Consider the following 53,516-nt stretch of genomic DNA (forward strand, 5'->3'; position numbering starts at 1 on the left):
TCGATTCCTAGATTTTTATGTTTTTTTCGATTCCTATTCAGGATTGGCGGCTGAAATTATCAGGGATTGAATATGCTCATATTCTACATATTTTCATCAAGTTTCATTAAGATTTGTCTATAAATTGCGGTGCTGGATCGATTCCTAGATTTTTTAATTTTTGTGATTTTGAAGGTTGAGTGATTTTGAAGGTTTCCTGATTTCCCTGTTTTATCAAGATTAATGTTTATTGTATGACACTGCTTTATAGTAATTTTTCCCAATATCCATTCATAATTTTTGAGCTTCGCTACTTATGGATGTTGTCATCCTTGTTTTCTTATATTATTTTCTATCTAAAACAAAATGAAAAAAGGAAGGTCAACTCACATTTTAAAATGCACAAATAGCATTTTTATGTGGTTTCATTTTTGATTTATTGACTTAATAATAACTATCTGAAATAGTTTTTTTTATGTATAAAACTTTTTTATTAATTTCTCCAAAATAATTATCTACACTCTAAAAACAATTATACCTTAAAAGTTTAAATTGTATTTTTATCCAGAGCTGGATCTTTAAATCATTTTAGTGGTAACCAGATCGGGGTGAGCCAACTTTCCACCAATGAGAGCACAGCATTTTATGAAATGTCGCGCTGTGATTGGCTGAAATTCGGCTCATCACGATGTGGCTCACCACTAAAATGATTTACAGATCCAGCTCAGTAAATTTCTATAACATCTTGAGGGATAAGACACGTACATACCCAATTCTGATACACAAAATTACCTCTTCTGTAGATTACATTTAGTGATTGAAACGTTTAGATACTCAACTTATTGAACCGACCAATCAAAATTCATTAAAAGGTATCAAAGTTGTTAAGCCAACGAATAATGAAATGTTATAATAAAACTTTTGGGACTAGGGTAATAAATATCCAGCCCCTAATTTTACTAGCCAATTAAAAAAAAACAATTTATTGATAATTCCATCATCTTTATTCAATAAGATATTGCACATACAACTTAAGCTGGACAGGTAGGCAGGCCTCGGACAGGTTGGGGGTGACCCTGTCCCCCCAGGACTGGCGCAGGTACTTTCTTACACAATACTTGAGGCTCCCCACCTCCCTCGCGTGCTTCTTCAGGTAGAGTTGCGTCTCCGCCCCCAGCTTAGAGATACAGTAGCTGAAATTATAGATTAATATTACTTAAGATTTTAAGGGGTACAGAAATCTTAAGGGATAAGACAATGGCCGATAAATTGATATACATTGGGGACTAATATAATAACGTTTATAAGGGTACGCGTACCTTGAAATGGTAGCACCAGCTGCGAGCATACATTCAGCCAGCCGTTGCTGGCCGTTCTGCAGGGCTATGTACAGTACAGATCTACCCAGGATATCCTCCATGTCAAGTCTACAACCTAAATATAAATATATTAGTTCTGGAGGACTATGTATAGTACAGATCTACCCAGTATATCCTCCATATCAAGTCTACAACCTAAATATAAACATATTAGTTCTGGAGGGCTATGTACAGTACAGATCTACCAAGGATATCCTCCATGTCAAGTCTACAACCTAAATATAAATATATTTGTTTTGGAGGACTATGTATAGTACAGATCTACCCAGGACATCCTCCATGTCAAGTCTACAACCTAAATATAAATATATTAGTTCTGGAGGACTATGTATAGTACAGATCTACCCAGTATATCCTCCATATCAAGTCTACAACCTAAATATAAATATATTAGTTCTGGAGGGCTATGTACAGTACAGATCTACCAAGGATATCCTCCATGTCAAGTCTACAACCTAAATATAAATATATTAGTTCTGGAGGACTATGTATAGTACAGATCTACCCAGGATATCCTCCATGTCAAGTCTACAACCTAAATATAAATATATTAGTTCTGGAGGACTATGTATAGTACAGATCTACCCAGGATATCCTACATGTCAAGTCTACAACCTAAATATATGCAGCTTGATATCTTCAATTCTAAAGCAGCTTCAGGTAATAAGTTTGTTGATATGATTGGTATTGATTGTCTTTGGAAAGTTTACTTAAAATCAAGTGATTCTAATTAATCATTCCACAATTTTGACGGAAGTCTTACATTGGTCCAGGAAAGGTTTAAAAAAGACCCTAGAAGCTACGGACTTAAATAAAGTAGCTAGATGTATATTTATATAGGTGCCTTTTAATAATAATAAGTTTCATAAACGGCTGAAATATTATGTCAACATTTTTTCAGAGAAGCATTTTATTGGTCCAATAATGTTGTTATAATCTATCATTGGTCCTGTATAGTTTAGGATATAGACGGTAGGTTGAAGATCAACCCTACTGAAATATATGGCAAATTTTAAAAAGTTTATCCCTACCCCCCCCCCCCCTAACTAAAAAAATGAAACAAAAGTGTAATGTAAGGCTGTTTGGTGAATATACTCCTCCCTCCATTTGGAATTTAAAGGGTGAACCTACATGTATAAAAATAGCTACATACCTGCACGCACAAGAAAGAGGGCAGAACTCCAAGCAGAAGAGCAGCAGGCCAGGTGTAGCGGGGTCGAGCCCTCGCTGGTAGTCACGTCCAGGGGTGATCCCTTTCGCACCAGAACAGACAGAACTTCGTCTCTGGACACACAAAATAATATGTTTTTTTTTTCGATGGATAGGGATGAGACAATGGCTAAAAAATTGATATACATCCCAAACCAATAAAATTTAATGACAGAACGCAAATTTTTACCCAACAAATAAAACTAAAATAAAACTTCTTATTTTTAAAATTTAATTGCCAAACATATATTAAATATTATATTTTTAAAAAAGCCAAGGCTTACGTTACTCAATATAAATAATAAGGTATTTTACTATTTTTGGAATAAATGAAAATCTATATATAAAAGTATAATTTTTTTTCTCGCATAAATTCAACATTTGATTTGGTTTATACTAGTCTTAAATGACAAAAAAAATGACGTCATACAATAAAATAACCAATGAGAGGCAAATATAAATTTTACCATTGGTAAATTACAGGGCACACTGGCCTTTCATTGGTCAATTTTATTGTATGACGTTTTGGTGCCACTTAAAGCTGTCTCGAAAAGTTGTCTTTAATTTAGCTTGCTAATATGGACCATATTTATTGGTCAGTTCGTTAATATCGTATGAGTGGAGGCGATGGTGGTATTGTTATATTTAGCCTGCTTCAAGCATCCCTATACAGAGTACATGAAAATCTGGTGCACCATCCAAGTAATAATATATCAATTTATTTTCAAAACAATATTTTTTTGTGCCTGTTATTGGAAGTAGACTTCATAACCTCCAGAATGGGATAAGATCCAGAATAGTTTGGAATCCTGACAGTTGCTGATACTGCTGAGATGTTAGCATTGTGACCGCCAGCTAACAGCTGCACTACCTGAACACAAATATATTTGTATTTGTTAATAACGAAGATACTCTACTATAAGAAATATCCATAGTTCATTTAATATCTATAGGCATGTCAGGTATACTGTAGAATATTGGCGTGCAAAGGGAGTTGTCAAAGGGGTTGTTAGACTATGCAACTAGCAAGTCAATAAGAGGAAAAATGCTTCCTAATTTCTTGTCCTGCACCCTTTTTCGCAAGCCCTGAGTTTTCCTAGGCTTTTATCAAAGATAGGTGTCTGAAATTTCTTGTTTATAACTGAATTCCCGTTACCAATGATCACCTGCTATATGTTTCATTCGTTCATCCGTTTGTTTGACAGTCATAGTTGTTTGAATAATTTGTTTACATTTATTTTTCATGAAAGCTGTCATCATTGTTTTAGTAATCATGGACCACAATTAACTTTTAAAATAAGCTAATTTTAGACTAATATATTCCTACCTGTGGGTTTACCCATTCAGAGGCTGTATGGAGGAGCAGGGCAGTGTTACCATTCCTGTCCTGCAGGCTAATTTATTCCTACCTGTGGGTTGGCCCATGCAGAGGCTGTATGAAGGAGCACAGCAGTGTTACCATTCCTGTCCTGCAGACTAATATATTCCTACCTGTAGGTTGGCCCATGCAGAGGCTGTATGGAGGAGCAGGGCAGTGTTACCCTTCCTGTCCTGCAGGCTAATATATTAATACCTGTGAGTTGGCCCATGCAGAGGCTGTATGGAGGAGCAGGGCAGTGTTACCCTTCCTGTCCTGCAGCCTAATATTGGCTCCTGCAGCTACCAGTACCTCTACACAGCTCCTGAAATGGATGTAGAATAAACGTGGATATCATAACAGGGGAATATTTGCGTCAATTTAGGATGCTAACTCACTTACTGGTCAGTTTGTTTTTCCAGTAGTAGGTGAAGGGATGAGAAAAGGGGATTGATTGGGGGGATTAAGACTGCTACAAGTTTCACTTTATTAGAGAACATGTAAATCTGGTGTAAGATCCAAGTAATAATATATTCATTGCTCCTGAACAAATACAGTAATTAACAACCAATGTATAAAAAATATTAATTCCTTTTAGGATAATATGTTTAGGTAAAACATCTTTGTAATCAAGTCTTAAAATGTAAGTATGTCATTGATCATATAGTTTTCTATGTTCTTAATTGTATTGATGCTCTATAGATTTTGCTGTCCGTTTGTATGACGGTATGAACTGTTAAGCTTGGATTCTATTGATGTTGTCATTCTTGTTTTTTCTGTTATGGCATTATCATAACATTAAGTTCTATACATTTCTTATGATAGGCAAGGAGTTAAGGTTTCATTAGCCTTACATTGATATGAAAAAATATGTGGGATATAGGAAACTCCATCTCATAGGCTAAGCCTAAGCAATGTTTATTTGATTTGGCTCATTGTTAGCCAAAAGAAAATCTCCAAAAGTACAACATCAATTAAAAAGTCATGTCCTTTAAGATATTTTTACCTATTATTATTAGCTGCAGCATACATGAGTGGTGTCCTGCCATCCTTACACTGGATATTGATATCCGCTCCTCTGGACAACAGGAAATCCACCATCTCCGCATGGTTGTGGCTGGCAGCTATATGCAGGGCTGTCTCACCTAAAACAAGATATGTAAGATATGTTAATCGACATATTATTACTTGGATGTTGCACCATATTTTCATGTAATCTGATAAAGTAATGCTTGCAACTGGCTAAAATAACGATATCCACCATCCACTTACTTTAATCCATCCCCTCCTATTGCATGAACGAACTGACCAATATATGAGGTCGATTTTAGCAACCTAAATTGGCGACAAAATTTTCCTTGTCATTACATCCACGCATATCCTATATATCCATTGTTTATTAATTGTTTATTATTGTAAAAGCTACTCTCTAAATTATCAGTCAGTTTATAATGTTGTTATTGTTTATCAAAATTCTTTAACTTAGTTAAGTTAGCATATGTACCTGTATCCTTAGCTCTGGTATTGACAGGTGTCCTACAGTCCAGCAGTATCCTGGAAACACTATGTATCCATATATATTATATTCATACCTGTATCCTTAGCTCTGGCATTGACAGGTGTCCTACAGTCCAGCAGTATCCTGGCAACATCAATGTATCTATATATATTATATTCATACCTGTATCCTTAGCTCTAGCATTGACATGTGTCCTACAGTCCAGCAGTATCCTGGCAACACTATGTATCCATGTATATTATATCTATACCTGTATCCTTAGCTCTAGCATTGACAGGTGTCCTGCAGTCCAGCAGTACAATGGCAACACTATGTATTCATATATATTATATTCATACCTGTATCCTTAGCTCTAGCATTGACATGTGTCCTACAGTCCAGCAGTATCCTGGCAACACTATGTATCCATATATATTATATCTATACCTGTATCCTTAGCTCTAGCATTGACAGGTGTCCTGCAGTCCAGCAGTACAATGGCAACACTATGTATCCATATATATTATATTCATACCTGTATCCTTAGCTCTGGCATTGACTGGTGTCCTGCAGTCCAGCAGTATCCTGGCCACATCAATATATCCATAGAGGGCAGCAAGGTGCAGTGGAAGACGACCATCTCTATCCTCAGCCTAGGGATAAATAGAGCTGAATAGATTATGAAACATTTCTTTGCATAGATTTAGAGTTTGATATATATCTTGTAAAATAAAAAAGGAGTATATAAAATATCTAAAAGACAGTTGAATTACCTTTTAACTGCATATGCCAATAAAACTGACTATAAAAACACACAGCAAAAGTATATATACTAGTTCTTCTACTGTTTGAAATAACTGATCTTTAAATGAATCCTAATTTAGCAAGCTAAATTGACGACAATTATTCCCTTGTCATAATATTCACGTATATTCTACATCCATTGCATTGCAGCAAAACAATTTTAACAATATTTGGTAATTTAATAGTATTTTATTTTTTCCAGATAAGGTTGATCCCATATTTATTACAACATATTTGAACCTTGTTGCTTCTCCTGGTTTATTGGAGGGATATAAACAAAAGTCGTTTCTCTTTTCATATCTATAATACAAAGTAGAAAGATGTTTGTCTGTCTGTTTGTCTATTTTTTTGTCTGTCTGTTTGTTTGTAGCGAAGGATCTCGCTAACCGCTGAACCGATCGGGTTCTCCTTTACAGGGTAGCTTCTCATAGGTCCCGGGAAGGTTTATAATTATTTTCTTGTGGGGTGGGAAAAATACCCCCCCTAAATTTTTTTTTCTTTTTAAAACTAAAATTAAAATAGTGGGGTCGACTACCCCACCTTCAAAAAAAAATCCCTCCCCCCCCCAATTTTTTTTTTTAAATTTAAAACACGAAAAATTTGTTTGGTCAAACCTCTTGGGGCAAAGCCCCTAGAGGCTAGGGGCGAAGCAGCTATTTGAGGAATAAATGATGTTAGGGATTTTTTTGTCAATTGTCTAATTCCTAAAAATCAATGCTAAAACTGAATATATTATGATTGTAATTATCAAGTTTATTATGTACGTAGTAGGTATATTTAAATACTAACGGCTACGCCCCTAGAGGTATCTAATGACACGTAAAATTGTTTCTTTTGAATCTATTTTAAAATCAGAAATTTACCAAAAAAAATTTTATGTTTTTAGCTAATTGCAAATTTGTCCGCAAGGTGGCGTTTTTCTCTTTTTCTTTATTTTTGTCAATTTCTCTGGGGAGGATGGTTGAACCCTCCCCTAAAATAGTTATAAACCTTCCCGGGACCTATGAGAAGCTACCGTGTTCAGCGGTTAGCGAGATCCTTTGGTACATACAAACACACAGACAGACAAACGCACATCCTGTTAATTTATTACATGGACAAAAATCAAGTACTACGGTGCTGCCCAGTTTAATGTTAACTAACTTCCCCATAAACAAAAAAATGGGGGGGGGGGAATTTTTTTTTTTTTTTTGGGGGGGGGAATTTTTTTTTTTTTTTTGGGGGGGGGGTGGGGTATTCCATCCTCCAAGAAAATAGTTTAAACCACCACAGGGCCAATAGGTATATACCATAAAGAGTAGAATCCGATCGGTTCAGTGGTTACCAAGATCTTAAGGGACGGACGGACGGACAGACATCAAGCTACTTTGTATTATAGATATATTATTAAACACTATTGTTTCATTATCATAATTATTCTTTAAATCAAATAATTAAAATCAAAACATTTTGATATTTCATCAAAAATATGCTGATGTTAGTTAGAAATTAATTAGAAATTAATAAAATCATATAAAAAAAAACTTCACAATAAATCAATTTCACTAAAACACCGATAAATTGATGTACATTCCCAATAATGATACACAAAATTACTCCTTCCATAGATTAAAATTAAATGTTGAAACATTGGAACACTCAACATAATGAAACAACCAATTAAAAATTAACTACGGTCCCCAAAGTTGTTAAGGCAACGAATAAGGCAACGTTATTATAAGACTTTGGTGACTAGTGTAATAAACAGCCCACTGTCCCCTCTCTGGTTACTTATCATGTATTTACACAAAAATAAATCATATTTATACACGATTTCACAATTAATTAATTTCACTAAAAACACTCAACAACTTGACCAAGATATATATTTAAATGGAAGCAGCTGATAGTACTTAATAATAAATGACGTCATACAATACTAATGACCAATGATAGGCCAGTATACATTGCATTGTAATTGACCAATGGTATAATATATACTGGCCTATGATTAGTAATTTGTATTGTATGACGTCACTTTTTATTAGGCACTATAAGCTGCTTTTTCACAATGCTCTGCATCAACAGTTTGCAAAATACTGAATGGAAAAGAGTTTGGAAATTCAGAAATTTTGTATTCTAGTGAGCAGGGGCGTCCAAGCTTTTTATTTTAGGGAGGGTAAAAATTTTTTAAGGGGGGGGTAATTCGGTTTGGGGGTAATTTAAATTTTATCAAAAATTTAGTATTAAAGAGTAGGGGAAAATTTTAAATGGGGGGGGGGGGGGGTAATCGCCCCCATTGATAGTGGAAGATGGTGATCATAACTATTTTCAGAATTCTTAAAACTTGTTCTCCCCCCTCTCTTTTTTTCCTTCCCCCATCAAACCTATAATTCTGGTGTTTATACAAGTGCGCCAATGTTTTTTTTTATAAAATTGTTAAAAAATGACATCTGTTTGGTTTTCCTTTGCAATTAAGCTTTTTTTTTAGGTACAGGGAAGGTTTTTAACTATTTTGGGAGAGCGTATCTCCACCCTCCCAATTAGGTGTTTGATCACGAATTTCATATGGTAAAAATAATTTTCTTATTTAATTGTTATCCTAATAAGATAAAAGTTATGCTTGAAAATTGTTTTAATAGCTATTATTATATGTTGCATTTTTAGATAAACGTAAGAGTTGTGATCAGAATTTGCGTATCATTTGTACTCTTTTGCGTCATTGCGTATTTTCAGATATGTATTACCCGTCATCGCCCCATTACCCCCCCCCCCCCTTGGACGTCTATGCTAGTGAGTTACGCTTTTATTATTGGGATGCTCACACAAAGTTGATAATTCTATCAAATAGCGTGCGGTACGTAGCAGGGTTCTAAAGGGATAAGACAATGACCGACAAATTGTTGTACACCCCCAATGATGATACACAAAATTACCCCCCCCCCCTATAGATTAAAAATGGTGGTTGAAACGTTTGAACACTCAACTTAATAAACCCAATCAAAACTCACAATCAAAAGTCCCCAAATTTGTTAAGCCAACGAATAAGAAAACGTCATTATAAAACTTTGGGGACTAGTGTAATAAACAGCCTATTATCTTTTTTCTTTTTACGTGCAAATAGTACATCATAAAATTAAATGGCTTCAAGCATAAAATTTTGTACCTAAGGCAAAAATAAAACATGCGTAATAACGCTTTTCTCAAAACTTCCTGCTAAGTAGGGCGTCACACTTGTTTTATTTTGAGATTTTTAGGAGACTGTGTTTTACATTCTAAGGAAGTTAAATATAACCCTTTGAATTGTTTTAGGCTCTTTCCTTTTGATTTTGATTTGGTCACATGGTAGAAACACTTTTTTCTGTGCTTAACAATTTTTTTCGAATCAAAACAAGTTTTAAATTAACGTGAAAACTGATGAGTATGTTAAATTTTGTAGAACTAGCGGCTTCGCCCCTTGAGGTACTGAAATTTTTTTTTTGGGGGGGGTAGTCGACCACACTATTTTAATTTTAGTTTTTAAAAGAAAATATTTTTTTTTTTTTTGGGGGGGGGGTATTTTTCCACCTTCCAGGGACCTATGAGAAGCTACCCTGTAAAGGAGAACCCGATCGGTTGAGCGTTTAGCGAGATCCTTCGCTACAAACAAACAGACAGACAAACAAACAGACATAAATCGTTCTACTTTGTATTATACTAGCGGCTACGCCCCCTAGAAGCCTCTAGGGGCACTGCACTGGTAGGGGAAGGAAAAGTCGACCTAATCCTATTTTAAATTTGAGTTTCCAAAGAGTTATAAAAATTATTTTTGGGGGAGAGGGGGGTTAAGACACCCTATTGAAAAATAGTTTAAAACCTTCCCAGGACCTATAAGAAGCTTCACTGTAAAGGAGAACAATATTGGTTCATCGGTTAGCGAGATCCTTCGGGACAGACAAAAACGCTTACTACTTTATATAATAGGATATAATACAGGGATCTAAAGTGACAAGACAATGGCTGATAAATTGACGTACATCCCCAATGATGTTGCACAAAATAAGCCTTTCTGTAGATTATAATTAGTGGTTGAAATGATTGGACACTCAAATTCACGGACCAACCAATCAAAATTCAATAAAAGGTGTTAAGCCAATAAGAAAACGTTATAAACTTTGGGGACTAGTGTAATAAACAGCCCAATGTCCCCTCCCTCCCTAAGTATAGTATGAGGGATTTGACACCGGACAATAAATTAATAACCCCCAAGTCGTTAATGTCGAAAATTACATTTGAGAGCTAAAAATATTAAGAAAGAAGAGTGAAGTGAAGGGTGGGAATAGTCATTTATCGCATCGTATTATAAACAGCTTTCCGCGGATATAGAATGTACAATTATAAGATTAAAACCAGTTTTTTTAGCCCCGAGGTGCCGAAGGCACAGGCTACAATGATTGTACATTTTTATATTCCTATAAAGCTGGATATAATACGATGCTAGACATAGTTTTTTCGTATGGATAAGAACCGGTTCTTATCCACCGGATTCGAATGAATACGAGAAAAGTTGTTAAGCCAATAAGAAAACGTATTAACATCTCAATGTCCCCTCCCTCCCTTAGTATAGTATGAGGGATTTGACAACGGACAATAAATTAATAACCCCCAAGTCGTTAATGTCGAAAAATACATTTAGGAGCTAAAAAGATTAAGAAAAGAGGGAAGTGAAGGGTGGGAATAGTTATTTCTCGCATCGTATTATAAACGGCTTTCCGCGGATAGAGAAAGTACAATTATGATATTAATAAAACCAGTTTTTTTTAGCCCCGAGGTGCCGAAGGCACGGGCTACAATGATTGTACATTTTTATATTCGTAGAAAGCTGGATATAATACGATGCTGGACATAGTTTTTTTCGTATGGATAAGAACCGGTTCTTATCCACCGGATTCGAATGAATACGAGAAAATAATTTGTTTTAAATTGCCCTATCCTTTGTTTAAGAAATTCACATAATTTCATCATGGAAATATCTTTTTTCTTAAAATAAACAAGGATGACAACATTCATAAAAGCGAAGCACTGAAACGGTAGGGCAAACGGACATTAACACTTATACAGTGTCAGAACTCAAATCACATCAACATGTTTAAAATGGACATACGGACATTCTTGTAATGATTATAGAGTTGCTACGCTTTCTAAATCGTACCTAACTACTAAAGGAATCACCATGCAAAGTTTGAAATTGATAGGACAACTATAACATGCCTAAATTAACGAATAAAAGCTAACTATCTCGGACGGACGGACCGAACCTAGTTAAAGAAAAGCTTCGCTTTTAAAAATTAGCAACCTCCGACAGACAGGAGAGAGAGACAGAGAGACACATAAACAAATACAAATATAGAGTAGCTTCGCTAAAAATGAAACTTTCAAGCACTTGAAAAGATATATGCAATAAACTACAATTATGTAATCTATGAATGGATATAAGATAAGTGGATTTATTGATTTAGATTGCTAATATGGACCTCATTTGTTCGTCAGTTCGTTCATCAAGATGGGGTAAAGGGAGTGGATGAAAGATATCATTATTTTAGCCAGTTGCAAGTATAACTTTATTAGAGTAAATGAATATCTGATGCTACATCCAAGTAATACTATATCGATTGCTTTAATAAATAATAATCATTTAATCAAAATATGTAGTGCGAGGATGAACATCAATATCAAATGTCTATATAAGTAAGTTGAATACTGCATGCTCTTTGGTAAGGGGTATCTTCATTAAATAATAACAGCAGTCTTTCTTATATAGCAGCCGAGAAAACCAACGTTTTGGACTGACGGACGTACACTCCAAGTGCATTATAGAGTAGCTTCGCTACTAAAGATGGTAACAAACTTACCTGAACGCTACAATGTCTTTGGCACATGAGGTCGACCAGCTTGGCATAGCCCCTCTCCACAGCGAGGGCCAGGGCGGGCCTGTTGCCGCCCCCCAGCCGGAAGGTTGAGTCCACGTCCGCCCCCATGTCAAGCAGAGTCTCGAGCCCAGTAATGTCGCCCCACCTAGAAAGTAGATTATTTGGCGCTAAATTTTGATCTTAATGACATTTACTCAAAGTGACTTGCGTGCACCACCCCCACCCCTTTGTTTAAAAAAACATGAATTGAAATTAGATGGTTTTTAGTAGCGAGCAATTCTATAATTCACTTTGTCTTACGTCCAAGGGGACCCAAAACATTTGAAAAATATTATAATCCCCTTCCCCCTACTCATAATTATTTTACCTTTTAGGTTGGGAGTTATAGGATTAGGCACAACCCAATTTTTTTTCAGGGGTATATATTCCCCCCCCCCCTAAAAAAATCTGAAATTGTTTTTATTTATTACCTGAGACAAGATAACATCTTGGACTGCAACCTCCATTTCTGTTGCAAAACAACCATCCTCTAATATAAGACAAATGTGAAATAGAAGATACAAACCAAAACTCTCTGTTTGTCTGTCTACCTATCTGTCTTTCTGTATGTTTGTCTGAACCAAAAAAGGTAAAGTAGGATTCCATTTTACCTTCTCTTAATAATGATATCATCTTGGCCGAAATCATTTTTGGTTATGATTAAAGAGTCATCAAAATAAATCATAAGGTTTTGGGAATTGTGACTTGAAAAAAATCTTAAGTCTAGTAAAGATAGTTTCCTCGAAAAATGGTTGATAACAGAATAGAGTACGGCCACTATGACCTTTGATTAACCCACTAATCGTATAGTGCTTTTCACTCAAACCTATTATTATACCATCCATCACCCCGTTCTTGGTTATATTTAATTATGAATTAAAGTATTTCAAGTTTCTGCACGGTATATTCGGAGCAGCTAATAGAGCCCAATAAAGAATGACGTCATATAACAAAAAAAGGATTGGCGGATCATGGAAAGAAAACGAAGTTTCCGGTTTCGTCGTTTTTTCACAGTAGTCTTTCTTCTATTTCTAACCCCTGCGGGGGGCTCTAGCCCTACGGGACATATTTTCTAACCCTGCGGGGCAATCATTAACATTTACTTAACCTAACCTAACCTAAAATAACCCTTTAAAAGCTACTGTGAAAATACGATGAAACCGGCAACTTCGTTTTCTTTCCATGATCCGGATAGGCTAATGGTAAAATGTATACTGGCCTATCATTGGTCATTTGTATTATATGACGTCACTTTTTATTAGGCACTATAAGCTGCTTAGGGGCATTCCCCCTACGGCACGTACTATCTCTTTGCGATTCTTCGTACTTAGCAAATAAGCATCCAATGTACATTGTTGAAACAAAGTCGCCCTGCAATTAATGACTATAAATTGCACATCTTTATCTTAAAGCTTATTAAATCTTAAGTGACTGACAAAGTGCTTGGCAGAAAGTACAATATTTTAACAACTTTAGATATCACGCAGCTTCGGTTGAGATTCAAACCCATTACCTCACCGACAATGAGCATATGACTTTACTTTTATATAAAGTGTAAGGCTTGTTTGTCTTAAGCTAAAGATCTCAATAAATATTTAACCGATTGGATTGGTTTCCTTTATAGGTAAGCTTTACTTATGTCTTATGGTGGTTTTATGCTATTATATTTTTAGTTTTTGTGATGGCTTTCAGCTCCCTTTTCTAGCCCATTTCTGCACTTTCAAATAAAGAGCCTCTAGATGCTATGGTTATTTAGTCACCTAATTGATCATTACACCACAATATAGTATATGTACTTAAGGCTATATTTACGCATATTTCGTATGTGTTAGAAGCTTAATTTTACTTACAATTAAACCATTTGCTATTACATTCTTATGCCAAAATATTAAAATCAACAATGAACAAGGATCAAAACATCCATAAAAGCGATGTTCTAAAATCAGATGGAAGGACAAATAACGCTTGAAGAGTGTCAGAACTTACAAAGTAGAATATTAATTTATAACTCTAAACTAAATTTTACTTTCATTTTTAGGATTTGAATTTAGATATGCCTTCTCAAAATTTATACTACCTTATTGTCCTATGAACTTACGGACTTTCTGATAACGATTATAAAGTTGATACGCTCCCTAAATCATACTTTAATGTTATAAGATTCATCATGCAAAATTTTAAATTAATAGGACATTTCTAACATAGGTATATTAACGAAAACACTTTTGCATTACTATAAAGTATAAACTGTTTAAAGTTATATAATATATGGTTATATGCAATTATGCAATAATTCAAGATCTGTAGGCCTTCTTAATCTGTATCATCTAAGATATTTGAAATATTTGTAACAAATGCGCCAAATATTTTTGAAGATAAAAATTCTATTAAATTTGCACATTTTTATTTTTTTTATTTAAAAATCTTACTTGGCTTAATGATGTACTTTTAAGAATCACTTTGTCAATGGTTCTACACGCAGTTCGTGCTTTAATTATTTTCTGCTACTACTAACTAATCTAAAATATTTTGAGGAAGGGAGAATCTTCAAATGTTGAAATGGAGGCGATATTAATAAATGGGAAAGGTTTTGCTTATAAAAGCTACGGTAGTCTTATGCTTTCTCGGGCAGGGGGGTATAGCTTTCTTTTTCAAATATTTTACGACGAAAATTTCTGCTGACTTATACGGTTAATATTACGTAATATATGTATAAAAAAAGAGAAAAATTCACATATTTTAAATAAAAGTTAATCAGTATATACCCCTGAAAAATGTTACTTAATTTCACCCGAAATTCTACACCTATGTTTCTTGTGGCTTAGATGCACGGTGATGAGTAGCAGTCATAAAGTTAAAACCATGCGGTGCCCTAACTTACAACCATAATTATAATTATTAAGCTTCATTACGTGAATTTAAAAATCAAATCCTCACAGAAATGTTCTTTAAAACCATGTTCAATTTCAGTATTGCTTTTAAACCGAATTATATAATGTATTAAAACCGCTTCTGAGCAATACTGAAAAAAATGTGTCAGACAATTTTTCACGTTTGGTAAAATATAATTCATATAATGTATACCAGTTTTGGTGGCCCAGGCCCTCGGACACTCAATCTAAAACTTTAAATTTTTCTAATTGTCAATAATTTGTATGTGCTTAAAGAATGTAGAATTATCCTAAATTTTTTTTCTCCTGAATGGATTTTAAGCATGAATTGTTTTGAAAATCAATAGTTGAAAAAATCATAAAAGAGTTCTGATCTTGTGAAAAAAAGCAGGTTACGTTTATTTTATAAGTTGGCTTAAAATCCTTTTAGAAAAGTAACAGGATCTGGTCTGTCTATACCAAAGGATCTGACTAACCGCTTAACTGATACTTTTCTCCCTTACAGTGTAGCTTCTCAAATGTCATGGGAAGGTTTAAAACTATATCGAGGGAGGGCACCCCATCCCCCAAATGTAGCCCCCTCCAATATTTTTTATTTATTTTTCTTATTGAAACTAAAATATATAATATAAAACATAAAATGCAAAAGTCATATAGTCTTTACTACTTTCACTGTTACTATGAGTGCTAATTTTGTTCATTTTATTTAGAAGGAAGGTAGTTTGTAAAGGACCTTTAAAAAGCAGATTTAACACCTACACGACTTGTTTCATATATGTTATGTATAGTACATTGCATATCACTGTATGTTCTTCAATTCTAGATAAATAGTTTCAACTTGATAGGCTGATTCTTTGTTGTGTGATTATTTTAATACAAAAAGAATGTCTGAGAATAGTGAATTTAATAAAAAATAAGTTGAAAAACATACTAACTTTAAAACAAGAATGACAACATTCAAAACAGAGAAGCTCTGAAAACGGAAGAACAAACGAAAATAAACACAATATAAGCATATTTTTAATGTTCGTGGTGACTTTCTAGTAATTATTATAGAGTTGCTATGATTTCTAGGTTGTACCTAACTGTTAAAGGAATCATCATGCAAAGTTTGAAATCAATATGACAATTCTAACATGCTTAAAGTAATGAAACGAGCTAACCATAACTTACAAACACTACATTTAGAAAAGCTTCGGTTTTACTATATATAAAAGCTATATAACATACAAACTATTGATTAAAATTTTTCATCAACAAGGATGATAACATCCTTAAAAGCGAAAATCTGAAGTGGTAGGACAAACGAAAATTACCACTTGTATAGTGTCAGAACTGAATAATTAGAAAATAAAAGTATAAATTCGAAACAAAATTGTAAGTAATTTTTTTAAATAACTGCTTAAATACAGGATAATGTCTAAGGACATACATACATTTTTAGTACTTAATTATAGAGATGCTCCGCGCGCTTATAACAATGTGTTTTCGTTTTGTTGTCGTAATTTTTTTGTGCTTAAAATCGACATGTTTAAAATGGATGGACGGACATTCTGGTAACGATTATAGAGTTGCTACGCTTACTAATCGTACCAACTATTGCAGAGATCATCGTGCAAAGTTTGAAATCAACCAAGTTTTGAAGTTACAATCATTGCTTTTAAAATGATTCAGCTCTTTTTAAATGATTAAATTTGAGCTGTTATGTGAAAACGTCGTCTTTAGAATAATAGCCGCTCAATTTAAACGGATTAAAGGAAAAAGGGGGAGGTGTCAAAGGTAGGCGTGTCTGTCTGGTTCACACTTGATACAGGTAAAAAACCTTACTTGTCTTATATAACAATTCAAATCTCCGCCCTCTTTCATTATTAAAACTTGATATAATGAAGCGACACCAAGCCAACTAGAGGATATCATACATAAAGGTAAGAATTCATATATTTGCAAAACACAAAAATATAAAGATATAAAGATTGTATATATAACTAAAACCATGGCTCGGCAGCCGCGCGCCAGCCGTCTGTAAGCCTCAGAGAAATAAATATTTTACCACTGGAAGTCTAAACCTGACCCAAATATGGTAACCCCTCTTTTCAAATAAATTTTTAAGCACCCAAAAGGTTCAAATTTGAGGTTTAGGCGCAGTTGACGCGAAGCTGCCGAGCCCGGATTAAAACTTAAAGAATCAATGGAGCATCTATGATTTGATTCATGTTGGTCAGTGTTAACATATCATCCAGTCCCTAAAACAAAATATGGTCATTTATGTGCCTAGCTAACATAGGGGGTTAGTTTGTGGGGGACCCTTAACCTACTTGGAATATACATTCGTTGCTGTAGCCTTATATTTTTTTTTCAAAAATAACGGGAGGGGGGGATATTGTACTCGACTAATTCCATTTGAAATTGCTGAAAACTTGGATATTTTTGTGTCATAAAACTTTTTTGTGCTGTAGTTAACATTAACCCAATCTTACTATAACTAGACACAAACCAGCAGGTTGTTAGTTGGCAGATAGAGCTGAAATTTGAACCCAGCTTTTAAAAGCGTTTTAAATTATTTATTCTAGATAACCTTCTCAGTAGCTCTCTCCATGATTGCTTTCTTAAAATTCTTGAGACAGTCTGCAGAATCTTTCTTTACTCCGTCAATTACAACTGCTGGAATCTTGGATACCTAAAAGGAAATATAATCAGTAGTAAATGAAAGGTCGTCTTAGGTTTTGCCTTCTTCAAAAACTCTCTCATCTTATAAAATAACCACAATAATTTTCAACGGTATTGTAAAATTATATATATTCCTGTCAAACCAAAAAGTCTAGAATTTTAAATTTATCTAAGAGGTTATTATTTTATGCTTATTAGAGACTTTTTTGCCTGCTTCTAAATTGAACCGATTTACAATGTAGCTTATAGGTTCTGCAAGGTTATTAATTTTAGATAATCCAGAGTTTTATTAATATATGTATACAAATCATGTGGAAGTTCTTGCATTGGTCTCAGATAAAAATGTCAAAAATCAACTCACCCTAATCTACAATGTCAATACAAAACGAAATTCTTATTATGTCTTTCAAGTTTAAGAAAGTTTACCCCATCCTTATCAGCAAGTTCCTTGGTATGATCCAATATTTTGTTAGCACCAGGAGCATCTGTGCAACTCTTTATTTTATCCAGATTCTATGTTTCATCACAATTAATTGTGGAAAATATACTTAGCTGAAGGGGGAGGGGGGGGGGGGATGAATCCACCCTAAAGATCAATATGATGATACACAAAAATACCCCTTCTATAGATTACAAATAGTGGTTCAAACATTTAGACACTTATCTTTTGAACCAACCTATAAAAATTCAATAAAAGTCCTCGAAGTTATTAAGTCAACGAAAATGTTATTATAAAACTTTAGGAACTAGTGTAGTAAACAGCTCAATGTTTCCTTTCTATATCTTTTGAATAAAAAATAAAAAAAGGAATCAATATAAACTAAATATGTGGATTAGATCTTTTCATGAAAATACACTTTTTCGAATTTTAGTCTTCTGCTAACCTAAAAAGTTACTTTAGGAGCCTAGAAATACATGTACAAAATTTCAGCTCTCTATCTCTACTGGCGACCTAGCGCCAGGCATGTAAAATATCAACAGATAACGGTAGCACGGCGGTTTTAACAATATCTCAGCAATGTGCAGGTTTTAAGCTCTTCTGCATATTTCAATTTAAACACATAAGGGCAAAGATATATTATCCCAAAAATCTTTTGTCAAAGTCTACTCTACACCTAGCGCCAGTCAGTTTTCTAAAATCATGCATTTTATACCTGTGAAAATAGAAATCGCCAGCGCTAGGTGTAGAGTAGACTTTGACAAAAGATTTTTGGGATATCATATCTTTGGCCTTATGTGTTTAAATTGAAATATGCAGAACACCTAAATTCATCTTCCAAGCCATTCTCTAGGCATTTTATTTTTTTTATGAAATAACGGGATTTCAAAACTGCCCTTTGAAAAGGCCTAAAAAATATCTTTTTTTGTCACTTTTTTCACTGCTTATAGTTACAACTTATTAAGATATTATGCCCAGTTAAAATAAATCGGCGCCTCCAGCACCAAAACCGGCAAAAACTGGCAGTTAAACTTCTGTGCCCCTACTTGCCCCCCTCTTCGGTAAAAAGTAGTTATCTCAAGAAGTAAGAGATATCAACACACAGAAAGAAAGCTTTTTAAGTAAAACTGAACTAAGTAACTATTACACATTTAATTTTGGGACTTTCCTTCTAGGGGCTTGTGGAGCAAAAGACCCACCAAAAAACTAATAATATGAATTCTGAGCTTATTTTTAAAGATATCAACCGGATTTTTTTTGAAATCTTTTGTTCCCATAATTGAACTCAGTAACATTTACAGATTTCATTTTGGGACTTTCCTTCTAGGGGCTTGTTTAGCAAAAGACCCCCAAAAACTAAAAATATGAGTTCTGGACTTATTTTTAAAGATATCAACCTAATTTTTTTTGAGAAAACTTTTTTCACATAACCAAACTCGGCAACCTATACAGATTTCATTTTGGGACTTTCCTTCCAGGTGCTAGTGGAGCAAAAGACCCCCCAAAACACAAAAAATATGAGTTCTGAGCTTATTTTTAAAGATATCAACCTGATTTTTTTAAAGAAAATTTTTTGAATAAAACTGAACTCAGTAATGATTACACATTTCATTTTGGGACTTTCGTTTGAGGGGCTTGTGGAGCAAAAGACCTTCCAAAACACAAAAAATATGAGTTCTGAGCTGATATTTAAAGATATCAAACTGATTTTTTTAAAGAAAACTTTTTCAACATAACCAAATTCAGCAGGGGCGTCAAGCTTTTTTTTTGGAGGGGGGTGTAAAATTTGCTTGGAGGGGGGGGGGGGGGTAAATCTGTTGGTAAACAAAATTTGCCCCCAGAGTAAAATTTTTTTTTTTTGGGGGGGGGTAATTTAAATTCTATTAAATATTGATATTTTTTTTTGTTAGAGATTTTTTATATTGGGGGGGGTATTCAAAATTGTTTACCCCTCCTAAATGGTTGATATCTTTAAAAATAAGTCCAGAACTCATATTTTTAGTTTTTGGGGGTCTTTTTCATAGACGTCCAAGAGGTGGGGTAAAGTGGGGATTACCCCCCCCCCCCAAACGAATTTTAAGGTGCACCCCCCCAAAAAAAAGCTTGGACGCCCCTGCTGAGTTTGGTTATGTTAAAAAAGTTTTCTTTAAAAAAATCAGTTTTATATCTTTAAATATCAGCTCAGAACTCATATTTTTTGTGTTTTAGAGGGTCATTTTCCTTAAGCCCCTCAAAAAAAGTCCCAAAATGAAATGTGTAATCATTACTGAGTTCAGTTTTATTTAAAAAATTTTCATTTTGGGACTTTTTTTTGAGGGGCTTATGGAGCAAATGACCCTCTAAAACACAAAAAATATGAGTTCTGAGCTAATATTTAAAGATATAAAACTGATTTTTTTAAAGAAAACTTTTTTAACATAACCAAACTCAGCAGGGGCGTCCAAGCTTTTTTTTTGGGGGGGGGGATAATTACCCCCTCCCCCTGAAACCTGTTGGCCGGGGCAAATTTTGTTTACCTTCCAAAAATTTACCCCCAAATTTTTAAAATAAAACTGAACTCAGTAATGATTACACATTTCATTTTGGGACTTTCCTTTGAGGGGCTTGTGGAGCAAAAGACCCCCCAAAACACAAAAAGTATGAGTTCTGAGCTGATATTTAAAGATATCAATCTGATTTTTTTATAGGAAACTTTTTTAACATAACCGAACTCAGCAGGGGCGTCCAAGCATTTTTTTTTTGGGGGGTGCACCTTAAAATTCGTTTGGGGGGGGGGGGTAATCCCCACTTTACCCCACCCCTTGGACGTCTATGAAACTCAGTTATGTTTACAGATTTCATTTTAGGACTTTCCTTCTAGGGGCTAGTTGGGCAAAAGACCCCCAAAACTAAAAATATGAGTTCTGAGCTTATTTTTAAAGATATCAACCTGATTTTTTTTTGAAAACTTTGTTAACATAACCAAACTCAGTAACATTTACAGATTTAATTTTGGGACTTTCCTTCTAGAGGCTTGTTTGGAAAAAGACCCCCAAAAACTAAAAATATGAGTTCTGGACTTATTTTTAAAGATATCAACCATTTAGGAGGGGTAAACAATTTTGAATACCCCCCCAAAATAAAAAATCTCTAACAAAAAAAATATCAATATTTAATAGAATTTAAATCCCCCCCCCAAAAAAAAAAAAAATTTTACCCTGGGGGCAAATTTTGTTTACCAACAGATTTACCCCCCCCCCCCCCTCCAAGCAAATTTTACACCCCCCTCCAAAAAAAAAAGCTTGACGCCCCTGCTGAATTTGGTTATGTTGAAAAAGTTTTCTTTAAAAAAATCAGTTTGATATCTTTAAATATCAGCTCAGAACTCATATTTTTTGTGTTTTGGAAGGTCTTTTGCTCCACAAGCCCCTCAAACGAAAGTCCCAAAATGAAATGTGTTATCATTATTGAGTTCAGTTTTATTTAAAAAATTTTCTTGTTGAAAAAGTTTTCTTTAAAAAAATCAGTTTGATATCTTTAAAAATAAGCTCAGAACTCATATTTTTTGTGTTTTGGGGGGTCTTTTGCTCCACTAGCATCTGGAAGGAAAGTCCCAAAATGAAATCTGTATAGGTTGCCGAGTTTGGTTATGTGAAAAAAGTTTTCTCAAAAAAAATTAGGTTGATATCTTTAAAAATAAGTCCAGAACTCATATTTTTAGTTTTTGGGAGTCTTTTGCTAAACAAGCCCCTAGAAGGAAAGTCCCAAAATGAAATCTGTAAATGTTACTGAGTTCAATTATGGGAACAAAAGATTTCAAAAAAATCCGGTTGATATCTTTAAAAATAAGCTCAGAATTCATATTATTAGTGTTTTGGTGGGTCTTTTGCTCCACAAGCCCCTAGAAGGAAAGTCCAAATTAAATGTGTAATAGTTACTTAGTTCAGTTTAATTTAAAAAGCTTTCTTTCTGTGTGTTGATATCTCTTTTACTTCTTGAGATAACTACTGTTTACCGAAGAGGGGGGCAAGTAGGGGCACAGAAGTTTAACTGCCAGTTTTTGCCGGTTTTGGTGCTGGAGGCGCCGATTTATTTTAACTGGGCATAATATCTTAATAAGTTGTAACTATAAGCAGTGAAAAAAGTGACAAAAAAAGATATTTTTTAGGCCTTTTCAAAGGGCAGTTTTGAAATCCCGTTATTTCATAAAAAAATTAAAATGCCTAGAGAATGGCTTGGAAGATGAATTTAGGTGTTCTGCATATTTCAATTTAAACACATAAGGCCAAAGATATAATATCCCAAAAATCTTTTGTCAAAGTCTACTCTACACCTAGCGCTGGCGATTTCTATTTTCACAGGTATAAAATGCATGATTTTAGAAAACTGACTGGCGCTAGGTGTAGAGTAGACTTTGACAAAAGATTTTTGGGATAATATATCTTTGCCCTTATGTGTTTAAATTGAAATATGCAGAAGAGCTTAAAACCTGCACATTGCTGAGATATTGTTAAAACCGCCGTGCTACCGTTATCTGTTGATATTTTACATGCCTGGCGCTAGGTCGCCAGTAGAGATAGAGAGCTGAAATTTTGTACATGTATTTCTAGGCTCCTAAAGTAACTTTTTAGGTTAGCAGAAGACTAAAATTCGAAAAAGTGTATTTTCATGAAAAGATCTAATGTGGATATATTGACAGGGGAAAATTTGTTGCTGAAATGGACCTTATTTAATGATCAGTTCATTCATCCAGTAAAAGGGGAGGGAATAGGATAAAGGGGGTTGATGGAGGTTACTGTTATTTTTGCCAGTTGGCTGTATCACTTCATTAGAGTACATTAGAATGTAGTGCATAGTCCTAGTAACACTATATTAATTCAAATAGTACTGAGGTGGATTCTTTAAAAAAAATTGCCCCACTAATCGCTTAGTGGGGCAACATTGTTTTCGTGAAAAATCCACCAAAATCACATTAAAATCTACAAAAAATTAAACAAAATCATATGTTAATAACCCTTCTATGATTTTGTTTAATTTTTTGTAGATTTGAATGTGATTTTGGTGGATTTTTCACGAAAACAATGTTGCCCCACTAAGCGATTAGTGGGGCAATTTTTTTTAAAGAATCCACCTCAGGGAGGATACAGATGCCCCTGCTTTAGATAACCAGTAATAGACAGCAAAATTAAAGTTTTAAGGTAAATAATCGGGGTTGCCACAATTTAAATATTCCTGAGATTTATGGCAGAGATTGGCGCAGTATTGCAGAACTTGGTCCTGGTTACGTCCTTTCTTACTATAGTCCATCAAACATCTAGAATAATGAATGTAGAATATACGTGGATAGTATGACAGGGGGAAAATTGTCCTCAAATTAGTTTGCTAACATGGAACTCGTTGATTGGTCAGTTTCATACGTACAGTGGGAGTGGCTGGAGTTTCGATAGTTAAGTCCTCTGTGAGTTTCACTTTATTAGAGAACATCAAATATATCATGTATTATCAAAGCAATAATAACTTTTTATCCCTAACGAACTTACTAAAATGAAAATATTTCCATGTCTATCTTGAAATGGATGAAGAAAAAAGCAGTATAAAAAATGTTCTAATTTAATAGATTTGCATTAATTAACCCCCCTCCCCCCCTTTAAAGTTATTTTACCCAGGGATATCAATGTATCTATATTCTTTGAGAAGGACAATCATGTAGGTTCAGCGGTTACAGGAGATCTTAAGATGAAGAGACATTTATCATACTACTTTGTTTTATAGATAGCTTTAAGATTTTTTCAATTTGTCATATTTTTCTTTTATTTTTGGAGTGGAAATGTACAGATACCTTGGATAGAAAATTTTACCTAATCATATTCGTTTTACTCTTGACATCTGCTATTTGGTTGACAATACAGGCAAGCTGGACATTGGCTCTCTCTCGCTCAGGCTAGAATTAAAATAAATTAGTTTTTTGCCCAACAGCTGGATTAGAACCGGTTTTTAGCCATTCTGAAAATCATGTAAAACATAGTACAGGCAATTTTACATGAATATCAAAATAAAAGTCATAAAGCTCCTGTGACTACAATGTTTGCTCTGCACACAACAATGTCTAAATAACAATCCAGTAACATATACTTTTGTAGTGTTGCTTTGCTTAAAAACTTTTTAAATTTTACTACTTACGTCTTTGCCAGTAAAGGGAACAAAGTTGATGAATATAACTTCTGAAAATTCTTTCCAAGCTGGGAATAAATGATTCACCACAAAGTCCCTAAACAGTTTACAAAGATTTAAATTATGTAAATTCATTGAACCATTGATCTTGTAAATGTACTTTGAATTCAATTTAACAGCAGCTGATCATAAATAGCTAAAATTTGGAATTGAAGACTAGATTAACGACTAAAGTATATTATTTTTTTCCCCAGTATTGCTTCGAAACCGAGTAATATCCGTTGAATTAAAACTGGTTCTCAGCCATACTGAAATATCATATAAAGCATAGCATTTCAGTTAATTTTCCACAAATATTAAAATAAAAACCATATAAATAATATCAGTATTGTTATCCAGGCTCTTTAACCCCTCTGGTCTAACAAAACTGGTTTTCATTTTAATATCCGCAGAAAGCTGTCTATATAATGTTGCAATAAATACTATTATGTTTACCTGGATGCAGGGCACAAAACTCCAATGTAGACATTAACTTGAATCTTTCCAAGATCCTTATTGCCTGTGTTATCAATGAACACAAGCTTGTTATCATCATCTAAAAGTTAAATAGAGCCTTGAGTTCTTATTTGTACTAAACTATCTTTTTGATAATAAACATTAACATATGTTATCAGGGTTTTTAAAAGATGATTGCTAATACAATTCCACAGTATACACAATACCAAATACATAAGAAATTCTTTTTAAAAATCTATCCCATCCCTTATATCAATTTATTTTAAAATAAGGGAGAGGCTTTTTGCTTGACAAGACACTTTAAGGAAATCCACCAAAGAATTTTTTACTCACCAACTGTTGGACTAACTGGACCAGGGAATGGACTAGCAGGATCTCTGCCAATCATTGGAACATTTGGAGGATTATCTATCATTGGTTGTGGTGGGGGTTTGCCATTACCAAACATTGCTTCTTTAACAGATTCAAATGGATTGAATGATGGACGAGAATTGGTAGGATTGCCACCGTTTGGACGACCAAAAAGACTTCCAAGTAGCCCACTGCCTGGTTTCCCATTACCAAAGAGTCCATTTTTAATAGCATCAAATGGATTTCCTCCAGGCCGGCCATTATCCTCCACTGAGCCAAGTTCAATATCTACCCTGTTACCTGAAGGCTTTTGTGGCAAAGGATTTCCAGGTTGACCACCAAAAGGATTACTGGGCTGATTTGGTGGACCGCCAAAAGGATTACCTGGTTGATTTGGTGGACCGCCAAAAGGATTACTAGGCTTATTGGGTCCACCAAAAGGATTACCAGGTTGGTTTGGTGGACCTCCAAAAGGATTGCTAGGCTGATTTGGTGGACCACCAAAAGGATTACTGGGTTGGCTTGGTGGACCACCAAAAGGATTACCTGGTTGATTTGGTGGACCGCCAAAAGGATTACTAGGCTTATTGGGTCCACCAAAAGGATTACCAGGTTGGTTTGGTGGACCGCCAAAAGGATTGCTAGGCTTATTGGGTCCGCCAAAAGGATTACCTGGCTGATTTGGTGGACCACCAAAAGGATTACTGGGTTGATTTGGTGGGCCACCAAAAGGATTACTAGGCTGATTGGGTGGACCACCAAAAGGATTACTTGGCTGATTAGGTGGACCTCCAAAAGGATTACTTGGCTGATTTGGTGGACCTCCAAAAGGATTACTTGGCTGATTTGGTGGACCACCAAAAGGATTACTTGGCTGATTTGGTGGACCTCCAAAAGGATTACTTGGCTGATTTGGTGGACCACCAAAAGGATTACCAGGCTGATTTGGTGGAGGACCAAATACTTGAGGTTGGCGATTGTTTGTTTGGGTAGGTGGTTTTGGACCCATTCCCCCAGGGCCATCACCATCATTTAAATCATCTTCAGCATAACCTTCATCATATCCACATGAGCAGAATTGTATTATTGAACCTATACAATCAGAGCAATCAAAAATTAAATATTATTTTATTCCTTGGATAAAAAGACATTATTACCTAATATTAGGATCTTTATTTCATATTTAAGAGTAATCATTCTGAAATGTAAAAATATGAAGAAAATTTTTTTGTCTTATTTCATATTAATTAAACTAGCAGGTGCGGTCCCAGCATCTACTAGCTCTGTATTCGAAGAAGTAAGGAAAATAGTCTAAAAAAATCTTAAATATACAATTTGATTAGTATAATACTATCCAAGGACCTATAAGAAGCTCCAATAAAATGGAGAACTAATTCAGTAGTCATCAAAATGTTAAGCTACAGACAAAAAAAAACTTATTGCTTTATACAAAAGGATAAGATAAAATACTTCAATCATAAGAAGTAAAATATAACTGAACAACTTAAGAAAGAAAAAGAATCATTAACTTCTGCTGTTTATTAACCCTAAGTTTGAAATTTAATTTTGAATGTAGCAGTTTTTAGTACCGAAGCTACTCTATAATTAGGGTCGGTCTACCTGGAACAGATAGCTTTTTTTGTTAATTTAGACATGTTAGAATTGTCCTATCTATTTCAAACTTTGCAACTTTTTTAACAATAAATTTTTGTGTGATCTGATTATTCGATTGATCTTATATTTGGTATGCTGATTTCTGGGACAACAAAGTACAATATTATAACCGAAGCGAAGTCCTAAAAATGTAAGTATGTCCATAAACATTATCATGCATTAGCAGTTTTTCAACAAATTTACTTACAACTTTGCTTCGACTCTTATACATTTATATTCTGAGTATTCAGTTCTGACACAATATAAGTGTTAATGTCCGTGTGTCCTACTGTTTCAGTGCTTCGCTTTTATGGATGTTGTCATCCTTGTTATTGGATGATTTGTAGCAGCTTTCAGTGAAAGAGAGCAGAAGCTGCTATTATATATTTAAAGAGTTGAAAAATTTACCGATTAGAAGATCTTTGCTTAATGGCAAAACTGCCTCCCCCCTCCCAACCCCCTGCATCAATAAGTTATTTTAATAATTTTATTCTTTATCCACATGAACGTATCTATTACATTTTCAGTTGTTGAGGAATTTATTATTCTCTCGTTTTTTGTTTGTCCGTTAAGATCTGACTAACATCTTTTACTTAACAGGCTTTACCTAGGATCCAAACGGTCTTAGATAATTTCTAGGATAGGATATAGGATGTAGTATGGTTTTAGGCTATTCTTTCTACCCCAATTACGCCCCTCTAATTAAAATCTAACCGTTGCTTGGGTTAATCAATAATTACTGCCATTATAGAGTATTTTTATGAGTAATTAACAATGTTTTATTTGTTAATTATATCAGTTAATTTCTTTTGAAGATTGTCTTTGAACCTGACACTTCTTTTTAATAATATTTAATGTATTTTATATGCAATATTCAAATTGTTATCTTTAGATTCATGCATTAAATAAAGAGTAAAGTACGAACTAATAAGAACAAAAAAGTATACGAGAATAGGGTTCCATTGGAATTCAGCCCACACGGAATTCGAGAATAGTTATTTCTTTCATCGTATTATAAACCGCTTTCCGCGGATATAGAATGTACATTTAAACGATTAAAACCAGTTTTTTAGCCCCTAGGTTCCTATCCACCGGATTCGAATGAATACGAGAATAATTATTTACTGCATATATCGTATTATAGACAGCTTTCCGCAGATATTAAAATGAAAATTTTAAAATTAAATTTTTTTTATATTTTCGAGTGGCCGAAGCTGCGGCTAGCAAAACTAATATTAGGATTTTTATTTTAATATTTCTTGAAAATTGTTTGCATTACGATGCAGCTAAGAACCGGTTCTAATCCAGCGGTTATGAATCGGTTTCCAGGACATACTATTTTTTTTATATGAATTTACAAAAATGACTGGGAAAAAATGTCGTCATTTGTTAATATAATTTCTAAATTCATATATAAAAAGTAGAACAAAATCTATGTGTTCGTCTATATCAAAAAAATTTAAAATTATTAAATAACTCCATAATGTTTATGCTCCTAGCAAAGCTTTCTACTAGTCCTAGATTTGATTAAACTTGGAAAACCTCTAGTTGGTGGAGTACACCATTAGATTTTATTCTGTGAACCAAACCTATGTAATAAAGTGATTGTTTACGCGGCCGAACATCCTACAGACAACCGAACCTTTGCTTGCATGACCTTTGTCTGGGAATTCTAACTGTGCATAGCGATAAGTTGCGCATGTATAGGGCCAATGCATTCCCTCTACTCTAACTATTATAATGAGCATCTAAAAAGATCTTTATTTATGAAACGATGTTGGGCTTGTAAGATTCGAACCTATCACCTACCCGACAACGAACGGATGTATTATATGTGTTATGGTTTTAACTTGATATTAAATCTTGATATCTACGTTCTATTTGAATCTTTTATCCCTCCAATACTTAAATTTGTTAAATAAAAATTGTCATCCAAATAAATCCATCCATACTCGGGCTCTTTCTATTGGTCGAAATCCATGAAAGCTTGGTTACTTTTTTGTAACCATGAATACTATAAAGGAATTCCAACCCAAGAGGAGATAAGTTTTATTCTTGATTAAAGAAAAAGATGCAATTATTAGAAACATTGCTATAAAGTATTTTGATTTCAACACAAGGTTTTTGCTAAAATATTATTTTAAAAACTTATAAGCGTAATCTATAATACAAAGTAGAACGATGTCTGTCTGTCTGTCTGTTTGTTTGTAGCGAAGGATCTCACTAACCGATGAACCGATCGGGTTCTTCTTTACAGGGTAGCTTCTCATAGGTCCCGGGAAGGTTTATAACTATTTTCTTGGGGGGGTAGGGGGGATGGAACACCCCCAACCAACCCAAAAAATGAAAATTTCCCCTCCAAAAAAGAAAAAATCTTTTTAAAAAATTTTTCTTTTAAATCTAAAATACGAAAAATTAGTTTGATCAAACCTCTTGGGGCAAAGCCCCTATAGAGGCTAGGGGCGAATCCGCTAGTACCATATAAAACAAGTATTTTGATATGTTTATTTTAGTTATACGTATCTTACAATATATTTTAGTAATCATAATCACATAGTTTGTTACTTCTTAATTCATTCTCCAAACCCTGAAAATAAATATCCAAATAATAAAGGAACAGGATGTTCGTTTGTTTGTCTATGTGTCTGTTTGTTTGTCTTTTCTGAAGGATCTCGCTAACACGCTGAACCGATCGGGTTCTCCTTAACAGGGTAGCTTCTCATAGGTCCCGGGAAGGTATATAACTATTTTGGGGAGGGTAAATCGATCAAATAGATAAAATATGAAAAAACGCCACCCTGTGGACATTTTTGCAATTAGCTAGAGGCCTCTAGGGGCGTAGCCGCTAGTGTATAATATGATTACAAGGATAACAAAATCCATAAGTAGATAAGCACCTAAAAACATGGATGGTCCAACAAAATGAATACAAAGTCAAATGTTCACTGGTTCCCCATAGAATTGAAGAACGGACTGTCAGACAGACATAGTATTTTAAATTCGTGTAGCTTTAAAAATGCTTTAAAAACTATCGATACCTTTTCCTTTGCTCGTTCACATATTTGTTGTTGAAATTGATACAAAACTTGAGTTTGATTTCGTTTCTCCCCATCCAGAAGAACAGTTGGGACAATTGTCATCTAGTTAAATTTATGTTAGTACATCTTATAAAGAAGTGTTAGTAACGGGTAGCTCGTATTGTTAATTTTACATGTTAGATCGAGTTGTCCTATCGATTTCAAACTTTGTTTGATGATTCCTATAACAGTTAGATACGATTTAGGAAGCGTAGCAACTCTATAATTATAATCAGAAAGTCTTTACGTCTACTTAAAACATGTTATATTTAACTTTGTTGACAACAATTTCTCATGTAATATAATTATCCTATTCATTTGATTTTTTTTAATACTGATTCCTAGGACAACAAAGTATATTGTTTCAAGCGAAGCATCTTTAGAATCAAGTCCTAAAACTGGTAACTATGTTCTTCAACAGTATCTGAATTTAAACATTTATACAACAAATTTACTTACAATTTTGTTCAGACTAGGTTTAAAATGTATATTTTGCTTATTCGGTTCTGACACTCTACAATTGTTAATGTTCGTTTGTACTACCATATACGACCTTTTATTGATGTTGTTTTAGTTAATCTAAGGAATTGTTAGGATTTTTAAATTGAATTAAAGAAATATAGAAGACAAAATTCCTATGTTTTTTGTTGTTGTGTGCCTAGATAAACTCATGGAAAGAGACAATTATTTTCCCGTATTCATTCGAATCCAGTGGATAGGAACCGGTTCTCATCCATACGAAAAAACTATGTCTAGCATCGTATTATATCCAGCTTTCTACGAATACAAAAATGTACAATCATAAGATTAAAACCAGTTTTTTAGCCCGTGCCTTCGGAACCTCGGGGCTAAAAAAACTGGTTTTAATCTTATAAGTGCACATTCTATATCCGCGGAAAGCTGTTTATAATACGATGAAAGAAATGACTATTCCTTCATAAAAGCAAGGATCATTTAATTAAACAAACAAACGAAGACAAATCAGGGATCTAAAGGGATAAGACAATGGAAGAAAAATTGTTGTACATCCCCATTAATGATAAAAAAAATTATCCCTTTTGTCAAAATTAGTGGTTGAAATGTTTGAACATTCAACTAAATGAGCCAACTAAAATCAAATTACCCATAGTTGTTAAGCCAACGAATAAGAAAGTTTTATTATAAAAGTTAGGGGACTAGTATGTAATAAACAGTCTATTGTCCCCTTCTATCTCTGTAGACAAATACAGAATTAAAGCTCAACAAGAAAAATCTGTAGTTCCTTCTGACTAACAGACGAACGGACGAGCATAATCTATGTGTGGAAAAGCTTCGCTTTTCTATAATTTGGGTCGGTCAGTACGTCCGTCTGGAACATATATCTTTTTTCGTTAATTTAGGCATGTTAGAATTGTCCTATCGATTTCAAACTTTGCATGTTGATTCCTATAGTAGTTAGGTACAATCTAGAAAGCGTAGAAACTCTATAATCGTTACCAGAATGTCCGTACGTCCATTTTAAAGATGTTGATTTTAACTTTTTAACAACTAATTTTGTATGTTATAAAATTATCCGATTGATATGATTTTTGGAATACTGATTCCTATAAGAACAAAGTAAAATGTTATAAGCGAAGCATTTCTATAATCAAGTATTAAAAACGTCAGTATATCTTTTAACAGTATCATGTATTTAATCAGTTTTGCAGCAAATTTACTTATACTTTTTACGAATTAATATTTAGTTTATTCAGTTCTGTCACTCAACAAGTTAATGTTTGTTTTCCTAACATCTCCGAGCTTTGCTTTTACGGATGTTGCCATCCTTGTTAAAATATTTGTTTCTTAAATAATTCTTTTCCGTGGCCAAGGTAAACTTGACAAAACTATTTAATTGAAATTTTTCTGCTGGCTCCCACAATACCCAGGGAGGGTGGGGACATTGGCCTGTAAATTTTACTGGAACCCAAAGTTTTTTTTCCATTAGTTGACTGGTTTCAAACTACTTGCAGTGTTCAAACTTTTCGGCTAATAATTTCAATCTACAGAAGCGGTAAATTTGTTTGTCATCATTGGGGATGTACATCAATTTATCATTTATTGTCCTATCCCTTCAGATCCGTGCCAAAACCTCACCTTTACATTTAAACTTGCTTTGAGGGTTTTTATTTTTATTGTATTTCAAGTAATAGTGGTTTCGCCCATTTCCTCTAGGGGGAAATGTATCCTTATAATAAAGTAACAGGATGTCTGTTTGTGTGTCTGTGTGTTTGTTTGTACCGAAGGAACTCGCTAACCGCTAAACCGATCGGGTTCTCCTTAACAGGATAGTTTCCTATAGGTCCCAGAAAGGTTTATAACTATTTTGGGGGAGGGTACCACCGCCCTCCCAAGAGAAATTACAATAAATCGAAATTTTTTCCCCCTCGAATAGAGACTCCATCGCAACATTGCAAGGTATCTTATTATTTTTTTAAAACACCAAACATTTAAAGTGCCACTAGAGGCCTCTAGGGGCGTAGCCGCTAGTTTTTTATATAGTTGGAGACTTGTATTCCAATGATGAATTATTTGAAAAGAGAAAAAAAATGTATAAGTATAGATGTATAACTCAGACAAATTCCTGGCCCAAGTTGTAAGGACCTTTTTCGTCTACTAGCAAATTGCTTTGTGCTCTGTTTTAGCGACTTGGCTGTTTTTTTTCCGACACTATTAACTTAAATTGAAAGTCGGCACAGGGTCCCCACCTCGTGGACAAAGTTACAAATAGCTCGTGCCCCATCTTTTATTTTTTTTAAGGCTGAAAATTTCTTTAAAGATGTCCAAGACCAATACAAAGCTATTATACAAAGCTTATAACACAATTCCAGTCCTACATTTATAACATTCTTCAAGGTTTAGGCTATTTTTTGTCTCTTTAAAAACAAAGTCCGTAGATACTAACGAAAAGATTTATCTATAAAAGGAATGGTTATTTATTGCATTTTATTATAGACAGCTTTCAGCGGATTTAAAATGAAAAATTTTAAGATTAAAACCAGTTTTGTTAGCCTTGAGGAGAAATAGGCCCTAGGGTAACAAAACTGGTAAGAATTTTATGATTTTTATTGCATTATTCGTGAAAAATTGTCCATTTGGTAACATCGCACCTTATGGGGCGATTCTTCGTAATTTCACAGTAGCTTTTCTCCTATTTCTAGCCCCTGCGGGGGGGCTCTAACCCTGCGGGGCCAATTACCTAAACCTGTGGGGCAATCACCTAACCCAATATAACCTAAAATAACCTATAAAAAGCCATTTTAAAAATGCGACGAATCGCCCCTTATTGGGCGATGTTACGAAAGGGACTATTCCCAAATAAAGTTATCCGATTTTATACATGGCTGAGATCCGGTTCTAATCCAGTGGATATTAATTGTTTGTTTGTGCTCAACTTCTTATGGATATTGTCATCCTCGTTTTGTTATAATCTACTTATTAAGAACCAATTATAAAACTTTTTCTATATAATAGAATTTGCTTACCATAGAAAAATAAAATCAAAATTGATCATTTTTTTTGTTTGTCCTTTAAGATATCGCTAACCATTGAACCGATTGTGATATCAATTTTAAGGTAATGTGTTTTCTCTGTGACCCCCCCCCCCTCGAATACAAACCCTCTAGAAGCTAGGAAAGTAACCGCTAGTGTCCTAAAAGTGACAGGGAAGGTTTAGAACTATTTTCTTGGGGGGTGGGACACCCCCAACCCTACAAAAAAATGAAAAATACCCCCCTCAATTTTTCTTTTTCTTTTTAAAACTAAAATTAAAATATCCCCCCCCCCAAAAAAAAATTATTAATTTTTCTTTTAAATCTAAAATACGAAAAATTGGTTTGATTAAACATCTTGGGGCAAAGCCCCGAGAGGCTAGGGGCGAAGCTGCTAGTTCATATAAAAGCTGGTATACTCAGGGATAAGACAATGACCGCTAAATTAATGTGTGTATGTATATCCCCAATAATGATACACTAAATTACCCCTTCTATATATGAAAAATGAACCAAAATTATTAATCTAACGAATAAGAAAATATTATTATAAAACTTTGGGGACTAGTGTAATGAGTATCCTTTTAGTATCCTTATTTATAGTATTTGAAGCATATCTATTTGGGTATTCTTACATTTTGCAAAGCTATCTATTGCAAAAATTCGACGAACATGAAAGCAAAAACCTGAGAGGGAGGGAATTAGACTTTTAGTCACACTGGTACCCAAAGTTTTATAACCATACTCTATAATTCGTTGCTTAAAAACTTTGTTATGAAATTTTGGATATTTTCAACTAACAGTGTCCAAACTTTTTACCAATAATCGATCATAGTAGAGGGTATACATCAATTTATAGACCATTGTCTTATCCCTTTAGATCCCTGATTATTAATGGGGGGGGGGGGGAGTTTGTACACTTATAGGACATGAAACTAATTTAGTATTAAATTTTGCCCTTGATGTTTGGGCTTTTTTTAAAGTAATGAATCCAATTCTAATGATTGGATGTACTAATAAAGCTTTAAAAATTGAATTTTGGCACTTTTGATAACTATAACAACAAACACTATGCTAAAATTTCACTTCCTATAAGTGTAAAAACTCCCCCCACCCTTATCATACCTTAGATTGCATATTATGAGTAATACTGCCGGCATGAGCGTGAATCTGGCGTCCTTCAGGGCTTGTAGAGCATTCCACGATTCGCTGGATATTATCAATATAATATTCCCTTGCACATAGCTCTGTGTTTGTAGCCGAGTCGCGGGTCTTGGCGTGATTCAATAAACAACTAAAAAGGGAGACAGCGTAAAGTGGCACCAAAAAATGACGCCATATGATAAAATAACCAATGAGAGGCCAATATAAATTTTAATATTGGTTAATTACAGTGTATTATACTGGTCTCTCATTGGTAAACTTTATTGTATGACGTCATATTTTGGAGCGACTTTACGCTATCTCCTAACAAGGTGAAATTTTTTTCCTTCAAATTTTCGAATTATGTAGAATATACGTGGATATTATGACAGGTGAAAATTTGTCGTCAATTTAGGTTGCTTACACGGACTCGTTTATTTGTCGTTCATTCATCCAGAAGGAGGGGAGGGGATGGGGGTTATCATTATTTTCCAAGTTACAATAAATTCATTATATTAACCCATAAAATTCGGGTCTTGCCGCACTTTAATCGGTCGGGGGGTGGGGGGGGGGCGTTCAACCCCCCCCCTATTATCTCCGTTCCTATTAGAGCTAGAGGGCAACATTTTTTGTGCAAGTCCCCTGTTTGATGTTGAATTTTCGACCTTAATTAAGTCAAAGTTCCTCCAAAATAGTTACTAATCTTCTCTAGACCCATGGGAAGCTTCACTGTAAAGGAGAACCATATCGGTCCAACGGTTAGCTACAGACAGACACACAGACCCTCATCCTGTTACTTTTATATAAGGATTTTGATTTGATTGTGTTTACCTTAGAAAGTGAAGCTTGTTTTCAAAGTTTAAGATATGGTTTATAGAACAGCCATGCAAAATATTAGCCTTAAAGATAAAAAAAATTAATTAAATTCATCGCATCGTACTATAGACAGCATTTTAAGGATATTTAAATTAAAAATTATTAGATTAAAATAAGTTTTGTTAGCCACGAGGGGCCGAATGCTTGGACTAATATTACTGGTATAAACATTTATTTTAATAATCGTGGAAATTGTCTGTAATACTATGTTATACATGATTTTTCAATATGGCTGAGAATCGGATCTTTCCAGCGGATGTTAATTGATAGGGCAAGTCTAAGTTTAAATTTATAATATTTATAAAAAATTCAAACCTGGCATTCTGGTTGATTATGTTGACAGAGAAACCTATAATCTCCGTTTTCTTCAATAGTCTGAAAAAAAAATGGATTAGTTATTTCTTGCATCGTATTATAAACAGCTTTCCGCGGATATAAAAATGTACAATTATAAGATAAAAACCAGTTTTTCAGCCCCGAGGTGCCAAAGGCATGGGCTAAAAAAACTGGTTTTAATCTTATGATTGTACATTTTTATATTCGTAGAAAGCTGGATATAATACGATGCTAGACATAGTTTTTTCGTATGGATGAGAACTGGTTCCTACCCACCAGATTCGAATGAATACGAGAAACATTATTACTTAGATGTTACACCAGAATTTCATGTTCTCTGAGAAAGTAAAACTCGTATATGGCTAAAATAACTATACCCCCCTCCACCCCTATTACCTCATCCCCTCCCCTCCTACTGGATGAACGAATTGACCAATAACTGAGTTAAATTCTTGTCATAATATCAAGGTATATTCTATCTATATACATCAGAAAGAAAGACAAATGAAATTTAAGAAATAAATAATCTCATTTAATCTCACATTTACTCAACTACAGGATACTGAATTGGACATACTTACATTTAAATACTTTTTAAATAGAGATGTTTCGCTTATAACATGCCTATATTAATGGTCCGAATAGGATGATTATATTATAAAAGGTATTGTTTTTTAAATGCCCAAATTAATCATGTAGACATACAGACAATTAAAGGAATAATAATAAAAGCCTAGTATGAAATTGACAATATTAGAATTACCAAATCAACGATATGAGCTATTCGTTACGAGCACTAAATGTAGTAAAGCTTCGCTTAAAAAATCTTATTTTAAGAATAAAAAACATCTTTCAAAGCAAAGTTCATACTTCCATGACACTTTTTAGAATATTTATTTTTCAGTAAAAAAGAGCGATTTGATTGAGGTTTATCAAAATAAAGTGTCTGAGGAAATATGAATTAATGCGGGAGTTGCGGCTACGTATATATGAATTAATGCGGGAGTTGCGGCTACGTATATATGAATTAATGCGGGAGTTGCGGCTACGTATATATGAATTAATGCGGGAGTTGCGGCTACGTATATATGAATTAATGCGGGAGTTGCGGCTACGTATATATGAATTAATGCGGGAGTTGCGGCTACGTATATATGAATTAATGCGGATGCTGCGGATAAAAATCATAATGTCTTTTTTTAAAACGATCCTTTAGAAAGAGACATACGATAAAATTCACTTTATGAAAAGCTTTACTTTAAAATCTAGGATAATTGAATAGATAAACATAATAAGATTACAAATTTTAAATAAAAGCTTTTCTAGTAAAATTGATTGAATAAGAGTCTCAAAGAACAAAAGCTTTTTATCGTAAATAGAGCTTAAAGTTAAACATAATTTTGTACATTTTACAAGAAATGACAACATCGCAAAATGCATGAAAGTGTGGTATGCGGCAGCTCTGGACCATGCAGAAACCAAGACATTATAGTGATGCTACGCACCTAGCTAAATCCTGTTGTTCTACAATTATAAAGCCACCTGAAAATATGTCAGATAACGGTACTGGTTTCATCCCTCAGTTGTCCTGCAAATGGAGGGAGGGGGTGTTACCCCTCCCTCTCCCATCTTAAGCACCGGAACCTTCCCCTTCAACCACCAAGTTATCAGCACCACCTCAACCCTGAGGATAAAGGATCTAAACCTGCCCTCACCTGATAGGATCACCCCCACACAGACTGTTGTTGTCACAAGTAATCATCAAACCTTCCCTCTTTAGTACCCAGACCTACCACTCAACCCCTCTATGCTTATCTACCTATTGTGCTGCTCCATGGGCTATCCTGCCTGCCCCAGACAGGGATAGCCATCTACCTAACCATTGCAATTACCTATGTTTTACTGTATGATTTATCTTTAACTATCTTTATTCCTAATCCATATGTATTTATATTATGGTTAACTGTATTCTTAATTCCCCCCCACCCTTTCCAGGGATGGGGACTCATGATTGCCCAAACTGACTATTGTATATGTATTACAATGCTTTTATGTTATGATTATTTATTCCTATCCATTGTAGTTAATGTTTGTTGTATATAGCTTTAGTATATCTTAACCCTTCAATAAAGTGACAACTGAAAATAGATGTTGATCATTATCTAGTGAAAGCTAGAGAAGCGTAGCTTCTCTATAGTAAGGTGTCCACGTCTGTCACACTGCCGTAATCTAATTGAACTCCGGTGTCTGCCATTTATCCTCGGCGGATACCACAAAAGCGCGACTTCAACATTTTATGACAGTAATGGATAATATATTTATTATTTACTGATGTATTTCCTTAATAGCGGTTGCGCCCCTAGCATTTTGGTTATTTGTATTTATTGGAAGAAATATTGGAGAAGACTGAAAAAAGCTTAAAGCCATTCTAAGACTCAAATCTAACATAAAATAAATAGCACAAAACCATCCTAGGGTCTACCTGAAGCTTTCATAAAATAGAAAACTTAAACAGTCCAGTAGTTTAAGCTGCACACAATAAAACCTTACTACTTTCCATAATGGTTTAATTTAATTGGAAAAGAAACTATGAAAATGACCTTACACAGTCAAAATTACATAAAATGAACTTTCAGACATTTTTGGTTTTATTTATAGAGTAGCTTTTTACTTGAAATGTTGAATTTAAAAATAAAAGTTTTAAAACTATTAGACAATTTTTTTCATTCTTAAATAAAAAACCCTTTTCCATTGATGTAACAATGTTAAAGCGTATAGACTCTGATTATTAAAAATCTTCTTTATATAAAAGGTTGGTACTTTCCCTCAGAGTGCCTATCGAGCACTGACCCCCCCTTCCCCCCTCCACTATATTTTGAATAATATAAGTACATATTATAACCTCAGCTGACTTAAAGCAATACACAAACAAATAAAAATTTCAACGGAGGGGTTTTCTATGATCGACTTGGCTCCTTAAGGGAAACCACTTAATATTTACCTTTGCTTTTCCGAAGGGAATCAAATTGATGTGAATAAGTTGATGAAAACTCTCCCAGGTTGGATATAATTGGGATACAAAAAAATCTCTGAAATTATAATTATTTTAAATAAATGATAATTGAAATTTTTGAAATTACTTTTATTAAAAGAAATAATAATAAATAATAAATCTAGTAACCCTGCAACGATTAAATCCACTTTTTTAGAAAATCTGCTCATTATTTTTTGGATGGTTTTTGATCTTTAAATGTAATCTTTCAATGTTTTGTTTTTTTGTATCTTCCACCCCCTCTCCTATTCAAATATAGAGCACCTAGAAGCTAGAGGCGTAACCGCTAGTTTAAAAAAAATAATCTACTAATAATAGACATTTAATTATTCGGATATAGGCTATAGCATCAAATTTTCATGAACTCTGACAAAGTGATACTCGCAGCTGTAAAAAATAACGATTCCCCCCAATCCCTTCCCATTTACTGGATGAACGAACTGGCCAATAAATGAGTTCAATATTAGCAAATTGACAACACATTTATCAAATAGGTGTATTTTTGTCATCAAAACTGTGAATTTGACAGCCTCATTGAATTTCATGGGTATAAAAATGATAGTAAAACTGTGTTTATGACAGCAGTGATGGTGTAATTTTGACAGTGGATAAAAAAATATTCCCAAAAATACAGCCAAAATCGAAATTGACAAAAACACACCCCCTTTTTGACAAAAACACAGTAGCAGTATTTTTGCTAGTAGTAAAAGTGGCAGCAAACCATTTATCCGAGTCAATATATCCACGTATTCTATATATATACATTCGACTAATATTATGTATCTTTGAATTTATTAAAACATTTGATTTAAGATTTCTATATAAAAATACACAAAACAAAACTTAAAAACATAAATGTGTATAAAGTACATCGCTCCACATCATTCTTACGTACCTTGAATCATCGCACAAAGCTTCATAAAATACATCCACCTAAAATGACATAATAAGTTATATTCGAATTATGAAATGCGCAGCTACTCCATATGGGTATGTCCATCCATCCGTCTGTATGTCACAAAGTGAAAGATGACAAGGTTTCTACATTTAAAAAGTATTTTCATTTGAATCTTTTAAACTTCTAATCTTATATTTTTACAGGCTAAAGCTAAATTCCATTACTGGACAAAATTACCCTTTATTTTCTAATCAATTAATTATTTTTAAAATCTACAAAATTATGTAATATACTTAAGCTTCTGGATGTAAATATCTAAATCCAGTCTCAAAATAATAAATGTTAAAAAGGGAAATCCACCTCTTTACTTTTGCTTAATGGCTCTTAAAAGGCTAGAGGTGCAGCCTGTATTTCTTTAAAGAAAACAGTTTAAACATAAGTTACTATTCAACTATAGCTAAAAGTACATCTTAAAAATATTAGTCATGGTCTGTAAATATAAAAATAACAATATAGTTTTAAACTTAAATAGCGCAGTTTTTTTTATATTCAACTTTAAGGATGGTTTGTTATTTAATTTGATATAATTTATTAGCCAATTACTAAATCAAATAGAAAGTTTTTAGCACAAACACAGGATAAACAACAGTCGAAGTGTACACTTGACCTAACCTAACCAAATTTAAACTATCTTAGAGGTTTTTTAAATGCCTAACCCCTGCGGGGATGTTGATTTATTTGTATATTCATATCTTAACCTAGTTTAACCTATATATAAACACTAAATTAACATTTTAAACACTCATACATACATTTGTTTACTCCGACGTTTGTCACTCCTGCGTTTGTCCTGGAAACAATTTAATTAGTTACAAGGGTGTAAAAAAAAATTATAGCATATATAGAATAGTTTTGCTTCCCCAAGAAAAGCAAGAGTCACATCTTTTTTTGAATGGGCAAAACTAATGGAAATTGAACCATTGCTGAATTTCAAAATGTTTCTTTGTAAAGAAATAAAAAATGTATTTAACACTTATATCCTTACAATAAAATAACAGGATGCCTGTTTCTTTGTCGCTACCCTCACAAGAGAAATCACAAAAAATTTAAAATTTAAAATTTCAAAAATATTCTCGCTTTTTGTACTTGACTTGAACACAACACAGACAATTATTTCTCAAATTAGATATTTGAAATAAAAAACAAACATCTAAAGTGCCCCCAAGAGGCCTCTAGGGGCGTACCTGCTAGTAACAAATATGATATTCATTGTATACTTTAAAAGCTTAGAAGCAATTTGAAGAATCACATATAAATTAATGGATATAATATTACTTGGATGTTACACCAGATTTACATGTTTTTTAATAAAAAGAAATTCGCAACGGGCTAATAAAGATCTTAAAAAATAAGAGGTCTACAAAAAAAAGCGATTGCATATCTAAATTCTATGGAAAATTTTACATCTACTACTTACTAAAAACACCGACTAGCTATTTAAAATAAAAATTAAAAAAGTTAAGACGCCTTCTTTTTGTAAATACCTTTTAGTTCTTTTAGTTAATCTTTTAAGTAAGTTTACTTTTTCTTTTGAAGAAAAAAATAAAAATTAATTTAAGCTACCTGAATTTTTCCTCTTTGTTTATTTGTTGAATCTAAAAATACCAATTTCTCCTCTGACTTTTCCTAGAAATTGAATAAGTCCAAGATTTTTTTGCATTGATTATGAATTATAATTTAATTGAAAAAATATCATTCAGGTTTTTAAACTTATAAATTTATTTATATTTTTAACATTTTTAAGTAAATTTAAACAAACCTTAAAATTAATTTTAGCCAGAAAACACATTTAGCAGTGTCAATACTTATTACCATATTTTAATCTACAGAAGAGGTAACTTTGGAGCTGACTCGACAAAGTGGCTGAAAAAAATGAGCCATGTGACGTCAATAGATCCAACTCTTTTTAAGGGGTTTCTTTTCTCCTCTCATCTCTCCCTTTTACGACGTCCCAAGGCTAATTTTTTCAGCCACTTTGTTGAGTCTCCAAATTATGGTAAAAAAAAGTTTTGACACTGCTAAATGTGTTTTCTGGCTAAAATTAATTTTAATGGTTTGTTTAAATTTACTTTAAAATGTTAAAAATATAAATAAATTTATAAGTTTAAAAACCTGAATGATATTTTTTTCAATTGAATTATAATTCATAAGCAATGCAAACTTTGGACATAAATTTATCGCACATTGTCTTATACCTTAAGATCCATTAATGAAAGAATATTAATAGTTATTTCTCGCATCGTATTATAAACGGCTTTTCGCGGATATAGAATGCACAATTATGAGATTAAAACTAGTTTTTTTAGCCCCGAGGTGCCGAAGGCATTGGCTAAAAAACTGGTTTTAATCTTATGATTGTACATTTTTATATTCGTAAAAGGCTGGATATAATACGGTGCTAGACATAGTTTTTTCGTATGGATGAGAACCGGTTCCTATCCACCGGATTCGAATGAATACGAAAAAGAAAAGTTATAGTTGCAAAAAAAGTCACCAACCTTTGGTTTTCTTTTGAACCAAGAACTTCTGCATGTTAAGATATTTAACAAAATTACTATTTTTATATTTTTATTACTATTTAATATTTGAAACAATATATTTACTTATGTCCTTGTAGTAGTAAAGCCACTCCGTAGATAGAAAAGTCCGTTCTTCTGCCCATCTGTTGGAAAAGGTATGGCAAAAATGCGAATTTCCCTGCTGCTATTCAAGAGAGTCGGCTGAATAATATTTTGAAGATTCCTAATACCAGTCAGCATCTATTAATTAGTCCGCTAGTCTGCCGGTCATGCAACAAAATACCTGTATGTACATATTCCAAAAAAAGGTTTCAGAATTTAACTTACATCATGTTGTCATCCTTGTTTTTTTTTTATAAAAAGCTGTTTTAAAAGGCAAAATGAATGGCTTCGAAACCAAGTAATATCCGCTGGATTAGAACCTGTTCTAAGCCATGCTGAAAAATCATGTATAGCATCGTATTATTGTCAAATTTCCACGAAAAAGGAAATAATAATATAAAAAAATACTACCAGTTTTTTTTAGCCCCCAGGCGTTGGTGTGTATCTTATTTTTCATTATCCATGGAAAGCTGTATAAAATAACTATTATCAAATTAGTAAAAAAAATATTCCTGAGTGTAAAAATGTCCCAGGACCCATGATGATATATGATATGTGTAATATGTTTTCTTTCTTGATATGTGCTAACTCTGAAAATAAAATTAAGTTAAACAAATACATTATATTAACAAGCATGACAACATCCATTATAGCGATGCTTAACAAATTTGAAATATAATCAACAATTGAAATTAGTCGTTAAAAATCACATTTACATCAATTAAAATATATATTTTTTTAAAAGATTATAGAACTGCTAATACTGACGTAAGGAAATAACTATAATCAATTATAGAGTGGCTCCACTACCCTTACATTATATTGTTGTTCTCTATTCCATGTTAAAAAGTTGATTGTTGTCCTAATATATTTACACAATAGTACAGGCATACATTCTGAGACAATAATAGAGTAGCCACGGACGGTATAACTGTAGTCAATTATAGCGAAGCTTTGCTACGCTTACATTGCATTGTTGTTTGCTATTTCATGTTAAAATATAACTGTTGATCTAAGATATGTACATAATAGTATAGACATACATTCTAAGACAATTAACATTGTTTTACAGACGTACGGTAAAATTATAATCAATTATAGAGTGGCTCTACTACCCTTACATTACTTTGTTGTTTCCTATTCCATGTTAAAAAGTTGACTGTTGTTCTAAGATATTTACACAATAGTACAGGCATATATTCTGAGACAATTATAGAGTAGCCGCTCTATGTATAATTAACGTTGTATTATAGACGTACGGTAAAACTATAATCAATTATAGAGTGGCTCCACTACCCTTACATTATATTGTTGTTTGCTATTCCATGTTAAAAAGTTGACTGTTGTTCTAATATATTTACACAATAGTACAGGCATACATTCTGAGACAATAATAGAGTAGCCACGGACGGTATAACTATAGTCAATTATAGAGAAGCTTCGCTACGCTTACATTGCATTGTTGTTTGTTATTTCATGTTAAAAAATAACTGTTGATCTAAGATATGTACTTAATAGTACAGGCATAAATTCTAAGACAATTAAAGAGTAGCCGCTCTATGTATAATTAACGTTGTATTACAGACTTACGGTAAAATCATACTCAATTATAGAGTGGCTCCACTACCCTTACATTATATTGTTGTTTCCTATTCCTTGTTAAAAAGTTGACTGCTGTTCTAAGATATTTATACAAAAACACAAACACACATTCTACGACAATTATAGAGTAGCCGCTCTATGTATAACTAGCGGCTACGCCCCTAGAGGCCTCTAGGGGCACTTGAGGAGGGGAGAGTCGAATTTGATAACCCAATTTCTTATTTTAGATTTTAAATTTTTTTTTTTTTTTTTTGGGGGGGGGTTTCATTTTTTTGGGGGGTTGGGTGTGTCCCACCCCCCGAGAAAATAGTTATAAACCTTCCCGGGACCTATGAGAAGCTACCCTGTTAAGGAGAACCCGATCGGTTCATCGGTTAGCGAGATCCTTCGGTACAAACAAACACACAAACACACAAACATACAAACACACAAACACACAGACACACATCCTGTTACTTTAGTATGAGGATTAACGTTGTAATACAGATTTACGGTAAAATCATACTCAATTATAGAGTGGCTCCACTACCCTTACATTATATTGTTGTTTCCTATTCCATGTTAAAAAGTTGACTGTTGTTCTAAGATTTTCTCCGACAAATTTCTCTGATGTAAGTTTACTATGGGCTAGTTCTAAAGACAAATTTCTCTGATATAAGTTTACTATGGGCTAGTTCTAAAGACAAATTTCTCTGATATAAGTTTACTATGGGCTAGTTCTAAAGACAAATTTCTCTGATATAAGTTTACTATGGTCTAGTTCTAAAGACAAATTTCTCTGATATAAGTTTACTATGGGCTAGTTCTAAAGACAAATTTCTCTGATATAAGTTTACTATGGGCTAGTTCTAAAGACAAATTTCTCTGATATAAGTTTACTATGGGCTAGTTCTAAAGACAAATTTCTCTGATATAAGTTTACTATGGGCTAGTTCTAAAGACAAATTTCTCTGATATAGGTTTACTATGGGCTAGTTCTAAAGACAAATTTCTCTGATATAAGTTTACTATTGGCTAGTTCTAAAGACAAATTTCTCTGATATAAGTTTACTAGGGGCTAGTTCTAAAGACAAATTTATGTTGTTATTGTTAAAACGAAGTTTTTTTTTATATAATTAGGGTCCGTCCGTCTGTACGGCCGCCCGTCCGTAACTGTAAGCTCTTTTTGTAAATTGTGATATGCTACAATTGTCCTATCGATTTCAAACTTTGCATGATAATTCCAATAACCGTTAGGTAGGATATTGAAAGCGTAGCAATTCTATAAGAGTTCCCAGAAAGCCGTACGTCAAAGAGTACACAACCCCCACAATTAAATTAGTTGAGAAGTTAGAAGAAAAAAAAAGTTTATAACTAAAGCTTTTAGTCAATGAATAAGATAACATGGTTACTAAACTTTGGGTAATTTACATATAATTTACAGTCCAACGTCTCCTCCCTCCTTAAATATTTCCTTTATATTTTTCTATTATGTAGCTTTAGTGTTGTGATAGTAATATAAAAAATGGTCTCTGGAAATATACATTATGTATAAAGAGCCAAACAAAAGATTACAACAATCCCTCTCCCCCATTTTCCTCCCCTTTCTCTTTAGCTTGGAATTGTTTTTGTTAGCCCTTTATTTGTCTCTTAAAAATATTGATTCCTAAGAATAATTGCTCTTAGATCAACATTTACATAATCCATTGGACTTATAACCTCAAGAAAGATCTCGCTAACCGCTGAACCGATATGGCTCTCCTTTACAATGTAGCCTCTCAGAGGTCCAGGAAATGTCAATATTTAACAATATTGTTATCCTTATTAAGTTAAAAGAAAACTTGCGGCACCTTGAAATGTTTTTTGGTATTTTTATCTAGGATAGATTTATCTTGGGAGGGTGGTGGTATCCCAGTTAAAAATCTACCAAGGGCCTATGAAAAGCTACATTATAATGGAGAATTATATCACCCCAGTAGTTAGGTATATCCTTTAGTACAGACACACACAAAGACACCCTGTTACTTTTGTATAAGGATACTAGAATGATATCTTGATTGAATAAAATAACAACAGTAGATTATTATTTGAAATAGATAGATAGTTGGATATTTAACACAAATGATTGAACAAATCTTTTGTCAACTAATCACTAAATATAATAATGTGCTCATATGAGGTAATTTCCATATTCTTTAAATAGAAACTTCACTTCAAAAAAATGTATTAAAAATAACAAGCATGACAACATCCATTAGTAGCGAAGCCCAAAATTCACAGAATGAACAAACGGTCAAAGTGAGTTATATACCATAAGAATCTTCACTTACAACTTCAGCTGTCTATCTTTAAAAGCATCCAAGAAAATCCTTATAGGGACTGATGGACTGACGGCCGGAGTGAATAATAGAGTAGCTTCGCTACTGAATTATTATCATTGGCAGCCAGCAGTCCCAAACCATTCAAACAGCTCTAAAACCTTATTCCTAACAACATGAGAAGGACTCAAGGAGATATATTCTAAACAAAAAAAATCTGAGTTGAAAATTGTATCATTATTTTACCTTATTTATCTCAGAATCTTGGACACGACCTATGTAGGTGGAAATAGCTGATATACTTGGATATTATGACAGGGTAAAACTGTAGTCAATTTAGGTTGCTAACATGGAGCTCTTTTATTGGTCAGTTCATTCATCCAGTAGGGGCGAAAGAAAGTTTAAGGGGAGAATCGTTATTTTAGCCCGCTGCAAGTTTCACTTTATTAGAGAACATGAAAATCTGGTGTAAGATCCAAGTAATAATAAACATTAATAATATCGACATAAATTGTTTTAAAAACTGCATACTTATGTGTTAAAAACAGTGTATTGGTTTTTCTTAAGAGAGGGAACAATGGGCTGTTTATTACACTAGTCCGCAAAGTTTTATAGATAACGTTTTCTTATTCATCGATTTAATGATAAAGGGTTCTATAGTGAATTTTGATGGGTTGATTTATAAATTGAGTGTGCAAACGTTTCAACCACTAATTTTAATCTACAGAAGTGGTAATTTTGTGTATCATCATTTGGGATGTATATCATTTTATCGGCTATTGTCTTATCCCTTTGTACCTGTGTATACTATACCTCCTTGAATATTTTTCTATTAGATTGTTAAAAGAATTGTCTAATCTAATCTTCTCACTTTCCTTCCCTATCGCTGGGTAGAAAAATAAGTTATTTTCGTAGTTTGGGTCCCTTGAGGCCTAACTGTTAGAGCGTTTTAGAAACAACGGATTTTTTTGGTTTCATTTCATTATTCAGTTAGCTTACAACAAAACTGTATTCTTTTTATTTAAGTGTTATTAATAAACAATATATCAGTCACAATGAATTAATTAAACATTGGTATGGTTTAAGGCTATTTTTTCAGTTCCTCTTCGAATACACAGCCATAAGAGGCTCAGAGGATAGTCAATACTTTATTTTGAGGGTTGTTTATTTGTCAGTTTTCTTTTTTTTTTAAGACAGCTTTCTATATTCCGAGAAGGTTTTAGCTTATTTAATTAGTAACCCATTTCTGAGAAAAGAAACATTAAACAAAATTGTATTAAACAGATATAAAGTTAGCTTTAACAGTTTCAAGGAGAAAAAACTAAAGATATTGACAGGAATAAAAAGAGATATAATAATATTATGCTCTTGCAAACCAGCAAATTTTTTTTATAGAAAATATAGACAAACTATGCATTTCAACTAAACAATGTGAGAAAAATGGATGTATTATTACTTGGATGTTACACCAGATTTTCATGTACCATGTAGCTTTCTGAAATAATGATCAATCCCTTCTACACCATCGCCTCCCTCCTACTGGATGATCGAATTTACCGACAAATGAGGTCCATACTATCAAGCCAAATTGACGAGAAATTTCCCTTGTTATAATATCCACGTAAATCCTTTATCTATTGCGAGAAACTGTATTAGATTATGGATAAATTATTTTCCTAATACTTTAAAGTTTAAGACAGAATTTGTAACTCCACAATCAATAAATCTAATCTTAAATAAGTAATTGGAGAGTTAGCACACCAAACTTAATAGTAGGACTAATTTTATTAACATTGAAATAATATATAAGACCATAACTGCATGTGGTCAAGTATGCCTGCAAGCTGTTGTGCAAAAATCAGGTTCGCAGTTTTTTTAAAAAATGACAGACAACTAACTATTCAATTTCATGATTATTGTCTTAAAAAACGTGTCCTAACTTTTATGATTTTGTTTTAACCCATTCGTTACGAGCTCCCAGAGTTCAAAGTTTTGATTCAAAGGGCTTCAAGAAAACATATTTTTTCAATAATTGCTCAACAGAATTCAAAAAGTAAGGTGTCAAATTAAAGATCTTACTATTTTTGTTCATAATGGCAATTTTCTTCTTTTTTTTTTGTTGCGTTTTGATACCTTAAAACCAATGTATTTAAAAAAGAACCTTAAATTACTCCAAAAAAGAGGTCTTCAAAAAAACGATTGCATATCTAAATTCAATGGATCATTTTGCATCTACTACTTACTAAAATCCCAGACTAGCTATTTAAAAAAAATCACAAAAGTTAGGACACGTTCTGTGGCAATATTGTTAGCACACCTTTTCTATATTATGCGGTTGTTGTGTGAGCATTAGGAGAAGAAAGGGTCAAACACAGGGAAGGAGGTAGGTGACAGTGGACTGAAAATTACACTGGTACCCAAAGTTTTAAATGGCTCCATGACTTCAGGTACTTTTAATCTTAATTGTTTTTTTTTCTAAACTAGTTTCCTAACTTGTTAATTAAAGATTTGAATCTACAGAAGCGTAATTTTTTTTCTCAAATGTGGCTTCGAAACCGATTAAAATCCGCTGGATTAGAACCTGTTCTCAGTCTTAATGATAAATCACATATAGCATTGTATTTCAGCTACTTTAACACGAATATTTAAATAAATATATCATAAAGGTAAAAGTAGGTTGCGGGTAAAATCCGTAAAAGTGTGTGTTTTAAGGTTTAAAAATAGTATTAGAACGATAATATTCACTAAATATGTGTATTTCCTATTGAAAAGAACTATAGGCAACAATTTTTTAAAAAGTTAACATAAACTTTTATCATTCTACTACTGCTTTTAACTTAAAACACAAACCTTTACGGATTTTACCCGCAACCTACCTATCCCTTTGTTAGCCCTGGCCTTCGGACCCTCGGGGCTAACAAGACTGGTTTTAAATTAATATAACTTTTCATTTTAATATTCGTGGAAAGCTGTCTAAAAAACGAATGACCATAATAATAATAAGGAATGCCATTAAATTGACTTATCCCCTAGTATCCCTGGGCCAGCACAAAAGTGAAAAACAAAAATAACAAACAGATTATAATAATAATAATAACTTTTTTCTCGTATTTATTCGAATCCGGTGGATAGGAACCGGTTCTCATCCATACGAAAAAACTATGTCTAGCGTCGTATTATATCCAGCTTTCTACGAATATAAAAAGCACCTCGGGGCTAAAAAAAACTGGTTAATCTTATAATTGTACATTCTATATCCGCGGAAAGCCGTTTATAATACGATGAAAGAAATAACTATTCTAACAACTTCTTCATAATAATACATAATGGTCTATGAGAGGAATAGCACATGGACGTCCAAGCTTTTTATCTAAGAGGGGAAAATAAAGGTTTCACAGTTTGAGGGGCGTAGGATTCCTAAATCATACCTAACTGTTATAGGAATCATTATTCAAATTTTCAATTCTAACATGTCTTAATAAACGGAAAGACCCAACCGTTACGGACGTTCGGACCCTAACTATATAAAAAAGCTTTGCTTTTAACCCTTACAGCTCGGGCCCCAATTCCCAACTTAATAGATCGGGGGGGGGGGGGGGGGGGCTCCAAGAGCCCCCCCCTCTATCTCGGCTCCTGTTACAGATAAAGACGTAAAATTTTTTTCTGGTGGTTCATGTTTATTTTTAGAGAAAATTACTTTTTCTAGTCATAGCAGCCAGGCCGCTCCTTAGCCGCTTTTTAGCGGCCAGCCGCTAAATTTTAAAACAGCTGTAGAGCGGCCAATTTTGCAGCTAGGATGACCAAATTTTAGGACAAACTTTTATTCTTCATAACAAAAAAATTACTGTTTCTGATCATCGCCAAAAAACGGCAAATAAAGGAAACCGCCATTTTCGGCGGTTACGGCGGTAAAACGGCGGTTGGCGGCGCCGATTAATATCTTTATCTGTTTGATGTTGCTCAAGGATTTACCAAAAAAATTTATAGGACTCTAGCTGTAATAGAAGCCACGATATTCATGATATATGTCTGTAGTAAAAGCCGGACAAAAATCGGTCATAAAGTCGGTCAGGGAGCGGTCAAACGGTCATAACACATTTTTTATCAGAAGGTCATTGATATCTAAGTATTCATTAAAAAAATTTTAGGTTTCTCCTTATACACAAAAGTCATAATGTAGAAATTAAGATTTTTTTAGAATTTTTTTCTAATTTTGGTGCTACCCAACCGACTTTGACCGGACACCACGACCGACACAGACCAGATATCCTAATAAAATCAACTCTTGCCGACGTATGATTACTAAACTTAAAAAGTCATGAAGTCACAGCACTCCATCTTACCTAAAAAAAAAATGAGATTGAAAAAACTAGAGGGGGGGGCTCTTGGAGCCCCCCCCCCCCCCCCCCCGATCTGTAAGGGTTAAAAATAAACATTCAGAGCAGGCAATAATCTATATGATGTAACACATAACCATAAATTAATATGCAGCCTAATTCTCATTTGATTGGGAGGCTTTGTAAAGTTTGGGGGGCAATAATTTCCCAAACTCTGGCTATTACATCAATCTTGGGGAATTATACACATTAGACTTATTAGATTTAGACTAATCAGGATGCAATCATAGGATGGAGGTATCAGGGATCTAAAGAGATAAGACAAAGGGCGATGCATTGATGTAAATCCCCATTGATGACACACATAATTACTACTTCTGAATATTACAATTAGTTGTTGAAACGTTTAGACACTCAACTAAATAAACTAACTAAACTAACTAATCAAAATTCAATAAAAAGTCTTCAAGGTTGTTATGAGACTTTGGGGACTAGTGTAATAAACAGTCCAAAGTCCAATCTTAATAAGTTTCATGTTTATGCTTTTTCTCATAGGGCCTACTAGGCACTGAAGTTCCCCCTCTTATTTAATTAAAGGTTTGAGTAGCATAACTACTATATAATTCCAAATGTCCGTCCATCAGACACGAATTGGGAGAAACGTGATTTTCTTAGCTACTATTTAAGATACAAGGCTGAAACTTTTTGTCAACATTCCCATCATTCATAAAACATCCACAGCGGTTGGACTGTTTTTAAGCAGCTTTTTAGCCGCTTTTACTTTTTACAACAGATTTTCTTGGCTCCTACAAAAGATACACGGCTGAAACTTCTTGCCAATATTCCCTTTATTTTACACAATAATTAGGTAAACAAAATCTATGGTAGTCTGACTGGTTTCAGGCAGCTTTTTAGCAGTGGTGTGCTTACCTTGCGGGGATACCAATTACAGACACACAGAAAACTGTCCCGAATTTGTATTAATTTTGAGGAACAAGACTCCAGTTACTTCATATTTTTCTTTCCCGAAAAAGGGAAGGGGGAAAGAAAAAAAAGAGAAGGGGAGAAGAAAAAAAAGATGGGAGATTAGGGGGTTTTCCCCATCTCTTTTGAAGAGATTTTCTTCCCCCCTTCCATTTTTCGAGAAAGAAAAATATGACGTCACTGGAGTCTTGTTCCTCAAAATTAATACAAATTCGGGACAGTTTTCTGTGTGTCCCAATTACATAACCATACATAACCTGACCTAAAATAATAAAAAAAGCTTCTTAATATCTAGCAATAGCTAATGTTATACACTTAGAAATAATCATCACTCCTATCTTTCCCCTAATTCTAACATGGTAACAGAAGCAGAGTTCTATCTTTTCTTGCCGTGTGTCCTATCACAGTTTTGGAGAGTCTTTAAAAGCGAAGCATATTTGAATTAAGTATCTGTATAATCAAGACTGGCAATCTACATACAAGTGTTCATGTTTATTTGTTATACCGTTTGATTTCGGAGCTTCGATTTTATAGATGTTGTCATCCTAGTTTCATTATAAATCTCCTATCTTAAATATTATTTTTGAATTTTTCTGAACACTTAACTTCAAAATGCAGAATGGAGAAAAAAATCTATCTCAGTTAGTTTGATATGAAAAGCTTAAGATCAAAGGTGTTTATATAATGAAGTCATATATTTATTTTCTGAGAGTTTGTTTCTAAATAATTTGAGATCAAAATGGTCTATATATCAGTGTACAGATCACTATAAAATTATGATGAACAAAATTAGTCTTCCATAGATTATGATTATAATATAAGCCAACAAATTATATACACAATTTTGTAGCCAGCAAATGAAGGATTGTGTTATTGTCCATTTTTTTCTGAGATACACAATATTACACCAACACTATGATCTGCTTCCAATAGATCTAAAACTCTAGAAGGGATGTGAAACACATTAATCCGTCCAACAAAAAGTAATTTCTAGCAGACAAAGACATTTTGTACATGTAAAACAGCTACGCACCTAGCATGTAGGTGCTCTGTAAAGGGGCATCGTAGCTCAGTGGAAAAAGCATTAAGTTATGGTGGTGAGAGTTAGAGTTCAAGTCCACATGCGGTAACACGAATTTCTCAGTCGCAATTCATTCACACAACTTCCCCTTTGTTGTGTAAGAAGGGTGAAAATGGGGTGGTTTGGATACTCAATAGTCTCTGACATAATATCAGTGCAACCCTTACCCAAGCTCCTCTGTGGAGAGCGTCATTCATCTACTTAATTTGAGACACCTGCCATACTCGGCGAGGGTGAGGTAATCAAGAGTAGGTCCCTCGAGACAGCAGGTCAAGTACTTGTACTTGAGCGAGGACCTTGAGCTTTTATCTATATGTTCTAATTGGTCTAATTTTCTGACTAAGGATCTAGATGGAAAACAGTAAAAGTGTCGAACTATGACGTCAGAAAAAATTAACAATTAACCAATAAGAAGCCAGTATTCACTGTGGTAAAATATATAGCGGCCTCTCATTGGTTAATTGCTAATTTTTTCTGATGTCATAGTTCGACACTTTTACTGTTTTCATCTAGATGTCCTATTTTTATTAGGGTTCCTAACGATCCTCCCGATTGAAATATCGTATATCAGATAAAGCTTTTCTTGGTTAAACTAATTCGTATAAAAACTGGCTTCCCTTGTTTAATGTGAAGCATATGAAAAAAAATATAATAAGTTCATCCTAAAATTCCTAGAATAAAGTTAGCTTTCTAAAAATTTTACCATTGAACAAATCTATCTCAAACTTCGTCGCCCATATCTCGTATATAACAAAATGTAAACAACTTTCTTTGTCTGCAAAAAATCCTTTTTTCAGTTTGACAAAGAAAGGGAGTCAGATAG

The 53,516-nt window shown here is 33.6% G+C and overlaps 2 protein-coding genes and 1 long non-coding RNA gene across 6 annotated transcripts; all 3 read right to left on the minus strand.

Moving 5' to 3' along the window:
* Nucleotides 1–975: 975 nt before the first annotated feature.
* On the minus strand, nt 976–14,713 carry LOC145332058 (ankyrin repeat domain-containing protein 61-like). 4 transcript variants are annotated; one of them, XM_080177015.1, is made up of 10 exons: nt 14,583–14,713; nt 12,585–12,643; nt 12,097–12,259; nt 5,958–6,075; nt 4,931–5,069; nt 4,141–4,249; nt 3,314–3,438; nt 2,512–2,642; nt 1,299–1,413; nt 976–1,172 (listed from the first exon to the last, which is right to left on the minus strand). In XM_080177015.1, the coding sequence occupies exons 2-10, from the start codon at nt 12,638–12,640 to the stop codon at nt 983–985; spliced, it is 1,146 nt and encodes a 381-aa protein (XP_080033141.1). In that variant the 5' UTR covers nt 12,641–12,643; nt 14,583–14,713; the 3' UTR covers nt 976–982. The 4 variants fall into 4 exon arrangements, with proteins under 4 accessions (XP_080033141.1, XP_080033275.1, XP_080033212.1 ...); XM_080177149.1 differs by lacking the exons at nt 976–1,172; nt 1,299–1,413 and adding an exon at nt 1,646–1,813; XM_080177086.1 differs by lacking the exons at nt 976–1,172; nt 1,299–1,413 and adding an exon at nt 1,820–1,893.
* Nucleotides 14,714–16,964: 2,251 nt separating this feature from the next.
* Nucleotides 16,965–26,395, minus strand: LOC145332513 (uncharacterized). The gene is made up of 9 exons (XM_080177549.1): nt 26,325–26,395; nt 25,150–26,259; nt 24,796–24,895; nt 24,310–24,397; nt 23,988–24,070; nt 23,362–23,443; nt 18,138–18,224; nt 17,620–17,721; nt 16,965–17,287 (listed from the first exon to the last, which is right to left on the minus strand). Exons 1-9 carry the CDS (start codon nt 26,362–26,364, stop codon nt 17,222–17,224), a joined length of 1,758 nt encoding a protein of 585 aa, XP_080033675.1. The 5' UTR covers nt 26,365–26,395; the 3' UTR covers nt 16,965–17,221.
* A 2,916-nt stretch (nt 26,396–29,311) lies between these two features.
* LOC145332844 (uncharacterized) lies at nt 29,312–42,982 on the minus strand. The gene is made up of 9 exons (XR_013884361.1): nt 42,270–42,982; nt 41,335–41,397; nt 39,709–39,746; nt 38,763–38,850; nt 35,741–35,800; nt 35,381–35,448; nt 34,532–34,700; nt 29,859–29,960; nt 29,312–29,407 (listed from the first exon to the last, which is right to left on the minus strand). It is a non-coding gene; the product is annotated as an uncharacterized LOC145332844 (long non-coding RNA).
* Between the last annotated feature and the right edge of the window lie 10,534 nt (nt 42,983–53,516).

Source organism: Acartia tonsa, chromosome 1, assembly GCF_053477335.1.
Source record: "Acartia tonsa isolate MP-2025a chromosome 1, ASM5347733v1, whole genome shotgun sequence".
NCBI lineage: Eukaryota > Metazoa > Arthropoda > Copepoda > Calanoida > Acartiidae > Acartia > Acartia tonsa.

Coding starts and splice junctions, on each gene's coding strand:
- LOC145332058 (XM_080177015.1), bottom strand. CDS start 12,640: ATGGTTGTTTTGCAACAGAAATGGAGGTTGCAGTCCAAGATGTTATCT. Junction 12,260..12,584: donor AAGATGTTATCTTGTCTCAG/GTAATAAATAAA, acceptor TCTACTTTCTAG/GTGGGGCGACATTACTGGGC. Junction 4,250..4,930: donor GCTGCAGCTAATAATAATAG/GTAAAAATATCT, acceptor CATCCATTTCAG/GAGCTGTGTAGAGGTACTGG.
- LOC145332513 (XM_080177549.1), bottom strand. CDS start 26,364: ATGATTACTCTTAAATATGAAATAAAGATCCTAATATTAG. Junction 24,398..24,795: donor GTTTTGTGCCCTGCATCCAG/GTAAACATAATA, acceptor TAAACTGTTTAG/GGACTTTGTGGTGAATCATT. Junction 18,225..23,361: donor ATCTCTGCCATAAATCTCAG/GAATATTTAAAT, acceptor GATGAAACATAG/AATCTGGATAAAATAAAGAG.